The sequence below is a fragment of the Garra rufa genome, chromosome 8 (genome assembly GCF_049309525.1).
Source record: "Garra rufa chromosome 8, GarRuf1.0, whole genome shotgun sequence".
Lineage (NCBI taxonomy): Eukaryota > Metazoa > Chordata > Actinopteri > Cypriniformes > Cyprinidae > Garra > Garra rufa.
Genome location: NC_133368.1, coordinates 2,388,359 through 2,460,447, shown reverse-complemented (window position 1 = coordinate 2,460,447; position 72,089 = coordinate 2,388,359). Strand labels below are relative to the sequence as shown.

Here is a 72,089-nt window from a genome sequence, read left to right as displayed (position 1 = left end):
ATTCTATCATGAATAGAAAAACTGCTTTTTATGTCGGCACTGATAGCCTAGCGGTTAGTGCGTCAATATATAGCGTAACTCCGCTCAAAGCGCCCTGAGTTTGATTCTCGTTTCGAAATGTTTTGCTGCTCCCGCCCCCTTCTCTTCACCCAATTATTTTGTGTCAGTTCTTGGCTATTCTGTGTCATTAAAAGCATAAAAAGCTCTTTAAAAAAGTCTGTTTATGTAACGGAGGCCAGCTAGCAAGTGCTGTGCAGGTAAACCTCACTCCCGATCTCAAGAGACGCACTAGCGACAGACACTAGAGGTTGCAGCCTTTAGCCTCCTTGTTAGTGCGTCCGCCTCCTGTGCTGGAGACCTGGGTTCGACACCTGCTCAAGCTGATGTGGTAGGACCTGGGTGAGAAGGGTTACATTTACATGCATATCTAGGGTGACCATATTCTGAGAATCCAAAAAGAGGACACCCTCCCCAGGATGCGGTGGGCAGTGGCTGCAATTAAAGTGTTGAATTAATGACGATCAGTGAAATGAGGTAAAAAACTCGGACATTTTATGATATTTTACAAAATCCCCCCGGACATAATTTTATAGCCAAAAAGGAGGACGTGTCCGAGGAAAAGAGGACGTATGGTCACCCTACGCATATCAGCTAATTATTTATTGTAAAAGGCTGTCAATCATTTGAACACTTCTTTAGAAAGTGACACTTGCCCTGTATTTTAAATTCTTTATTTGAATGTGGCAACATTTTTACTTACTTTTTAAAACTTTATTTGAATATGGCAATATTTACAACAACATTTCTGTGAATAAATGTCTGACAGAGATCCCTCCTCTATCAGCCAATCGCTGTATGCATGGTTAGTGAGCATGCTGACATCATCCATAGTAACAAGGTCAACCCCGCCCTTACTCTTAGTTTAAGACTACTCTCTACTGCTTAGTAAAAATTTGTCTCAGCATCTTTGTTAATAGTTTTAAGAGATAACTCTTAGCTAAAAACTTTTACTGCTATTTAGGAGAACTCTTAGTGCTAAGATAAAATGTTTTGTGAAAACGGGCCCAGAGCTGTAAGCCTCACATCCGAAATGTGGACATCTCTTCATATGGATGCATATCTGGCAGTCACATGTCATTTTATAAATGAAAATGATCAGATGTCCACAGTTTTACTGGGGGTGGGAAAATTTTCAATAAGTCATAATATAGCTGAAGTGAAGTCAGATTTGATGGAGGAGTGGGGCATTTAAAACAAAGTTAGGTGTCTGGTAACTGATGCTGCTGCCAACATGATTGCATGTGCCAGCAAACTGAAAATGCGCCACACAAACTGCATAGCACATGCTCTAAACCTGGTTGTGAAGAAGGCCATAGAACAAACACCAGGATTGGAGGATATACGACTAAAGGCACAAAAGATTGTGGCTCATTTTAAGTCCAGCACAACAGCAAGAGAAAAATTATTGTTGTTACAAAATCAGATGGGCAAACCAAATCATCCCATACGGTAAAAAATATATTTTGAAATATATTTTGAAATATATTTCAAAATATACAAAAATTGGCCAAAAAATATATTTGCAAAAATATATTTCAAAATATATTTACATAAATATATTTTCTACAAATACATTTTTTGGCCATTTTTTAGTATAGGTGGGTAGTCCATGGGTCAGAAAGTAAAAGTCCAGGCCATATGTTTGTTCCCCCCATGAACTCAGTCAGCTGATCTCACCAGAGGTGGAACCAAGTCCTTCCTTTCATGTCACAAGGGGGTCTACAGTCAGATTCCAAGTCCTCAAAAAATTAAAGTTAATAAGATAATTAAGTGACTAATTAAATGATGATTGTGCATTAGTGATAAACACCTGCTGTTATCGAGAATTTCAGAGGATCAGATGTTGATGTTTTATTGGTTAAAAGGATGCTACCATCTTGGAGATCAGTGTTTGCTTTAGTTGGACTCTACACCCTTGACAAATTATGTTAGGTCACTCTATAATACTGAAATCAAAGTAATGTGATGTGATTATATGGAAAGAACCATTATTTGCGTTGAAATTAAGGTTTTGAAAATCAAACCCTGAATTGCAGTTTTATTGTGGTAATTCAAAATTAGAGTTGTTTTATGTATGGGGCATGTAAATAATTTAGCTATTGTGCTGCTTAGACCAACACAGACATCAAGAACCAGCATATGAATCTCAACAATGGTGACAATCACCTAAATTCTTCATGCTGGGTAACACCATAGTAAAAACTCCCATCATGCACTACAGCATGACGAACTAGAACTAAGCCGCAATAATTTTCCCCCCAATAAGCTTTATAGTAGCATTTCCTAACTGGACTCATTATCTAGTTTCATAATTTCTGTCAATCTACAAATCAAAGAATAACTATTACATGATGCTCACACGAATGCTTTAAAAGCTAAACATGTTATTTAACATGCTATTTCACTGACCTTAAGCTTCTGTTTCAATAATACGCAAACACTTACTGTGAAACAAGAATGTAATTGATTAGAAGCAATTTACTTTGAATTACAAAAAGGGTCTAGAGTCCAACTAAAGCCAACACTGATCTCCATGATGGTGTGATCATTTTAACCACTAAAACATCAACATCTGATCCTCTGTAATGATCAATAACAGCAGGTGTTCATCACTAATGCACAATCATCATTTAATTAGTCACTTAATTATCAATTACCTTTAACTCTTTGAGGACTTGGGATTTGACTTGAGACTGGCTTGTGACTTGAACAGAAGGACTTGGTTCCTCCTCTGGTGAAATCATTTCATCAGTTCATGGCTTGAACAAACATATGGCAGGACTTTTACTTTCTGACCCCTGGACTACCCACCTCTGCTCACCTACCTCTTAAAGGTCCATTTTAGTACTTTGAAAGTACATATTGGTACTTTTCCACTTTTGTACCTTTTTTTCTAACAGTGCATAAATCAAGCAAGGAACATACTTTATATTCATATATTTATATATTAACAGCTTTTTTTCCCTTTCTAGCAGTCTCAGTTCCCCCAGCTTAGAATTCACTGCAATCCCCAAAGTTTTTGATGTTGTACATAAGATGCATGTCTGTTACTGCCATTTTTGTTATTATTATTTTAATTACATTTAATACATTTTAATTAATGGATTTGATCTCCATCCACATTTCTGTAAGGTTGGAAATGTATTTCTGAAATCTAAAATATATTTTGGCTAGGAAAAATATATTTTTTTACCGTATGGGATAAACTGATTCAGGAGGTAGATACACTATGGAACAGCACATATTTCATGCTAGAGTGTCTCTTTGCTCAGTGCTGCTATGGTATCTTTAAAGACCAATCTTACACCTTTGACTTCAGAAGAGTACCAGACAGTAAATTAATGTCTTGGTGTGATGTGTCACTTCAGTGAGGCCTCCACTGAATTGTCAGAGGAGAAGAGAGTGTCAGGGTCAAAGGTGATTCCTTTAATATGAATGTGAAGGCATGCAATCACCTCAAAGACCTCACAGGTTCATGATGACACAGCTTTGCAATTGTGCAACAACCTACTGATATTTATTTCTGAGAGAATGTGTACATGTGAGACTATGAGCGTCATGACTCTGGCAACTCTGCTTGATCCACGCTTTAAAACTATAGGGGTCTGCAGCCAGTCAAATGCACAGACTCACAGCAGAATGTGCTGCAATGATACGAGCAGCCGAAAACACACCATCCACATCCTCTCAAATCCCCTCATTGCAGTCAGAGACATCAGGAGCCACAGGCAGTGATGCAATACACTCAGCTACTCTTTGGTATATTTAGTATATGTGTCTATTGCAGAGAAATACATTCAATTGCATTAACCTTTTATTTGTATTATTTTATGTATAGGTTTGTGGGATCTACTGGACAGTAATGTCGTGGAAACTAGAAAATTGAAAAATGCAACTGCAGATGCTACAGTTGAAGTTCAGCGCTACCTCGGTGACCCAAATATTTCACGCACAGAAGATCCCCTGCATTTCTGGGCTACCCAAATGGGCGTCTATCCGAATCTTCATTGTCTTGCCCTGGAATTTTTATGCACTCCTGCCTCCTCAGTACCATGTGAGAGATTTTTTTCAAAGGCAGGGGAAGTAGTAAATAAAAAAAGAAACAGACTTAGACCTTCCAGTGTTGAACAAATCCTGTTCCTTAATAAAAAAAATTAATTTCTTCTATTACTCACAAAATAAAATGTCAATTCCCCTGTTCACAAGCACTTTCACTACCCAGTTCACAAGCACTTCACAATTCCACAATAATGTTCTTTTCTTTTTATTATATATGCCTACATGAGCCTTACCTATGAAGTCATAGATATAGGACTAAGGTTTTTTTGTTTATGTGAATAAGGCTGCATGTGTTGATCCAATTTATTCATTCTTTCATAAATTCATTAATAGGCTATTGTGTACTACATCCACACAGAAAAACTGTTTTCAGAGCACAAAGTGTTTTATTACATGAAACAATACAAAATATAATAATAATGCCTAATAATAATAATAATAATAACGGGTCCTCTGGAACATGCAATACCTTCACCTTTTGACCACAAGATGTCGTTAGTGTGCACAGTGATGGAAAGCTTCGAGTAATGAACCTTTTTACGATACATTTGAAGGGAAAGCTTTGGTGCTTCGGAAAGCTTAATTTCACCATCACTACTGTATTTACCTTGGCATAGTTAAATAATAACAGTTCAGTACATGGACATGACATACCATCATTTCCTCCTACTTATTGTCACGTCGTGCAGGGAAGGAGGATCCAGGGAAGACAAGGGGAGGCAAGAGTACAAAAAGAACATGGTTTATTAAATAAACAAAAGAACATAAATCCGGGGGTATAAACAATAGAACAGAAAACCAGGAGCAAAGACACACATGACGAAACTTTAACCACGGACAATGGGAGTGAGGCACTGAGAACAATACATACACAGAAACAGGGGAGTGGCTACAAACGAGCAAACGAGGGGAAGTACAAATATGGGCATAGAGTGAACCAAATCAAACAAAACAGAAGGGGGAAATACGGACTAAACCAAAAGCACTGGAAACATAGGGGGAAAAACACTAGGAAAAACAGGACAGAACAGAACACAATCCTGACACTTATATAATTCTGGTGTTTGCAAAAGACCACTGAAAAACAGGTCAATTCCAACATAACACCGACTATTACGCAATAGTCCCGATCGTTAATAGTTACCCCCCAAAATTTGCATAGACCAATCATCAGTAACGTCAGTTCATCAGTAAAATAAGGCGCCACTGAAGGGACATGGTTAGCTTAATGTTAGCGGTAGCCTGTTACATTGCAGTACATGAGATTTCACTTACCACATAAACGGAGAGATGACTGCGCTGATGATGGCGAATGATTTACAGATCCTGAGTATCACTGACAGGCATCTAAACTTGTGTGGTAAGTACTTGTGTCGCTGCAGTATAACATTACACAGAGCACATGCGATCACAATAGTAAAATGTCCCGATTCAAAACGGCAGATTCAACAAACCGCATATTAAAAGCGTCTAGAGCTCCGTAATTAAATATATATTTCCTCCATGTGCAAACTATTGAGATGAGCAGCTCTGTGAAACAGCCAATCAGAGCAGAGCCCCTCATTAATATTCACGGAACTTCCAAATAAGGCAATAACAGAGCATTTCATTCTAGGGATAAATCCTAGGGTTGTAAATGGACCTGTAAAACCGTTTCTGGAGAATATTTGCCCTTTCCTATGCCATATACCTTCTATGTAGATATCAGAGAACAATTTAAAATATTGTTTCAATGCATTCTATGGCACCTTTAAGTTTCGGATTTTACTTTTCCCCAAAAATGTTGCTGTCACCTTTCCTTTCAGGTCCTGCTCCACCACAAAAGATCTGCAACAAAGGCACATAAATCAAGAATCAGAAAAGTGTAATAGCTCCTTATATAGTTACTATATGTACATGTATTTATTTACATTACTTACATTAATCTAAAGCAGTGTTGACAGTGAATTCTACATAATAATCTCACAAAACGTACATCACTCACTCAGATGTTTGGTGTTGTGATGTGCTCTAGAATATTTTCCTGTCATTTGTTAAATAGACATTTATTAAACGTATTTGTATGTATATGGTTTATGTAAATCTGCTTTTGAAGACGTGCGTGTGCTACCTGGAGCTTAATGTTCACTATACATCATAAAACGTGTTTTAACAGCGAAAATCACAAATATACTATAACATTACTGTCTAACATCTTGCCACCTAATGCAAATCAACAGTTTACTATACAGTAGCTCAACAAATACAATTTTAAGACAAAGAACCGTGTTTTGGTTTGTAATACTTACATTTGTAAACACTCTCGTCGCGGTTCTCAATCACGTTTGATGATGAAGTATTGATCCCCTGTGGCCTCCTGGGATTGAAAAGTATCCATCGATAAACACTTCAGAATCTGGGCTGAAGCAGTAGGGATTTCTCGCCTACTCTTTTATGAATACTGAGGTCTCGAACGTACTACTTTCTTCACGTACTCTTTTTTTTCCTACTATACGGTAGGTAAGTAGGCATATTCGGACGCACTTTAAGTAGACGTACGGCCCAATTTTGCGAGAATTAGTGCACTCGCCTACTAATTATTGCCTAGTCTTTTATGAATACTAAGGATTCAGACATACTTATTCGCTCGCCTACTGCTTTCCCCTACTATATAGTTGTCAGGAATCAGGCAGGAACAGACGAACAACGACATGGTAAGACAAAAGGTATTTAATAAATCCAACAGGAAACACAGGAACACAGGGTGGTGACATTAATAACGTCCGACAAGGCATGATGTGAGCACACACATTAAGGCCCAATCCCAATTCTATTTTCTACCCCTTCGCCTACCCCTCGCCCCTTCCCCTTGTCCCTTGAAACAAAGTGTAAAGGGGAAGGGCTAAAATATTTCCCCTAAGAAATGGGACACCACTACAACACTGTGATACGTCATCATACGTTGTCGCTAGTTCCTAATGTTACATCAGAGGACATGCGCAGATGTTTATCACTCATTCCAAGATGTCAAAATGTTGTCATGTTGCAATAGGTACAAATGTACGGTGTACGCACCGTTCATTCACATGTGGCCGTAAGCAAAACAAACAACGCATTATCACATGCGCGGCAAATTGCTAATCAGTGTAGTGGTGCCTGGAGAAGTATATATGCTTCATTTCATTTGTGAATTTCGTTTTGAACTTTCTATTTGAACGCATTCGTTTTCTGGATCCTTGGACTAAAATGTTTACAGGGGTTCACTGGTTTAAGAAATTTCTGATCGTAAAAATCAGCTTCTTTTTATTTGTAAGGTATCGTTTTTATTATTATGTACTGATTTAAATTACTGGTGCTCTGAGCAGGCGCAGGTGCATTAGGCGCAATCATTAAATACATTTCAAAGCAAGCCGGCTCCACGGTCCTGACTGCATCATCACTGCCTTTATTGGGTGTTTTGAGCGAATATTTACATTTATTCACATGACTGTATGTGGTGGACTGCCATGATTTTGGCGAATGCAGGACAATGAATAATGCGCATCAGAGGGGATTTAAAAAGTGAAAGTGTGTATACACCTTATACGTTACCTGCGTACTCCCTCCACGTTGCAAATTGCCGTGCCACTGGTCTTTCATGTTTCTAACATGCAGTCAAGTGTATATGACATAAAAATATATTTTGTAATATCGTGCAATCAGTGCTATCTGCTAGCAAACTTTAGCGATTTTTTTGCAAACGTTTATTTACAAAACAACACCATAAACACAAACACAAGATTGAAGGTAATATACATATAATGAAACATTGTCATGAAAATCCTTATTAAAGGCAAAAATTACTTATATTTACGAGTCTGCTTGCTCGAGTGAGCAGCCATGTTGGAAATTTCTCTTAGCCCTTCGTTTGAAGTGAGGTCCTGAAAAATCTTCGTTTGGAGGGCTATCTGGCCCTTCCCCTTACCCCTACCCCTACCCCTACCCCTACCCCTCCAACCAAAAGAGAAATGAGACACCCCTACCCCTTCACGTGAACGCGCCAAACGGAGGGGTAGGGCTAAGTGTAGGGGTAAGGGGTAGAATTGGGATTGAGCCTAAATAGACATGTTAATTGACACAGACAGGTGCAGGCAATGAGGGATAAACCAAGTTACAGAAAACAGCGGGGGGAAATGGATGGGAGAAACCAACTCAAAGTCCATGGGTGTGACAATAGTAGAGAAGTAGGTGGTTTCGGATGCAGCCGGACAGTTCTGAGCTCTGGAAGCAGAACAGATACCTACGAGATCAAAGGCAGATATCGCGTTATTCACACTCACCTGCTGTGTTGCTGATAAACATGATATAATTGCAGTTCTGTTGCTTTTATATAAAAATAAATACAATGCACAAGACACTTATGGCGCTTTTCCACTACACAGTACCAGCTCGCCACAGCTCGGCTCTGTTTGGTTTTCCACTCTGTAAAAGTTGTACCTGTACCGGCTTCCAGGTACTTTTTTTCGTACCACCTCCGGCGAGGTTCCAAGCGAGCTGAGGCGATACTAAAATGTGACGTGAAAACACAGCAGACTGCTGATTGGTCAGAGAGAATCGTCACTATTCACTGCGTCATCATTGCACGCGCCAGCAATAGTATCCAGAATAACCCCGCCATTTTTAAAAAGTTTGGCCAGAGATTGCGTGACATATCCAATCCATTACATATTATGGCAACTCGGAAGAATACGCCGTGGTCAAACGAGGAGGTGCAGACAGCGGGTGTGTGTCGCGTAGAAGATTACGTCACGGCAGTTTCCTGCAGCGTCGCTATGACAACCAGGTACTATTGTGGAGGTACAGGTACAACTTTTACACAGTGGAAAACCAAACAGAGCCGAGTCGAGTCGAGCCGAGGCGAGATGGTACTGTGTAGTGGAAAAGCGCCTTTAAAGTGCTTGCAATTTAATTTCATACAAAATTATTCTTGAAGCACTGACTCCAGCTGCAGTCCACTCTTTGTGAATCTCCCCCACATTTTTGAATGGATTTTGTTTCACAATTCTCTCCAGTGTGCGGTTATCCCTATTGCTTGTACACTTTTTTTCTACCACATCTTTTCCTCCTCTCTATTAATGTGCTTGGACACAGAGCTCTGTGAACAGCCAGCCTCTTTTGCAATGACCTTTTGTGTCTTGCCCTCCTTGTGCAAGGTGTTAATGGTCGTCTTTTGGACAACTGTCAAATCAGCAGTCTTGCCCATGATTATGTAGCCTACAGAACTAGACTGAGAGACCATTTAAAAGCCTTTGCAGGTGTTTTGAGTTAATTAGCTGATTAGAGTGTGGCACCAGGTGTCTTCAATACTGAACCTTTTCACAATATTCTAATTTTCTGAGATACTGAATTTGGGTTTTCATTAGTTGTCGGTTATAATAATCAAAATTAAAAGAAATAAACACCTGAAATATATCAGTCTGTGTGGAATGAATGTATACATTATACAAGTTTCACTTCTTGAATGGAATTAGTGAAATAAATCAACTTTTTGAAGATATTCTAAATATATGACCAGCACCTGTATGCATGTATGTGTGTCTATATATATATATATATATATATATATATATATATATGGGTCATTCTAGAATTGCGGGTACATTTCAAATAGAAAAAGAAGACAAAAAATAGGATTTTCTTTTTATGTTAAACTTTTTTATTTTCAAAGAACACACTTCAAATTTAACATTTTCAATATTTGCTGATCTTAAACTTGTAAGATTTTTTTAAAAAATTCTGAAAATCAAAGTACGAACAGAAAAATCTGTCAACTCTGTTATAGACAAACTGAGTCCTATGTATACAGTTAACAAATGTGACTAAATTTAAAACACTGTCTGCCCTAAGAGAACTTTTCATCAATTAATTCAACTTTAAGCCTGATAAATATTTGACTTTTTATTTTAGAGTAAAAAATATCAACACCATTAACTGAAGCGTTGCCAAGATATTGTGCATTTTCTCTAAACATAGCTTTAAAAATGACTGAAATTCTACAATATTTCATGTAGCAAGAAAACTATTTAGGCTAATCAGCTTCTAATCAATTTTTTAACAATAAAACACATACAATGATATTTTTAAAGCAAAATCTTAAACAGAGTTGACACTGATGGTAACAGAGTTGATATTACCACTATGACCACCCATAGTTATAAGTCCAAAAACAACAATGTTTTCTGTCACACTCTGAAACTTTTGAAACCATTTTAAATGTAAAAACAACTATTTAATCCTAAATACAAATTACAGATCTTTCATGAACTTGAAAATTAACACTGCATGTGTCTGGAAAATAAAATTCAACAGCTGCTCTCTCAGAATGCATATTTTGGCATTAATCACTTACCCCCATGTCGTTCCAAACCCGTAAAAGCTTTGTTGTCTTCTGAACACAATTTAAGATATTTTAGATGAAATCCAGTATAGAGTATTCTCACGATGTCTTTACTACTTTTCTGGACCTTGACAGTGTTATTTAACAGGTAGTCAATGATTTCATCTAAAATATCTTAAATTGTTGTCTGAAGACGAACAAAGCTCCAGCGGGTTTGGAATGACATAGTGGTAAGTGAATAATGACAACATTTTCATGTTGGGGTGGAGTTGTACCTTTAAGTAATGGTGGGGTGAGAATACCTATGCAGTTCCAAAGTTGCACAATGAACTATTAATTAAAATGTGTAAACAGACCAAGCGAAATTATGGAGTATACGTTAAGACACAACATCTTGGAGAAAACAGTTCAGTTATTATGTTGACAGTCCTAACACAGAACTTAACTTTCAATCTGCATGTGTCTACATAACCTAAATAAAATTCTACTCTTGGACCTAATGTTACCTGGATATCTGCACTGTAAAAAGTTTTCACCAGATTCAACTTAAAAATCTAAGTTCAGCAGCTGCCTTAAGTTTTTAAGTTAAATCAGCTTAAAACTACAAGTCATTTTAACTTATTACAATAAAAATTGTTGTAAAAATAAGTTGGTTTAACTTAAAGTTTTAAGGCAGCTGCTAAACTTAAGCTTTTAAGTTGACATCGGTGAAAACTTTTTACAGTGTGTGGTTCAGGGTCTAGTTCAGGACTTTGTGGTGGTGTCATCTCTACAAGTCTCTGCCTTTTTGTTCTGCACCTATTCTGTGCCTCTCTCCAATACCGGCGCTTGTACCTTTTCTCCCTTTCACACAGATCAGCCACTTCATTTGTCTGCCCTGCATTTTTCCTTTTCTGCCTGCCTTACAGGGTCGACATCTCGCCGTGCCCTGTTTTGCCGCTGCCTTTCTGCTGCTGACAGCTTCATTTACCTATCATTCATTTAACTTAACCTGTAATGATATACAACAACAAATGTATAATTTACAGTAAAATAAATCCATATTTGTAAAATAATACAAAATGCCTAAATGTGAATGGAACATTTGACTCTGTTAATCATTGTCAACTCTGTTATCATTACACTTTTTAAACCACTAACAGAGTTGACAATAACAGAGTTGATATTTTCCACCATTTTGTGCTTTAGCTCAAGATGCTAACCTCAAACCAGATACCACATGGCATGTCTAAAACAGAAATTTATTTGTTTTCATCATATTATTGTTTTTAAAAAAGTGAATGAGAGATTCACTGAAATATCACAATAACAGATTTGACAAATAATTAATCTACTATTGGTGTGTCCTAAACATTTTGTACAAATTAATGAGAGAGGAATAATGACAAACCTCAGTGCCTTCCAGATTTTCCCACCAGAGGAAGTGACATCACTTGGAGCAAGTCACATGCTTTCTCTATCAGTGCTTTAAAGATTGTTATGCCTTTTTATAACAGATTTAACAGAGTTGACAGAACGTAGGGACGGACACAAAATGTGTTTTTTAATTACTAAAACTACAAATATTACACAAAATAGATGTTTTATGCAACTGTTTACATAAATTAGTAGAGTAAACACACAAAAAATTAGACGCAATTATTATAATTATGTTAAAATTATATTAAAATTATGATAATTGAAGCTGAATGTATGATTCAGGAGGCATAGACAGTCAAAAATAGGTATACAGGAAGTCTTTAATTTAATATATATATATATATATATATATATACATTTAAATATAATATATATACCCTTACATAAAAAACACATGTGGTCACATATACATGTGATTCTGCACATGTGTTATTTCACATGTGAAAACGTGTGCTTGCACATGTGATTTGCACGTGTGATTCTGCAAATGTGAATTTTCACATGTGAAAATCACATGTGACATGTGCTTTCACATGTGAAAACATGCGCAAACGTGTGCTTTTGGAACACTTTCATGTGCATTCTGTGTGAATTCCCATGTGAAACCCATGTAAGCACATGTATTTTCCTATGTGAAACCCATGTGAAACCAGTGGAATAACATGTGATTCCCATGTGAAACCCATGTAAGCACATGTATTTTCCTATGTGAAACCCATGTGAAACCAGTGGAATAACATGTGATTCCCATGTGAAACCCATGTAAGCACATGTATTTTCCTATGTGAAACCCATGTGAAACCAGTGGAATAACATGTGATTCCCATGTGAAACCCATGTAAGCACATGTATTTTCCTATGTGAAACCCATGTGAAACCAGTGGAATAACATGTGATTCCCATGTGAAACCCATGTAAGCACATGTATTTTCCTATGTGAAACCCATGTAAAACCAGTGGAATAACATGTGAATCCCATGTGAAACCCTTGTGATCACATGTGAAAAACATGTGTATTCACATGTGTATTCCCATGTAAAACATGTATTGTGACGTGCGAATAAAGATGAGGAAGCAAATGCAGGATGAAGTGAAATGACAGTTTATTGAAGATAATACAAACAGAGTGATGATGGTGCGATCTCTCAGCTGGGTGACACAGGGGTTAGATGGCTGGTGATGGTGGTGAGAGAGTCCGATGAGTGCTGTGGTGAATCCAGTGAAACACGAAGACAGCGACAACATCCACGACAGAACAATCCAAACACTCGAACCAGACAGAGCAAGACGAACCAACACAACGAGGGATCCGGGAAAACTATCAGACGAGGGAGAGAGAATGCTGTGAGTATAAATAGGCAGTGGTGATGAGGGACACCTGTGGCTGGCTGATTGGCAACTCAGCTGAGCGAGCGTGACAATCACATGACAAACGAACAAATCACAAGACCTGAGAAGACAGCGGATACATGAACCGTGACAGTACCCCTTCCTCTAGGAACGTCTCCTGACGTTCCCAGATTCTGCAACCTGTCGATTGAAATCATCGATAAGAGAGTGATCCAGGATGTCTCTGGCAGGCACCCAACTTCTCTCCTCCGGACCGTAACCTTCCCAGTCCACCAAGTACTGAAATCCTCGTCCCCTCCGCCTAGAGTCCAGAATGCGATTAACCGAATAGGTTGGTTCCCCGTCTACGAGTCGCGGCGGTGGGGGAACCGGGGCTGGCGGATTAATACGTGCAAAAAACACTGGCTTAATTTTGGAGACATGAAAGACGGGATGAATTCTCCTGTATACTGGAGGAAGTTTGAGGCGGACTGCCACCGGACTAATGATCTTGGTGACAGGAAACGGGCCAATAAATTTGGGAGCAAGCTTATTAGAAACGGAGCGGAGCGGAATGTTCTTAGTAGAAAGCCACACTTTAGAACCGACGACGTATACGGGAGGCTTTGACCGGTGGCGATCGGCCTTGGCCTTGGTGCGCGCTCCCACCCGGAGTAGAGCCTCACGGGCTCTAGTCCAGGTGTGATGGCACCTCTGGACGAAGGCGTGAGCAGAGGGGACCGCGACTTCGGATTCCAGACTAGGAAAAATAGGTGGCTGGTAACCTAAGCTACACTGAAACGGAGATAGGCCCGTGGATGATACTGGTAATGAATTGTGGGCATACTCCACCATCGAGAGTTGTTGGCTCCAGGAGGAAGGATTTCTGGAGACCACGCAACGTAACGCCCTTTCCAGATCTTGGTTGGCTCTCTCGGTTTGACCATTGGTTTGTGGATGGAACCCTGAAGATAGACTAACAGTAGCCCCCAGTAATTTACAAAATTCTTGCCAAAATTTGGACACAAACTGGGGTCCCCTGTCGGAGACCACGTCTGTCGGGAGGCCATGTAACCGAAAGACGTGATCCACCACAGTCACCGCTGTTTCCTTGGCTGAGGGTAATTTGGGCAAGGGAATAAAGTGGGCAGCCTTCGAGAACCGGTCCACCACGGTCAAAACTACCGTGTTGCCCTGGGAGGGCGGGAGGGCGGTAACAAAATCTAGCGCAATATGGGACCAGGGTCTCGAAGGTACCGGCAGCGGTTGAAGGAGCCCATCTGGAGGTCTATTAGAAGTCTTACCAATAGCACAAACCGAGCAAGCCAAAACAAAACTGCGAACGTCACGAGCCATAAGGGGCCACCAAAATCGTTGCTTGACCAAATGTAAGGTTCGATTGACTCCTGGATGACATGCTACATTAGAACAATGTCCCCACTGAATAACCTCGGACCGTAATTCCTCTGGCACAAATAACCGATTCGGTGGGCAAGCGGGCGGAGGCGTTACCCCTTCTAAGGCTGTTTTTACCTTCGATTCGACCTCCCATGTGAGAGTTGAAACGATAAGCGTCTCAGGAAAAATACTCTCGGGAGTGGACGGGCGATCGGAATGGTCAAAAATACGCGACAAAGAATCGGGTTTAACGTTTTTGGAACCCGGGCGGTACGAGAGAGTAAAATCAAAACGTCCGAAAAACAGAGCCCACCGAGCCTGCCTAGAGTTCAATCTTTTAGCCGTTCTAATGTATTCGAGGTTTTTGTGATCGGTCCATACAATGAAAGGTACCCCCGACCCCTCAAGCCAATGACGCCATTCTTCTAATGCCAACTTGACTGCCAACAACTCTCGATTACCAATATCATAATTCGATTCTGCAGGGGATAAACGATGAGAGTAAAACGCGCAAGGATGCATTTTGTCGTCCGTGGTTGAACGCTGGGACAGGACCGCGCCAACCCCCACCTCTGATGCGTCAACCTCCACCACAAACTGACGTGATGGATCAGGGGTAATTAAGATGGGAGCCGAAACGAAGCGGCCTTTCAGTTTGGCAAACGCAGCATTAGCTGCGTCTGACCACCTGAACGTCGTCTTGGAAGAGGTTAAGGCAGTCAGAGGTGCGGCTAGCTGGCTGTAATTACGAACAAAGCGTCGGTAAAAATTGGCGAACCCAAGGAACCTCTGCAGGGCCTTGCGGGAATCCGGGGTTGGCCAATCTACCACAGCCTTTACCTTCTCTGGATCCACGCGCACCCCCTCAGGCGACAAGATGTACCCTAGAAAAGGAACAGACTGTGCATGAAAAACGCATTTCTCCGCCTTGACAAAAAGCCCATTCTCTAACAGCCTCTGAAGCACTCGTCGTACCTGCTGCACATGTTCCTGGAGAGACGAAGAAAAAATCAATATGTCATCCAGGTAGACATATATGAACTGATCGACCATGTCTCGCAGTACGTCATTGACGAGTGCTTGAAAGACCCCTGGGGAGTTGGACAAGCCGAAGGGCATGACCAAGTATTCAAAGTGCCCCCTGGGGGTATTAAAGGCGGTCTTCCATTCATCTCCCCTCCTGATGCGGACCAAATGATATGCGTTTCTTAAATCCAATTTAGTGAAGACCGACGCTCCCTGCAACCTCTCGAAGGCTGAAGATATCAATGGCAAAGGGTAGGTGTTCTTAACCGTGATATTATTCAGCCCTCGGTAATCAATGCAAGGTCGCAGAGATCCGTCTTTCTTCCCCACAAAAAAGAATCCCGCCCCCGCTGGTGAAGAGGAGGGTCGAATGAACCCGGCTGCTAGAGAATCAGAAATATATTTCTCCATAGCCTCCCTCTCTGGAACCGAGAGTGAATAAAGTTTGCCCTTGGGCGGAGACGTACCTGGCAATAACTCTATAGCACAGTCATAGGGACGATGAGGAGGGAGAGAAGCAGCCCGAGACTTACTGAACACTTCCTTCAGGTCGAGATACTCAGAGGGCACGTTACACAGATCCACCACCTTCTCCTGAAACATAGAAACAGAGACAGACGGACAAGCAGAGACAAGACAAGACTCATGACATTTAACGCTCCACTCAGACACAGACTGGAGCTGCCAATCAACCTTGGGGTTATGTTTTATGAGCCACGGGTGTCCAAGGACAACAGGTGCATGGGGGGAGTCCAGGATGAAAAAGGGGATACTCTCACTGTGATTGCCAGACACAGTGAGAGTGATGGGTTCTGTGGTGAGGGTGATCCGGGGAAGTAGCTGACCGTTGAGGGCGTGGACTGCGATGCTGTTGGTGAGGGGATGGAGGGGAACATGATTAGCACGAGCAAAAGAATAGTCCATGAAATTACCTTCGGCCCCGGAGTCCAACAGTGCAGTGCAGATGTGATCCTGTGTTTGCCATCTTAACCTTACCGGAAGGAGCGTGGAGGTCGAGGTGGATGAGGTCTTCTCAGCAGAGATCCCACCCGACAGTAGCCTCAGATTTACTGCCGGGCTGGGCCTTTTACCGGGCAGTTGAAAGCGAAATGTCCTGCCGCGCCACAGTACAGACAAAGGCCCTGGGACCTCCGCCTCTCCTTCTCCTCCCGGGAAAGCCGAGCTCTACCCACCTGCATGGGCTCGGGTTCGTCGGTGTGGCTGATCGGTTCTCTGCCGCTGGCTCGAGTTGACATTCCCTCCCCAGGGGGGAGCCGAGCGGAAAATCCCCGTCGCTCGGCTCGGGAGAGTCGAGAGTCTACCCGCAGTGCAAGGTCGATAAGTCCATTAAGGTTGGCGGGTAGATCCAGGGCGTAGATCTCCTTCTGAACTCGATCAGCCAACCCATGCAGGAACATATCCCACTGCGCTTCCTCGTTCCAATTACACTCCGCCGCCAGGGTGCGAAACTGGATGGAATAATCAGAGACGGAACTCCCCCCCTGTCGGAGCTCCGCCAACATCCGCGCGGCCTCCCTTCCTGAGACCGCGCGGTCAAACACCCTTTTCATTTCGGCGGCGAGTGTGGCGAACGAGGCACAACAAGGGTCTTGGTTCTCCCACACCGCCGAGCCCCAAAGTGCCGCCCTCCCCGTCAATAGGGTGAGCACGAACGCCACCTTGCCCTCCTCACTACAAAATGTACGCGGCTGTAAGGTGAAATGCATGGAGCATTTAGTGAGGAAGGCTCGGCATTGGTTCGGCTCACCACTATAGACCTCCGGCGGGGGAAGGCGGGGCTCTGGCTGGGTAGCGAGAGCAGATGTTCCGACTGCAGCGAGAGGGGCGGGCGGCGTGGGTGGTGTGGCGAGCGCAGCGGGAAGTTGCAATTGACGCATACGCTGGGTGAGCTCAGACACCTGTGTCACAAGAGCTCTGATGGCCTGACCGGAATCCTCAGAGCCCTTCTCCTGTTTCTCCAGCCGAGAGATACAATCCCGCATGTAATCCTCCAGAGTGGGCGGGGTGGTGCCTGCTGCTTCCATTGGTGGTCTGATAGTTCTGTGACGTGCGAATAAAGATGAGGAAGCAAATGCAGGATGAAGTGAAATGACAGTTTATTGAAGATAATACAAACAGAGTGATGATGGTGCGATCTCTCAGCTGGGTGACACAGGGGTTAGATGGCTGGTGATGGTGGTGAGAGAGTCCGATGAGTGCTGTGGTGAATCCAGTGAAACACGAAGACAGCGACAATATCCACGACAGAACAATCCAAACACTCGAACCAGACAGAGCAAGACGAACCAACACAACGAGGGATCCGGGAAAACTATCAGACGAGGGAGAGAGAATGCTGTGAGTATAAATAGGCAGTGGTGATGAGGGACACCTGTGGCTGGCTGATTGGCAACTCAGCTGAGCGAGCGTGACAATCACATGACAAACGAACAAATCACAAGACCTGAGAAGACAGCGGATACATGAACCGTGACATGTATATTATGAGCCTGCTTGTGTCACAATGTTGTGATAGTGAAATGACTCACAACTGTCAACTGTCAATATTTTATTCATGCACAATATACACTCAAAAATATTTAATAATGTTTGTTCAATTCAATTGTATAGAAAAATTCCATTAAGTTTTATTTAGCAATCCTTATACACTATTCAGATTATGAAGAATTCAAATTAATAACTACAATCTAAAGTATTTATATAAATCTTTAAGGGATGGTTCATCCAAAAATGAAAATTATGCCATTAATTACTTACCCTCATGTAGTTCCAAACAAGAAAGACCTTCATTCATCATCAAAACACAAACATATAAGATAAATTACGATATTTTTGGGATGCTTCGAGAGCTTTCTGACCCTGCATAGACAGCAATGCAACTGAAATGTTCCCAGGGCCAGAAATGTAGTAGTCATCTGTATTTTTGCTCAAAGAAAACTAAAATGACGACCATATTCAAAAATGTCTTCTCTTCCATGTCAGTCTTATGTCCTTACTAGCTTCCTGGGCCTGGGAACATTTGCATTGATGTCTATGCAGGGTCAGAAAGCTCTCGAGTTTCTCCAAAATTATTTTAATTTGTGTTCTGATGATGAACAAAGGTCTTGCAGGTTTGGAACGACATGAGGGTAAGTAATTAATGACAGAATTTTTAATTCTGAGTAAACCTTTTCCTTTAATAACTGGTAATGTGCTACTGCAAATTTGTTCTTAAATAAAAAAAGTGACTCAATCAAATTTCCCATGGCATGAAGTTGATAAAACCTGAAAGTACACCGAAAGGCACTGCTAAGTAGACCTAACAACTTGAGTCATATTTGATGACATGAGATTGGCAATGAACTGGATTGGTGTCATTGTCTGTAAGGAGGGCCACAGCAACATCTTCAAACTCATCAGACTTGTCCTAAATAAATAAAAAAAAAACAGAAAAAAAGAGAGATACAAATCACAAAAAAATCCACTGTCCAAAATGGTATTGATCAATTTAAGATGTTTTTTTAAACTATCAATGATTTTTTTTATACTTACAATAGTTTTTGACAATTAATTTTAAAACGACAGCTAAAGTAAGCTAAAGTTTACACAACAATTTAAATTCAATCATTATTTATGTTTATTCCATAGTCTTAGTCTAGGGGGGGGGGGGGGGATTGTGGAAAAAAAAAAGTAAAACATTTTCAAATTTTTGTTTAATTGACTTTTTTGGTATTTTGGGTAAATGGTCTGAACAAAAACACAGATATTGTAACAGATGCAATCAAACATTTATACACTTAATCAGGGGTCCCCAAACTTTTTTCGGAGAGGGCCACATAATTTTCATTTCTTTAATGGGGGGCCGGGTCGGTTTATAAAAGAAAATTCCATGGGCCGGACTGACTACTATTATTATTATTATTATTTTATTATGATTTTACCTGTATTTTTTATACCTTTTAATGCTAGAATAGTTTATTATTTTGTTATGCACCACACAGACAATTTTTTTTTTTAAGATATACAGGTGCATCTCAAAGTAGAATGTCATGGAAAAGTTAATTTATTTCAGTAATTCAACTCAAATTGTGAAACTTGTGTATTAAATAAATTTAATGCACACAGACTGAAGTACAGTAGTTTAAGTCTTTGGTTCTTTTAATTTTGATGATTTGGCTCACATTTAACAAAAACCCACCAATTCACTATCTCAACAAATTAGAATATGGTGACATTCCAATCAGCTAATCAACTCAAAACACCTGCAAAGGTTTCCGTCAAGCTGTCAAAATGGTTTCTCAGTTTGGTTCACTAGGCTACACAATCATGGGGAAGACTGCTGATCTGACAGTTGTCCAGAAGACAATCACTGACACCCTTCACAAGGAGGGTAAGCCACAAACATTCATTGCCAAAGAAGCTGGCTGTTCACAGAGTGCTGTATCCAAGCATGTTAACAGAAAGTTGAGTGGAAGGAAAAAGTGTAGAAGAAAAACACCAACCGAGAGAACTGCAGCCTTGAGAGGCTTGTCAAGCAAAATCGATTCAAGAATTCGGGTGAACTTCACAAGGAATGGACTGAGGCTGGGGTCAAGGTATTTTATTATTTGTATTTTATTTGGAAATCAAAAACACTGAAGTCCAGTATTACGTTTCCACAGTCTGTGATAATTTGGGGTGCAATGTCATCTGCTGGTGTTGGTCCACTGTGTTTTTTGAATCACACGTCAAATTCCTCAAATGCTATTGAGTCATTTTGTCATCACTATTTTCTAGCTGCCTCTTGCATCACCTCTTCGATTGTGATGACACATTACGTTGAATGTACAATTCTGTTGGTGAATTTAACAAATAATTAGGCTATGTTAATAACTAAGGGAAATTTTAGTTTGAAAGCCAACCTTTATTATCAAATACCGACATTATATAAGTAAAACATATTTAAAATTACATTTTCAAAATATGTCTCTGGCATTGTTCAGATAGCCGGTCCAAATGTGGGGGTGGGCCGCATCCGGCCCCCGGGCCTTAGTTTGGGGACCCCTGCACTAAATGAACAACAGTATGAGTAAAAACACTTTTGTATTTTGATTACATACATAGAGTGGTACTCACAAGGAGACTCACCTGAAGGTTCTCAAAAAGCACAGCTCATGTAAAATTTGAAGCCTTGCCGATAGAATGAATGCCTATTAGCAAATATTGCATCATTTTATAGTCAAATGGCCCTGGGTTAAAAAAATTGCAGTTTTAATGGGTTTCAATGTGGACATTTTTGTCCTTAAGGTCCTGAGTGTGAGTATTTTTTGTACGGAGGGTAAAATTAATTTTTTGAAGGAAATGAGGGTGAAATATTAAAATTTCAATAAAAATACACAGTTCATGTGTAGAGACCCAGGCGATACTTCGAGCAAAATTTCATGGCGTGTCGAGCCTTCTTAGTGTTGTAAAAATATCGATTTTGATGCAAAAAAGTGCCCCTAGTACTCCCATTCACCGGCCATTTGACCAAAAAACGAAATCACGGTCAATCTTAAAAGTGGCTCTTTCGTCATAATTATGCTTTTAGATATAAGTTTGACTCGTTTACATTACAAAAAACACCCCAGATTGCATTTTGGCTTAAGTTATCCTTTAAAACATGCAGAAATATCTGCCAGGCAAGAAAAATAATTTAGTTTAGCCTTTTAATTAAGATGATTTTTCTTACCCCATTAGCAGATATTTTTGCTTGATTTAGGCAAAATTTGGATATTTATATTTTCAGCAAACAAGACGTAATATCTTACGCCAATTTACTTGTCAAATAAATGTATCTTGATTCAATATATTTTTAGATATTTATACTAGAAAACAAGACAAAAACACTTGTTTTTCTTAGTAAGAAAATAATTTTTTGCAGTGTATGCTGGAGTCTCCGGCAAGGGATGCAAAATATATAAGGGCGTTTCTTTAACTAGGGGCACTTTTAGCCTTGTGAAGTTGAAGAAAAAAAATTTGTTCAAGAGTCACATAACTCAGTCTCATAAGTTTAAATAATTTGTCTAGTGTTAAGGTCTGTAAGAGGACAAATTTAGATTACAAGAGAAATGGTTAATATTTTACTTTTTTTTTTTCGACCTGCAATGAACAAATGTGCATCTCAATATACAGCTGTTATTTAAAAATAGAATAACTTTGGTTTTTATATTAAGTAGAGCATAATTCATAAATTGTGGATACATTTTTTAATGTGTGATGAGAACTTTTTAAATATTTTTTTTTAAAAATGTGTGCGTGGTGGAAATGATTGAAATATTTGCAGTCATGCAAATCTGTTCTCGCAGTCCATATAAATTGTACTTTGTAACCATGAATATCAGAGGGCAGTGTGGTGGAAATGACATTTCTGTATTTTTTTGTGATAAAATGGAAGATAGCTTCACTGATTGGCTTTGAATTATTACTTAGCATTTTGTGTATGTAAAATACTTTTATTTAACTTACAATTTTTAGCTTTTTAATAACTCCCTTGACAGTACAGCGTGTGGTGGAAATGACATTGAATAAATATATTAACTGATCAAGCAATATTTACTTTGATTTTTCTTCATTTGATGTTGATGAAAATTTAAATTCCCTCCATGTCCAACATGTGCTTTGATGTCACTCAACATTTCCATAGAAAACACCATAAAAAAAACTTTCACACAAACTTTTTAAAGATACATTACAGTGTTGTGGTGGAAATGACACCAATACTGTGTCACAGCTATATTTTGTATGAAAAGTAATATTGATAGAGGTCTCACATTAAATACTATAATGTATTTTAATTATTTTACTAGTGCTTAATTCAGGTACATTAATAGTTACCAGATAAGGCATATTTTTAAACTGTATTTTCATTGTTGAAGTTTAAAATTCTGGGTGTGTGACAAAGGGAAAACAGTGATTTTGACACCTATAAGAAGGTTGAAAAGTATGAAAAAAGTAGTAAAAAGTTTTTAGGGTGGCTTTATTGATAGTTTGACAAAGAAAAAGGAACTGTCCAAAATTATATGTATTTTTAAAAATATGACCAAAGTACATAAAAGTGCCCATAGTCTAAGAATCATAGAAAATATAAAAACAAGCACTGTCCTTCAGAGGGCGCTGCATGCCTCCTTTGGACAGCATTCAAATATTACAGTTTTTTACGATTGTTAAAACTCTAAAATAAAAATTTCCACACAATTTGCAAAATTCTACTCCAAGGAGCAAAACACCGCCACAGATTTGCACAAGATTACACACAATGTCTGCTTCACTCTTTTTGCAAAACATTACACACAGTGATTTGTAAAACTCTACACACATTTCGACACCTTAGACACAGATAAGGATTGTGAGGTTACTTCCTTGTCATTACAAAGCCCCGGATTGCCAATGACCACACTAATGAACAAATTGGATAAACACATCCACAAGGTGTGGAAGCACACATGTGCTAATTTGACGCAGCACTCAGGTGTGCTATAAAAGGCAGCAGGTGAGTTCACCTGTATTCATCAAAAATGATGTGGATGAAATCTTATGGCCTGATCCAGCCAGACGGAGAGATGAGGAATAGTTACAGTAGTTGTGTTGCTTTTTTTTCCAGAGTCAAACTGTATGTACTTCATGCAGTAATTTTTATTTGTCTACAGATTTTATTTGTTTAATTGATTTCATTGTTGGTTGATTACTGTAACTGATTATGGTAAGAAATACTGTATTTCTTGAAGTGAAATAAATACTTGAAATATTCAGTCTGCAGCATCAGTGTTGTGCAGTGCTTGGTAAGTTTATAGTAGGCCTATTTGTGTTCATTCTCCCTATATCTCAAACTAATCATGAAGAATGTTGTTTGTCAATATATTTTGTTTTATCATCGAAATGATCCCTTACATAACAATGTCTGCCCAAAAATCTAGCACATGCTATTTCCTAAAATTAGTTTTTTTTTTTTACAAATGTGTTTTTTATTTATCACAGCAGTGTGAAACTGTCTGCAATAGTGTCTGATCATTGAGGACTGTGTTGGTTAAATGAAAACTAATAGCATTTTCACAAATATGTGTATATGTTTTGACTGAAATGTGTATGTTTTGACTGAAGTGTGTCATTTTGCAAACAATCTAGGAATTCTGCAAATTGAGTGTGGTGTTTGGATAATTGTGATTATATTTTGAAAAAAAGAACCCAGTTTTCAAAATTGTGTGTAAACAATTGAAAAAAACTGTAAAACAAATTTGATCTTAAAGTTTGGCTGCTTGAGATTTAAATGGAAATCCGCCCAGTCGATCTTTACATAAATGAGAAAATAATCCTTATCCAGTAATCCGCTGTGATTGGTCCATCCTGAGCAGCGCTGAGGAAGGTCACAGACACCACGTGACAGCGGGTCTACGGTCCGCTTCAGCAGAGCTGGTTATTTATAATTTATTATATAATTAAATATAACACATTATTTATATCTTAATTATAACAGTGATATGCCTGATGCGAATGCATTTAAGTAAAAACTAAGCAGTGAAGAATGAAAAGAGTGAAATGTTCATGTAGAGCCGATGAGCCGCGGAGCACCGCCCATCAGCGCGAGCGGTCCAGCAGACACGCCCTGCCTCCGCATCCCTCATGACAACAGCAGCAGCATCCTCCACAATCACATCACCGCCAGCGACACGAGCCGCTGCCACAGGAACAGCCTCCGAAACATCACAAACAACAAACAAGACGACTGCAATATATAACACTAAATCCAAGGATTTCAGAAACGTTTAAATCCGGACATTTGAGGCTTCGACTGTATCGACGAGCAGACGCCATTTGCTCGAGTTCAGGCCGTTACGCTACCGTCTTCTGTTTTGATATCAATATAACATTGCGTTTTAATATAAATTCACATTATCGCACAGCATCATGACGGACGCAGCAGCTGAGTGTAATATTAAAGTGCTTTGTCGCTTCCGGCCTCTCAATCAGGCCGAGATCCTGCGCGGGGACAAATTTCTGCCAACCTTTCAAGGGGACGACACCGTCATCATCGGGGTAATAATTACGGTTTATAATAATTATCTGTCATTATCAGTAACAGAAATATGCAGCTTGTTAGGTTAAACGGTGAAATGAATGATGGCAGTGATGCTGAGTAAAGGGCTTGTGGCTGTGTCAGTATGACGTCAGCACATCTAGAGGATGTTAGGCCTCATCTTCTCGAGCGCAGACCTGCATCATTCTGTCATCTTCCTCTTGATAATCCTTCTTCATTCATGGAAATGAATGCAGGGAGTGGCTGATGATGGCTGAAGTGTAACAGCTTTTGTTCAGAGTGTTTTTTGATAAAGCTTAACAAGTAAATGTATAGATAAAGGTGATGTAAGCACACAGTATGTGATGTTAAAGCCTTATACTGGACAAAGCTGAATATACTGTATTATAGCCCTGTGGATGTCTCTGTGACGTGATTAGTGGCCTGATCAATACCTGAGACCAAACAATGACTTTTTGTTTTCCTTCATGACTCCTCCCTTCCTCTGTGTCTGTTTTATGGCTGTGCAGGGAAAACCGTATGTGTTTGACCACGTGTTTCCCACCAACACCACCCAAGAGCAGGTGTACAACACCTGCGCCAAGCAGATCGTCAAAGGTCAGTGTGCGAAGCCCTGTGACTCCTCATTCAGCAGCGTGTCATATTTCATCTTTTTGGACTACTGCAGGATTGATTATTATTTCAATGGACCTTATGCACGGAGCGTTCTTTAGAACTTCCGGATAAAGATAAGCAGCTCGTAAACTTCCGCTGAAGCTCATTTTATATGTGATATATATAGGAGGGACACTCTTGAGACTGATCTACTGCCTCGTTCTTATCAGAAATTGAGAAAAATTATAATTGCAACATTATAAATAATGATATCTGCATGAACATTCAGTTTCATATTATTTAACAACATATCATTTAAACGCGGAGCCTAATCCCAGGACAGTATCTGCATAGTTGTACATTTAAATGCTGACAGCTAAACACTATCATAACGTGTTTAGGCTAATGTTAGCTTGCTAGCTATACTTATCTTCAAGGACATCTTAATCGTATTCTTGACAATCAGTAACTTGCCTTCATAGTCATCAACACATTTTTAAAATCTTACAATATTTTAAAGCCTTTATTATTTTACAACTCTACAGCTGTGAAATGAAATTCACTTCAAGGACTCACTTTTCATTTATAAAGACGGGATGAGATGGCAGCAGAGGATTAATTATTATGCAGCTGCCATTTAAACTCCCTATATTTTTCAAGACGTCTTGCTTTTCGATTTATTATAAAATTACTAGTATAATAAATTGTAGTACTTTTACCGCCCTTAAAGGCTGTATCAGCGATTTCAAGCCTGAAACATAAAGTGTCACATTCAGCTGACCTTTCTTCACGATCCGCTCGCTGCCTGCCCCATAAATCGGCTGTAAAAAAATGCGTCTCTGGTCAGCCTAGGGTCCGAGATATGCCAAAAAAAAAACAATCGGTGCTACCAACCATTCCACAGAAAAAACAAACAGTGTTCCAACCAAAAAAAGTTGTGGACTTTCGTACTAGTGCAGGGGTGTGAGGGAGGCGGAGCGAAAGTCCACAACACCAAACCCCTGACGCTGATTGGTTGGAACACGGTTTGTTTTTCTGTGGAATGGTTGGTAGCACCGATTGCTTTTTTTTGGCATATCTCGGACCCTAGGCTGACCACAGAGACGCGTTTTTTTTTTACAGCCGATTTATGGAGCAGGCAGCGAGCGGATCGTGAAGAAAGGTCACCTAAATGTGACACTTTATGTTTCAGGCTTAAAATCGCTGATACAGCCTTTAAGTATATAGTATAGCAAGTGCAGAAAGCCATTAAAATAAATAAATAAATAAATACGCTCAGTCACAAACAGCCTAAGGGTGAATTATTTAAATACTTATATAGTTCACTACAAATAAGTTAAATATTGATGGTATAATAATTAAATAATGCACTCAAAATGAATCGATAGGAATTTGAAATATTTTATATAATCTAAAATCTACATCTTTTAAGTTTTATCTTGAACTGTAAACTCTATTAAATAGCCTATATTTAACCAACACATACTTGTTACTGCTGTAGTTTTGTTACTCTGAGTTTAGTCTGAATCATTTAAGCTCTATTTTTGACATCATTTGAGCAATGCTCAAAGCGCATATTTAGCCAATTTACTCGCTTATTTTTTTTTTTTTACTTGCGTTTGTCATTCTTGAAACGGTATACATGGACGTTTGGTCCTCTTAGACAAACAACACTGTTCTAAGATTGTGAATGGATTATGTAGAGAAAACGAACAAAGTACCCTCATATTACGGCACACTACAGTTGACCGGAAATGACTGAGCTGGCTCAACTAAACAAGGAAGTAATCCGTGCATATGGTCAATTGTCAGGATAATGTTTATCAGGTCCTCCTCAGAGGAATTCAATTCTCGGATGTTTAGCTGTGTGTGTGTGTTTGTTTGTTTGTGTGTAGATGTGCTGGGAGGTTACAATGGCACCATCTTTGCCTATGGACAAACCTCTTCTGGAAAGACTCATACCATGGAGGTACAGTTATAGTTTAGATGAAATAAAGATTAGACTTTTAACACATTTGCATTATTGTGCAATGTAATTAAATTTTCTGTAAATGACTAAGTCAAGCATCAGACGACTGATATCATCCTTACACTGTACCTGTACCAAAATGAACATTAAATAGATCAAATGATAATGCATGATACAGTTTCACACTAGATTTTTAAGTTCATTTTAGACTCAAGACTTTACAGTTACAGTTCTCAACTGGTTTCACATCACGGCCCAAATTTTACATCTGACCTCCAGTGGTGAGCCTGCACTGTACCAAAGTAATCCACCAATAATAATCAACCTTACTGTCAATGTGGCAAATATTTAGCATAACACAAAATGTGACCCTGGAACACAAAACCAAATCATACAATGCATAAAATGCTTTTTGTACTTAGATTTTTTTGTCTTGTTTCCTACCAAAATATCTAAAAAATATTAAATCAAGAAGGATTTTCTAGATGATTAAAACTTATTTTCTTGTCAAAATTAAGTGTGTTTTTGTTTGAAATGAGCAAAATAATCTGCCAATGGGGTAAGAAAAATAATCTTGTTTTCTGTTTGAAATAAGGTTTTTTTGCTTACCACACTGGCAGATTATTTTTCTTTTTCTAAGCAAAAGCTTAATTTTGACTTGCTTTTTCTGAAATCAAGAAAATAAGTTTTACTCATCTAGAAAATCCTTCTTGATTTAAGAATTGTTAGATATTTTGGTTGGAAACAAGACAAAAAATCTAAGTAAGAAAAGCATTTTAGTCTATTAGCAGTCTATTTGGCTGAGATACAACTATATGAAAATCTGCAATCTGAGGGTCCAAAAAAATCTAAATATTGAGAAAATCACTTTTAAAGTTCTTAACAATGCAAAAATTAAGTTTGATTTATTTACGGTAGGAAATGTACAACATTTCTTAACTTAATATCCAAATAATTTTTGGCATTAAAAAAATCAATACATTTTGACTCATTCAATGTATTTCTGGCTATTGCTACAACCTTTCTTACTTCGATTTTTTGTCTTGTTTCCAGCCAAAATATTTAAAAAAAATCTTAAATCAAGAAGGATTTTCTAGACGAGTAAAAATGGTCTTGTTTTCAGAAAAAAATAGTCAAAATTAAGTGTGTTTTTGCTTGAAACAAGCTAAATAATCTGCCAATGGGGTAAGAAAAATAATCTTGTTTTCTGTTTGAAATAAGATTTTTTTGCTTATTCCATTAGCAGATTATTTTTGCTTATTCTAAGCAAAAACTCACTCAATTTGGACTTTTTTTTTTTTCTGAAAACAAGACATTTTTTTACTCGTCTAGAAAATCCTTCTTGATTTAAGAATTTTAGATATTTTGGTTAAACACCAGACAAAAAAATCTAAGTAAGAAAAGCTTTTTTTTTTTGCAGTGTAAGGGTAAAATTTTTTGTCTATTTGGCTGAGATACACTATTTGAAAATCTGCAATCTGAGGGTCTAAAAAAATCTAAATATTGAGAAAATCACCTTTAACCCTTGTGCGACCTTATGGACATTTTTGTCCATTTCAGTTTTGTTTTTTGTTTTAAATGTGTCTGTGTTAATGGCAACTGCATAAATCTTGGCTCAGGTGTGTATTTTTAGTGACATTTTAATATTCCACCCTCATTTCCTTCAAAAAATCTATTTTACCCTCTGTACAAAAAATACTCACACTCAGGACCTTAAGGACAAAAATGTCCACATTGAAACCCGTTAAAACTGCACATTTTTAACCCAGGGCCATTTGACTATAAAATGATGCAATGTTTGCTAATGGGCATTCATTCTATTGGCAAGGCTTCAAATTTAAAAATTGTACCATTGTTTACTAGATTGTGCCATTTTTCAAATTTGGCATATAAAATAAATACTTTTTTGTGTTTTCTGCTTATGCATATTATAGTCTATTATAGAGTCAATTGGAAAAATAATGCAGCTATAATTGTGTGGGTATGTTGGTAAGGATGTCAGAGTGTGGTTTGCATGTGTTTACTGAAAATTTTATGGGTGTAATTAGTTTGAAAGAAATGATATTGTACTGGCAATCAAAAATCCCACTCCATGTATATGAGTTTCACCCTTGGCAGGGTCATAGGGCAATGAGAAAGCTATGAATAAGGTCAAAGAAGGTTAATGAGCTTTGAGGATTTTTCTTTTTCACCCAAACACACATTTTATTCCTTGATTGCACTTTTTCAATTGTTATGTTTTTGTACAGAGATAAAAGGTGAGCTTGAATTTGATGTAGAAGTTCAGAAGCCCCTGAACACATTGTTTTTGTTTTCACCACAAGAAAATGCTGATCGTGTAGTCTGGTAGATTTTATACAAAGTTTGAGTGTTCGCACAGCCCAGACAGTTGTTTGCAAAGCAAAACCTATACATATTTGGTGCTTGAGGGCTTGATCATTTCATTGCTTGCAAGATGAAGAGACTTTACTCAGCAGAGGAAGCTCTGGAGCTAGTGTTGCCCACTGACAGTCAGCATTATGTAAAGAAACAAGCTTTTAAAGCATTACAATTCTGAAAATGAATGAATGTTTGGTATCTATGGATAGAACAGATGTTGGTTAAAAAATTGACATCAGTGAAAGTGGAAAAAAATATTAATAAATGATATTTTTATGGCAGTTTTTGGACGTGGACATTTTTGTCCATTTTGTGTACCTTTTTTTTTTGAACGCACAAGGGTTAAAGTTCTTAGCAATGCATATTACTAATCAAAAAATTAAGTTTGATTTATTTACGGTACGAAATGTACAGCATTTCTTTACTTAATATCCTGGGCCCGTATTCACAAAACATTTTATCTTAGCACTACGAGTTCTCCTAAATAGCAGTAAAAGTTTTTAGCTAAGAGTTTTCTCTTAAAACCTATTAACAAAGCTGCTGAGACAAACTTTTACTAAGCAGAGAGTAGTCTTAAACTAAGAGTAAGGAGCGGGGTTGACCTCGTTACTATGGATGATGTCAGCATGCTCACTAACCAGGCTTACAGTGATTGGCTGATAGAGGAGGGATCTCTGTCAGACATTTATTCATAGAAATGTTGTAAATATTGCCATATTCAAATTAAGTTTTAAAAAGTTAGTAAAAATGTTGCCACATTCAAATAAAGAATTCAAAATACAGGGCAAGTGTCACTTACTAAACAAGTGTTCAAATGATTGACAGTCTTTTATAATAAACAATTAGCTGATATGCATGTAAACGTAACCCCTCATACCCAGGTCCTACCGCACCCACTCTGGGGTACGTTTCCCAAAAGCATCGTTAGCTAACTATGATCGTTAGTTCCATTGAACTCTATTGGTAACGACAGAACTTGCGACCATGGTTGCTTTTGGGAAACGCACCCCTGAGCAGGTCTCGAACCCAGGTCTCCAGCACGGGAGGCGGACGCACTAACAAGGAGGCTAAAGGCTGCAACCTCTAGTGTCTGTCGCTAGTGCGTCTCTTGAGATCGGGAGTGAGGTTTACCTGCACAGCACTTGCTAGCTGGCTTCCGTTACATAAACAGACTTTTTTAAAGAGCTTTTTATGCTTTTAATGACACAGATTAGCGGAGAACTGACACAAAATAATTGGGTGAAGAGAAGGGGGCGGGAGCAGCAAAATATTTCGAAACGGGAATCAAACTCAGAGCTCTTTGAGCGGAGTTACGCTATATATTGACGCATTAACCGCTAGGCTTTCAGTGCCGACGTAAAAAGCTTTTTTTCTATTCATGATAGAATAATCATGGCTGATAGCGAGATACGCAAACGTCAAACAAAACCAAACTGGATGCAAGAACAGCTGTTACGTCTTGCCCAACGTAGGATATAATCAAATGAAAATTTGGAGCTGGGATAACCTCCAAGACTAAAAAAAAAAGTTGTGTGGGAATATGCGTGCATATACATGTAGAGTGTTTCTAAAAAGTTTAAGTTCCGAGGCAGATCGCCAGAAACAGCAATATTAGGAAGGTTAGGATATGATCTTGTGATTTAAGCCTTATTTAGGCTGATTTATACTCGACGCGTTCTTCTGCACCGCAAGCCTGCGCGCACATCACCAAATTCTGTCCCCTGTTCCTAAAAGATCTTAAGGATAAAAGTAGCCTATCTCATTACTTAGCTATTTAGGAGAAAATCTTAAAAATAATGCTTAAAACAATCCTAAATTCAGGACTCCTAATTTTTGCTCTAAGAGTATTTCACAAAGCGTTTTAGCACTAAAACTAGCTCCTAAATCTGTGAAAAGTTAGGAGTAGTGGAGAGGACTCCTAAGTCACTAAGATCAAGTCCTAAAACTATCCTAAAATGGCTGTCTGCCTCGGAACAGAAACATTTTAGAAGCATTGGATGATAATGAGCTTTTCAGAAGGTGTGGTCTTAATCGCGAAGGTATTATGACTGCTGCAGAATTGCAACAAATAGAAACAACCCAATAACGCCACAGATCAAGGTTTTGACAATCCTCTAATGGCAGCTCCTTATGAATGCAATAAATATTTTAATGAGGCTAAGGATTTCAATCTGCAATAGCATAACAAGGTTACATGAAAACATTATCGGCAACTTGAAAGTAATGTCCGTTTAGCTGTAGCAGTTTGTCACTTAAATTCTGCAATCTCTGCCTTAATTTGCCTGACTTTGCAAAGAATACCAGCGCTTTTCACAGTCATCTTTGCTTCTGGACAAAAGTGGGAAAGCTGCATTTATTTGTACACATATATTTTCCCACACATCTTTTTTAGTTTTTGAGGTTATCCCAACTCCAAATTTTCCCTTGATTATATCCTTGTTTTCATGAACAAGTTGGGCAAGAAGTAAGAGTTGTTCTTGCGTCCAGTTTGGTTTTCTTTTATGTTTACATGCCTTACTATATCACCTATGATTATTCTACCCTGTTAATTAAAAGGCCGTTTATATGCATAGCCGCTAACTGTATACGAGGAGCGCACATGAGGCTGAAGATACACGTTTAATTAGTGACACTTAGCCTGCATTTTAAAATATTTATTTGAATATGATATAATAGTGCACGTTACAATATTTCTATGAATAAATGTCTGACAGAGGCCCCTCCCCTGTCAGCCAATCATTGTGTGCATAGTTAATGAGCATGTCGACATCATCCATAGTAACGAGGTCAACCCTGCCCTTACTTTTAGCTTAAGACTTCTCGCTATTCCTTAGTAAAAGTTTATCTCAGCAGTTTTGTGAATAGGTTTTAAGAGAAAACTCTTAGCTAAAAACTTTTACTGCCATTTAGGAGAACTTTTAGTGGTAAGATGAAATGTTTTGTGGTTACAGGCTCTGATCATGCGTACACAATGTATTGACATTAAACTCGTTTTTAGCATGATAATTTTATTCTCACATGTACTTTAATAATATGTTATTAGCCTTGAGATAAATGAATTGGCAAAATAAAATTATTTAATTTATGTAGATGATACACCTTAATACAAAATTAGATTAGATTAAGATGAGTTTTATTCATTTTGTTTTACTGTGATTGCACTTCCAGGGCAATCTCCACAACCCGCAGCAGATGGGCATCATTCCCCGCATCGCAGAGGACATCTTCAATCACATCTTCTCCATGGATGAGAACCTGGAGTTCCACATCAAGGTATGCAAATGCAACAAACGAATAGCATGTGCATCATTGAGTTATAAACCTGACCACAAATGCTCCCCAATGTATGGTGCTCTCAATATAATCAGTGTTTGATTTCCTCAGGTGTCATACTTTGAGATCTACATGGAGAAAATACGGGATCTTCTGGATGGTTTGTAGAAAACTATAATAGTGCAGCATCGCAAATTCACTACAGTGGTTTTTATGTTCCTTATTGTGTTTCTGTCCTCTTTAGTCACAAAGACCAACCTGTCTGTGCATGAGGATAAGAACCGCGTCCCTTACGTGAAGGTGATTTTTCACAACCACCAGCAGTGTATTTTATAAGAATGTGAATAAATCAGAATAAACCGTAATGAAGCAGCTGTTTTCTGTTTGTGCGTCAGGGTTGCACTGAGCGCTTCGTGTCCAGTCCTGAAGAGGTCATGGACGTCATCGATGAGGGAAAGTCCAACCGGCATGTCGCTGTCACCAGTAAGCAACTTTTGTCATTGTTCTCAAATTCTTTTTACATTTTTCAAAATATGTGTGATTACAAATATTTTATAAATGAGTCATGATACCTTCATCTCAATTTGACAGTTCAGTTTACATTAAAAAATTTGAGCACAGTGAAGATCTTATGCTTGAAATGTACATTTTGTGTACATACATGTTTTTAGTGTTTTATAGTCATCAAGGCTGCAGAAATGCAGTATAAATTGTAATATGGTGAAATAGTATTACACTTTAAAATAACCGATCTGTCTGAATATATTTTAAAATACTTTTGTTTTAGAGTTGTTCCGATTCCAATTCTAGTATAGGAAATGCCACCGATACCACAAAAATTTTTTTGCATCGTATTAGCGAGTACTTGAACCCACGTACCGATCCGATAGCATTTTCTTAAACAAGACCTAGTTATGCCCACTAGCTTTGCTAAACGCTGCAAATCAGAATTCTTCTTCGTTGCTCAGAATGCAAACAAGCGACCACTGTTTATGGCAGCAAAGAGGAAAAACAAACATGCTAGAAGTATGTTCGCCATTTGGCAGCATTTCAGACCGGAAAAAAACAGCCAGTAAAATGGCGACATGTCTCAAATGTAGGGCCCTATGATTTCCTCGATGCAGAAAATGAGAATTGCAAAATCCAGTCGTAAAAACGGAATTTACAGTTTAACGCGGAATGTCACGGAATTTGTCAAAGTTTGGATGAATTAATCAAAAGTAGGTCATTACCTTTGAATCAAATCACGACATGAACTAATATTTGTAAATATTAAGCCGCTAAACTAATATTTGCCCTGCTGAAAAAAACAGCATATGCTGGTCAGGTATGTTTTGGTGCTGGGATGCTGGTTTATGCTGGTTTACGCTGGTTCTTTGCTGGTTAATGCTGGTCATGTTGCTGGTCAAGGACCAGCATAAACCAGCTAAAACCAGCATCCCAGCACCAAAACATACCTAACCAGCATATGCTGTTCTTTTCAGCAGGGTGAATATGAATCCTTTGTGTCTCTGTTTTAAAGGTCACATATTTTACATCTTTTTGGGGATTTATTTTAGTTGTTGATGTTCTTAAGAATATATATTTGCAGCATAAGTGCCAAAAACCATCTCAATATATTTTTACAGCTCCCTTGTAGCTCTCTGTAGAAAAGGGCGATTTTAGCCTGTCTAATTAATGTTCATCAGCCTCTCTGGCGTGATCATAAGCACTGCCATTTCTGTTGCATATGAGAAACATCAAACGGCAAGCAAAACTAAACCGTGCCAAGTTTGAGCTGCGCAGTGCTGAACGTTTATCAGCTCAAACCGCTACATAAACAAAACTGCACGAGCCCAGAAGTGCAGAAAAGCAGAAGTAGTAATGCTAACTATAAAAATACTGTCAAATATAGGTCAGATATTAAAAAATTAATGTTTTATTAAGGGATAAGTCTGAAGCACATCGTTAAATAATTCTATCAGTTCATACAGGGCTAGTAGTATCTACAGCTGTATTAAATACACACCCAGGTATCGGTATCGGAACATCTCTATTTATTTTTGTGAAGACAGAGCTGAATTTGAATGAATTATAATGGCATACTTGTAGGATGAGTAATTGAGATGCTGTTCTGTTGTCAGATATGAATGAGCACAGCTCTCGCAGTCACAGCATCTTCCTGATCAACATCAAGCAGGAGCATGTGGAGACGGAGCAGAAACTCTGTGGAAAACTCTACCTGGTGGATCTGGCTGGCAGTGAGAAGGTCTTTTTTTGTCTTTTGTTGTATAGAGTATCCAATCGCCAAGTTTAAAGAGATAGCTCACCCTTAATGAAAAGACTGTTGTTTACCATCCCTTATGTTGTACCAAAACTGTATGGCTTTTTTTCCTTCTGGAAACACAAAATATTTTGGTTATAAACAACATTAGACTTTCATTGTATGAACAAAAAAGACATTTTTCTTTTGTGTTCCACTGAAGGCGTAAAATTATACAGGCAAATAAATATCAAGCCATATCATTAGACCTAGAGACTCTTGTTTGACTCTGGCCTTTATGCAAACTAGAAACCTATGTTATCTGGCATTCCAGTTATAACTGGTTATGTTTTTAAGAGAATTGGAAATGATTTATCTCTTTATAATATTGAAAACCCTTGATTTAGAGGGAACAAGGAATGTAAATAAGCTAAATGTTGCGATATATTGAATGTATATTGAGTTCCTCCAGTCAATCTCAGTAATTTCCACCTCTGGTCAAAGACGCCAATGTATCTAGACCTAATATGAGACCCTGGAGCACAAAATAAGCTAAATAAGGTGTATGCTTTGTTAGGATACAAAAATATTTGGTTGAGATACAACTATTTGAAAATCTGGAATCTGAGGGTGCAAAAAAATCTAAATATTGAGAAAATCACCTTTAAAGTTGTCCAAATTAATTTCTTAGCAATGCATATTACTAATCAAAAATTAAGTTTTAATATATTTATGGTAGGAAATGTACAAAATATCTTAATGGAACATGATCTTTATTAAAAATCCTAATGATTTTGGCATAAAAGAAAAATCGATCATTTTGACCCATGCAATGCATTTTTGGCTATTGCTACAAATATCTCTGTGCTACTTAGGACTGGTTTTATGGTCCAGGGTCACATATATATTCACCCGTCACTGATTCTTGATATAATGTTTCATTGTAGCAATCTTGATCTTTCAAAAACACTTTTTTTAATTGCCGCGCATAATTAAATGACAGATGTTTGAAAAAAATCAGTAAGACTAATGAGGCAACACATGTTAGGAAAATACCTCAATAAACTGATAATTTGTTGATTATTAATAGTAAAGAAGTTGTTAAGTTCAGGTATTGGGGAGGGTTAAGAAATCTAAAATATGATCATGCAGAATATGCACTTTATAGGTACTAATATATAGGCAATACACTACTAATATGCATGCTACTAAAGTAATAAACTAGCTAATAGTGAATTGTGTTCTCTAATCAAAAGTGTTACCTTTGAGGTTGTTTGTGATGTATTTTCTCACGCAGGTCAGTAAGACGGGTGCGGCTGGAGCCGTTCTGGATGAAGCTAAAAACATCAACAAGTCTCTGTCTGCTCTGGGCAACGTCATCTCTGCTCTCGCCGAAGGAACTGTAAGTGCGCGCAAACGCAGGCATATATGAACGTGCATATTTGTGTTGGCTTACTCTGAATGTCTCTGGTGTGTGCGAGCAGAAGACTCACGTGCCGTACCGCGACAGCAAGATGACCAGGATCCTGCAGGACTCTCTGGGAGGAAACTGCCGGACCACCATGTTCATCTGCTGCTCTCCCTCTAGCTACAACGACGCCGAGACCAAATCCACCCTCATGTTTGGACAACGGTACCTTCAGCACATACACAGACATTCACAACGTAACTTCTAGATCACACAGAGATCTTGTTTGTGAAAAAAACGGAAATTATTTTAGCATGTACTCAAAACCAATGTTAGTTTCTTTCTTCTGTTGAACACAAAAGATGACATTTTGAAGAATGTTGATAACCAAATAGTTGACGTAGCCATTAACTATTGTAAAAGTCAATGACTACTGTCAAATGTACACTATCAAGACAGAAACTGAAACAGGTTGTGAGTAAATGGTGACAGGATTTTCATTTTCAGGTGAACTATCCCTTTAACCAGTGTATTGTTGTTGGTTACCTTGGTAACATTCTATCAGTGTAAACCAATGGCAGACGTAAAGCTTTAGAAATAAATAACAGAAAATTGTGGAGGAGAAGAATGTTGATTTTTGAGACTGAGACCTGTGTGTGTGTTGTAGTGCTAAGACCATCAAGAACACGGCCTCCATTAACCTGGAGCTCACAGCTGAGCAGTGGAAGAGGAAGTACGAGAAAGAGAAGGAGAAGAACAAGGGCCTGAAGGACACCATCCAGAGGCTGGAGCAGGAGCTGCGGCGCTGGCGCAGCGGTGAGCCTTTGCACTGCTCTGATGAGTCAAGTCAGTTTTATTTATATAGTGCTTTATACAATACAAATTTTACAATACAATGTGATAGTTGATTTCAAGCACTAGTGGTTTGCTTGTCAGTATATTGAAATTGATGGTATTTAATTTGAATTGAAAAAATACAAAACATGAAATCGGCATGAAGCCTGACAATACACTTTTGAAAAAAAAAATTTGATGTGAAAATGGGTTGTCACTGTAGATTTAAACTGACATATACAGGGCTCCAGACTAACATTTGAGAACAGTGGCACCAGTGCCATTAAGTCCTACAGATGGTGGCGCCAGGAGCAGATTTGGTAGCACTTTAAAATATGAGTCATTTAATCATAAAACTACTATCGTTTTGCATTAAAGGGTTACTCCACCCCAAAATGAACATTTCGTCATTAATCACTTTCCCTCATGTCGTTCCAAAGCTTTGTTTGTCTTTGAAACACAATTTAAGATATTTTGGATGAAGACCAGGAGGCTTGTAACTGTCCCATTGACTGCCAAATAAACAATGTTCATGTTTATACGGATTTAACAGTAAAGCACTAAGCTTGAGTTGGGGAGCATACAAAATGTATTTTTATTAACAACAGTATAGTGCAAAATCTAATTTTAAAACTCTTATTACTGTCAGGCTCGGAGGAAGGAGAGAGAGGTGGGTAAACTTAAAGATCCTTTTAATAATAAATAAAAATAATAATAATCAAAAACAGAAAGGTATCATTCAGAACATAAATTGCATCAACATGAGAGAAATGGCAAAACAAACAGAAGGCAGGATATAACTTAACTTAGAGACAAATAGAACGGCAGGCAGGCAGGCAGGCAGGTTGGTTTGGCAGGCGAAAGGTTAGAGTCCAGTGTCTATCGAGTAGATCTGACAAAGTCTGTGTGAAAGTGCTGTGTATTTATGTGGGTGATGATGAGGAGCGGCAGGTGCAGGTAATCAGAAGGCGGGTGACTGGGAACGAGTGGGCGTGGTGATGGAACCTGACGGTCCGGATGTGTTGCTGACAGTACCCCCTCCTCCACGGGCAGCTCCCGATGCCCGGGAACGACGGCGAGGGCGGCCGTGAGGTCTGGGAGCGGGACGGTCCGGATGTTGTAGATGGTAGTCTGAGAGTAGAGATGGATCGAGAATGTCATTGCGGGGAACCCAGGACCGCTCCTCGGGACCATAACCCTCCCAGTCCACGAGGTACTCCAGCTGACCCCCTCGCCGCCGAGAGTCCAGGATCTCCCGGACAGAGTAGACAGATGGGTCCTCCTGGACCTCCGGAGGAGGAGGCACCTCGGCACCGCCAGGTTCTGTGGAGGAATGAAGAGGAGGGTTAGTGGCAGGTTTGAGAAGGGAGACATGGAATGTAGGGTGAATGCGGTAGTGTGCAGGGAGCTGGAGCTGGTAGGTGACGGGGTTGATTTGCCTCTGGATGGGAAACGGCCCGATGTAGCGGGGGCTGAGTTTCCTACAGGGCAGTCGGAGGCGGATGTCCTTGGTGGAGAGCCACACTAGCTCTCCAGGTTGGTAGGTGGGAGCTGGACGACGTCGGACATCCGGGAAGGTCTTGTGTCTCCGAACTGCTTGCTGTAGGTGAACGTGGGCCGAATCCCAGACCCTCTCACTTTCCCGGAACCAGTGGTCGACGGCAGGGATGTTGGAGGGCTCTTCCGACCAGGGAAACAGAGGGGGTTGATAGCCCAGCACACATTGAAAGGGAGTAAGGCCAGTAGTGGATTGTCTCAGAGAGTTTTGGGCATATTCGGCCCAGGGCAGGTAACGGCTCCAATCGTGCTGGTCGGAAGAGCAATAGGCCCGGAGGAAGCGTCCGAGTTCTTGAATCTTCCGCTCAGTCTGGCCGTTCGTTTGAGGGTGGTAGCCTGAAGATAGACTGATGGATACCTGGAGTTGTTTGAAGAACGCATGCCAAACCCGGGAGATGAACTGTGGGCCCCGGTCCGACACGATGTCCTCTGGGAGGCCGAAATAACGGAAGACAGACTGGAAGAGGGCTTCTGCGGTCTCCATAGCCGTGGGCAGTCCCTTGAGGGGAACAAACCGGCACGACTTGGAGAACCGGTCAACTATGACTAGAATGCAGGTGAAGTTGTTGGATGGTGGCAGGTCGGTGACAAAGTCAATCCCTATGTGGGACCAGGGCCGGGCAGGTATGGGTAGAGGCTGGAGTTTACCTTGTGGTAGCTGTCGTGGAGTGTTGGTCATGGCACAGACTGAGCAGGCACGGACATGGTGGGCTACCTCACGGGCCATTCCGGGCCACCAGTACCGGGAGCGGAGGAGTGAGAGGGTCCGCTTGCTGCCTGGGTGTCCAGAGCCCGGAGAGGAGTGAATGGAGTCCAGAAGGGAGGAGCTCATAGAGGAAGGGACGTACTGTTTCCCTTCTGGACCTCCCAGCGGAACTGGCTCTCGGGACGAGGCCTCCTGGAGTTGTTGGTCCAAGCTCCACAGGATGGGGTTGAGGAAGAGCTCTGGAGGAAGGATGGGATTGGAGGTTGGCTGAGGGTCTGGTTGGTGAATACGGGATAAGGCGTCCGCCTTTAGGTTCTTATGGCGTGGACGGTAGGTGATGGTGAAGAAGAACCTGGAGAAGAATAAGGCCCACCGAGCCTGGCGAGGATTCAGCCGTTTGGCCTCTCGGATGTACTCCAGGTTACGGTGGTCGGTGATAACGCTGAATGGGTGATTGGCACCCTCCAGCCAGTGCCTCCATTCCTCCAGAGCTAGCTTGATGGCCAGGAGTTCCCGATTGCCGATGTCGTAGTTCTGTTCCGCTGGGGAAAACTTCCGGGAAAAGAAGGCACATGGATGGAGTTTGGGAGGCTCTCCGGAGTACTGTGAGAGTACGGCTCCAGCCCCGACGGTGGATGCATCGACTTCCACGATGAAAGGCTTGGTGGGATCTGGAAGGACGAGGGCCGGAGCCGTACAGAAGGCAGATTTGAGTGAGGTGAAGGCGTGGGTGGCGTCAGGAGTCCAGGTGAGGGTTTTTGGTTTGCCTTTAAGCAGGTTGGTGAGGCTGGCAGAATGAAGGCTGAACTGGTGGATGAAACGGCGGTAAAAGTTGGCGAATCCGAGGAAACGTTGGAGTTCCTTTACTGTTGATGGTTGGGGCCAGTTCCTGATGGCTGCGACCTTGTCCGTGTCCATGCTGATCCCAGCTGGACCGATGACGTAGCCGAGGAACTGGATGGTGGCTTGGTGGAACTCGCACTTCTCCGCCTTGAGGTACAGGTGGTGGTATCTTCGGTAGCTTCGTGAGGACCTGCGTAACGTGGTGGCGATGGTCAGCCAGGTTCCGAGAGTAGATGAGGATGTCGTCTATGTAGACGATGACGAACCGGTGGAGGAACTCTCGGAACACCTCGTTCATGAAGCCCTGGAAGACTGAGGGCGCGTTGACCAGGCCATAGGGCATAACCCGGTAATGGTAGTGGCTGGTGGGGGTGATGAAGGCGGTCTTTTGGAGGAGCGCTTCGAGACCGATGGAATCGTCAAATATCACCAGTTGCTGTCTGATGTTGCTGTTCAGCCCTTGACGGAAGATTGAGCAGAGCGCTGGTTCATTCCAGCCACTGAGGGTCGCTAGAGTGCGGAACCGGAGAGTGTACTCACCAGCCGAAGAAGAGCCTTGACACAGGCGTAACAGTTCATCCGAGACTGATAAGGATCCGGTAGATCTTCCAAAAACTTCCTTGAAGTGTTTAGTAAATGCAGATAGATTACCGATTATGGGATTTTCCGCTTGCCACAGTGCATCAGCCCAGTCCAGCGCTCTGCCCGACAGCAAACTGGTGATGTCTTCGAACGCTCCGTGGGAAATCGCTGGGGCTGCATCTCAAAATATAGAGTACACTGAAGTAGGAAGCTGTTGCATTTGTCCGCCTCGCCCGAGTAGCAAGCAGGTAAGGCCATGGGACTTCCAGAGGCAAACGGGGAAGTGCTCGGTGCAGGTTGGAAGATGGAGAGGAGAGGGTCGGAAGTGGGGCGAGTTGACATGGTGAAGAATCTGAAATCTTGTCTAGGTCAGATCTTCTGTCAGGCTCGGAGGAAGGAGAGAGAGGTGGGTAAACTTAAAGATCCTTTTAATAATAAATTCAAAAACAGAAAGGTATCATTCAGAACATAAATTGCATCAACATGAGAGAAATGGCAAAACAAACAGAAGGCAGGATATAACTTAACTTAGAGACAAATAGAACCGCAGGCAGGCAGGCAGGCAGGCAGGCAGGTTGGTTTGGCAGGCGAAAGGTTAGAGTCCAGTGTCTATCGAGTAGATCTGACAAAGTCTGTGTGAAAGTGCTGAGTATTTATGTGGGTGATGATGAGGAGCGGCAGGTGCAGGTAATCAGAAGGCGGGTGACTGGGAACGAGTGGGCGTGGTGATGGAACCTGACGGTCCGGATGTGTTGCTGACAATTACATGGAACTGACCGACTTCAGTGATTATATGTGATTTAAGTTGCAAATTGAAGAAAAGTGACTTTTCTTACTTCATGCTAGAGCTGTGCAATTAATCGAAATTCCCGATTCCACCCCCTTTGTGGGCTTTTGCTCCTCTATAAAAGCCCAAATTCAAATGCAAATCAGTAAAATCATGTAACGTGACTTGCATAAAATGGGATGTGCTTGATTTATTAATGTTTATTTGATGGTGTGTTTTTAAAAGCACGAAAGAGAATTTGCACTGTTCTGTTTGTGTTCAGAGACGGAACAGAACACGGACAAGTAAAGTCAACGTTTATCTTAAGATGCGTACCTAAATGGTCAAATACATGCAAATATATAACAAAATGTGGCGTTTGATAATTATTCACGTAAACCTTCGTCAGTTGTGTCTCAAGTTGACATAAACAGTTGAGAATGAAAACACGTGTGTAACAGTATAGAAATAATTGTGATTATGATTTTTGGCAAAATCGAGCAGCCCTACTTCATACACAAATGAACCCTGAGATGAATACTGTAATAACATTCAACTATATCTGCCACAACACCATGGTTACAGTTAGCTAGTTCTGGTTTTCTGACATATGTCAGCACTGTTTATAACACAGAATTCTGGGCAGAATTTTTAAAATATCTTGCAGCAACCTTATTCATTCTGCAGTGAATTCAAATGCTTCTCACTGAATCTTACAGCACTGTGCAGTAACAGTGTCACGAAATCAACTTTGGTTCCTGAGTAAAGCTGTTCTGAGCTCGGACAAGTTTGTTTGCGTTTTGGTCCAAGGTGATAAACAGTCCGCACTCTGCACAGCTCAAACATAACACTGATTTGTCCTTTGCCATTTCACGTTTCTTAATTGCTCACAAAATGTAGTCGCACCGACAGAAAGAAATGGTCGCAGTTTGGAGCTTTGAATGTGAAAAGGATCCCCTATGATGACATCTACAGATGATTTTGATATTCTTGGAATTGCTAGTTTAATAGAATTTTGTGTGCACAGGGAATTATGCAGTATAATTTACTAGTAGCTATATTAAGTACAGATAAGCTAAACAATTCAATGATTTATATATGAACAAAAGAAAACTATAAAATACTTCATAGGCAGCTAATGCAAAACTAGTTGCTGCATTTTGTGTCAGATGGAGTTTTTTTCTGAGGTCATTAGCTTTTAGATGGTTTTCTTTTTTAAGGTTTTTGTTTAAATAATTAGGAAATGACAAGTTATCAAATCATCTACGCAGTCCAGCTATTTATCTAGGCCTTGAGAAAATATTAATTTGAGTACTACAGTGTAAATTAGCATAACAGTTAAAGATTGTTTCATGTTTACATGTTTTTTTTTGTTTCCAACCAAAATATTAAAAAATTCTTAAATCGAGAAGAATTTTCTACATGAGTAAAATTATTGTCTTTGCATTAAAAACAAAACAAAATTAAGTGTGTTTTAGCTTGAAACAAGCAAAATTATCTGCCAATGGGATATGAAAAATAATCTTGTTTTCTGTTTAAAATAAGATATTTTTGCTCACCCCATTGGCAGATTGTGATTGAGAGTGAGCAAAAACTCACTTAATTTTGACTTGTTTTTTTCTGAAAACAAGAAAATAAGTTTTACTTGTGTAGAAAATCCTTTTTGATTTAAGAATTTTTAGATATTTTGGCTGGAAACGAGGCAAAAATCCAAGTAAGAAAAGCATTTTTGCAGTTTGTCTCTTAAAGAAAGCAGAGTGAAAAGCAAAGGACCTAGTACTGAGCCTTGTGGCACTCTGTAACGACCTTGTGATTGATATACCATTTCTTTTCAAGCTCATGCAAGGGAATCATGGTCAATGGTGTCAAACTAAGGTCCATTGGATAATCTGCAGAAATGAACAGTTGACAGAATACAACGTTGTCTAATATTTTTGATATGAAAGGAAGATTAGAGATAGAGATTCTGCAGTCTATAATTAAATAATCCTTGTTGGTAAAGTTGTGTTTTTAATGAGAACCTTAAAGATTTTGGGGCATATCCTAATAATAAATTGACAAGTAGCCCCACACAGTTTTAGTCCACATGATGTGTGTCTTCTTTATATCTAAATATTTAAAATATCTTCTTCGATAAAATATCTGTGAAGTTAATTAAGTTTTGAGGTGACATACTAATGATATTATGTGCCTTCCTGACATCCTCACTCAAATATCAATTGAAAATCCCTGCAAAAAAACAACAACTTAAAAACCAGCTTAAAGGAGAACTCCGGTGTGATATTGACCTAAAGTGTATTGAATCATGATACCGAGTGTGAACGTACCTTGCATATCTCATCTCGTCTTGTCCACTGCTGTCCGAAATCTGGGGTCAGTTAGCCGATGCTCACAACAGCTTGTCAATGAGAGTCAATGGGGCATCGAGGCAGTCATGTAAATAAATCACTGTTTTACGCCATTTATGAGGCACAAAGTAGCTCCACACTTCATCGGTAGACTTCCAAGGGCCCCGACATTTAAAACGAGACATTGAGAACTCAGAAAAAGCACCGGTAGTTTATTTACGAGAAGATTTATACAGACAGTAACTGCAAGATGTTTAGCGGCCGCCGCCATCTTGAATGTAGTCACGTTAAGTCGAGTGACGAGCAAGAAGGAACGTATCAGGTTTTCAACTTATCAGGTTGTAGTTTCCTTCCTGCTCGTCACTCGACTTAACGTGACTACATTCAAGATGGCGGCGGCCGCGAAACATCTTGCAGTTACTGTCTGCATAAATCTTCTCGTAAATAAACTACCGGTGCTTTTTCTGAGTTCTCAATGTCTCGTTTTAAATGTCGGGGCCCTTGGAAGTCTACCGATGAAGTGTGGAGCTACTTTGTGCCTCATAAATGGCGTAAAACAGTGATTTATTTACATGACTGCCTCGATGCCCCATTGACTCTCATTGACAAGCTGTTGTGAGCATCAGCTAACTGACCCCAGATTTCGGACAGCAGTGGACAAGACGAGATGAGATATGCAAGGTACGTTCACACTCGGTATCATGATTCAATACACTTTAGGTCAATATCACACCGGAGTTCTCCTTTAAAGTTCTTTGCTGGTATCAAAGGATTACTCCGTTTCCAAAATTAAAATTTCCTGAAAATGTACTCACCCCCATGTCATCCAAGATATTCATGTCTTTCTTTCTTCAGTCACAAAGAAATTACGTTTTTTTTTTTGTTTGTTTGTTTTTTTTTTGAGAAAAACATTGCAGGATTTTTCTTCATATAGTGGACTTCAGTGGTCCTCAGTGGATTGAAGGTTAAAAATGCCGTTTCAATGCAAAGTACTCTAAACAATCCCATCTGAGGAATAAGGGTAAATTTCTGAATAAACTCAAAAAATTATATACTTTATAACCTTAAATGCTCATCTTGTCAAGCTCTGCCATGTGCATGCATACTCCGTTCACTCCGGTTCAACACCGTTAGAGTAGGTCGAAAAACTCACATCTTATTTTCTCCAGCTTCAAAATGGTCCTACATCGCTGCAGAGCTACCGACCCAGTGTTTACAAAGTGAACATGCAAAGAAGGTCAAACGCCTTTTACAAAAAAGGTAAAACAATGTATTTTAAAGTTGAAGGAGAAAAAGAGTTGGAGGTTTTTCAATTGTCTTGAACAGGAGTGCACAGAGTACACATGTGCATCACAGAGCTAGACAAGACGAGCATTTTGAGGTTAAAAAGTATAGAAATTTGTGTGTATTTTTTTTTTTTTTAGAAAATAACCAATTGTTTTGCTAGATAAGACCCTCTATTCCTCGGCTGGGATTGTGTAGAGCCCTTTGAAGCTGCATTGAAACTGACCTTCAATCTGTTAAGCACCATCTAAGTCCACTATATGGAGAAAAATCCTGGAATGTTTTCCTTAAAATACTTAATTTCTTTGCGACTGAAGAAAGAAAGACATTAAAATCTTGATTGACGTGGGGGTGAGTAAATTATCAGGAAATTTTTATTCTAAAAGTGGAGTAATCCTTTAAGATGAGAAATAAAGTAAACATTCTTGAGGATTCACTGACAAGAGTAAACTGATGCGATTGTGATGGGGTTTTTTTCTATAGGGGAGAATGTTCCAGAGACGGAGCAGACAGATGCTGATGTGGTGAAGCTGGACAGCAATGATGAGCCGACTCTGGACAATGAGAGACCATCCGAGCGCCAGCGGGAGAGAGAGAGAGACTCTGACTCCTCCTCTATTGTGGTGCGCATCTCAGAGGAAGAGCGGCAGAAATATGAGGAAGAGATCCGCAAACTCTACCGACAGCTGGACGATAAGGTGAACATGCACTTGAAGCGTCATTTCTGAAATGCAGACACATTCACACTAAATCAGCAAATGAACACTCGCTGTGCATCATGTGTCATCCATCAGATCATGGATTATAGCATGTATATACAAAACGAGATAAACATGATTTTATTGCTCTCACTGTGTGTTTTTTAGGATGATGAGATCAATCTTCAGTGTCAGCTGGCGGAGAAGCTGAAGGAGCAGATACTGGATCAGGATGAGGTCAGAAGTCACATTCAGATTGTCCTGTGGTGGTAGTTAATATGATAATTATTAATACAAAGTTCTTGCACATCCCAAAAACAGTGTTAATACAGGTGCTCAAACTACAAAAAATAGAAAATAAGTCAGCACACTGTAATGGTTATATTAACCTCTCTTGATCCAGAAATAGTGTCAGAAAATTCTTTAAAAGGGAATTTCTAATGCTTTTTTATTCATTGTGTCTTATTTACACTGTCGGTTTCTCATGCTAAACAAGTTCAGTGTTCCCCTAGGTTTACAGCTTTGGGGAGGTGGTGCTGGTAGCCAAAGTTACTTTTTTTACTTGTACTTTAGCCTACTTGTGTAATAACGAAAACATTTATTTTAGGGAAAAAATAAGAGCAATACTCTCTATTTCAGCATCAGATGGAAGCATAAACATTTATTTATTTTTAATCAAATGAAAAATAAACCCTTTTATTTTTTTTGGCAAACAAACAGAGGTTTAACTGTTAAAATGAATACATGGAAGAAAAATGATATTCAAATAAAATAGTTTAAATAATAATTGTAGTATTTTTTGTACAATTAAGTGGTTAATCTGGTTGTAATATTTATTTCTGTCAAATATATTGTTATATGTAAACAATTTAAATAGGAATATAGAAACACCTACATTATACTGTACAAAAGTAATACAAGACTAATATTGTTCTGTTTCATGTTAAACCGTACTTTTATTTTGACAGATTGCAGTGAAGTGTCTGTGTATACAGTATGATAAGATGCTAGTTTTCTCAAAAAAAAAAAAAAAATGGTAAAATTGACAAGAAGTGACACTCACAGCAGGTTTGGAGATTGAGTTTATTTGTTCATGTGAGATGCATAGGCCAAAAATTGCCGGGAGCGTCACACATGCTTCAGTATGCGTCTCCGCCATTCATACATACAGAGAGGCAAACGGAGCATGCATGGATTCATATTAAAACTGTCTTTTTGCATTTCAGTTTTCTAGAACATATCTCAGTTTTCACTAGAACATATCATGATTCGAATTAAGTGACAGACCAACTTTTGATTTATTCATACAAATGTTGTCGAATTCCACGCTATAGTAAATTCTGTTTTTATGAATGGAGTCTGCGATCGTGTCCGTGTTTTCGCGGAGGAGACATTGTAAACATTGGTGGGGGGCGGGCTTGCCCCCTTAAAATAATGGCAGGGGAAACACTCAAATTTCAAAAAATGAGTTGGACGTATAACTGAGTATTTCTGATACATTTTTTATTAAGAATTACATTAAGGTATTACACACACACACACACACACACACACATATATATAATGGTGGATATATATATGGTGCATATTTGAACTTATTAATTACTGTCATCACGTTTCAGTTGTTGGCATCCACACGTGGAGACAGTGATAAGGTGCAGACGGAGCTGGGCCGCCTGCAGACGGAGAGCGAGAGCGCCAAAGCCGAAGTGCGGGAGGTTCTGCAGGCGCTGGAGGAGCTGGCGGTCAACTATGACCAGAAGAGTCAGGAGGTGGAGGAGAAGAACATCCACAACAAACAGCTGGCCGAGCAGCTCAGCCTTAAGATGGTGACGTCCCCTGGCGTATTCTCACATTACACAGAGATCGATGCAGTGAAACTTTAACTGGAGAGTCTTTAACTGCTTCTTTCGCTTTCTAGGCGAATCTGATGGAGCTGGAGGCAGAGCTTGCTCAAATGCAGGAAGTGAGCTCGCAGCAGAGGAAGCGCATCGCTGACGTGTTGAACGGCCTAATGAAGGACCTCAGCGAGTTCAGCAGCATTGTCGGCAATGGAGAAATCAAGCTCGTAAGCCCTGAAAGTCCTATGAGATTATCTTTAGAGATTATGTATTCACAGCAGCTTGACACACAGAAAGGTTGCTGTTTTAGGACACTATTAAGAGTATGTTTGTTTGTTTGATTTGTCCAGACCAAACAGGAAAATGATACATTTAGTCCTGATCCGCTTAGTGTTCACACTGGCATTTTTGACAGCGAACCTAAAGATAGAGAACCTGAAGGCATAGTGATACGTTCACAACCTGATTGGTCGAGTTGAGTGACATATATTTCGTGACCGAACTTACTGAATGCTCCAAACAAAAGGAAAAGGTGCGTTTGATTTAAGATACAAAAAGCTGTTTTTTTTTTTTTCAGCAGTTTTGGATACACCACTTCCCTTCGCGGAATCATGTTGCATAGTTAGGGTTACCACTTTTAATACCCAAAAATAAGGGACGCATTCGGGGGGGGGGGGTAAAAAGGTTTCATATGAGTTTTGCATATAATATGGGACGTCCTGAATAAGAACTGATCATTGTTTTTTTCTACTTTTTAGAAATGGGGTCTATATACCCCGTTAAATTGTAATAATGTCCCATATCTCAAAAATGCTGCAGTAAAAAGGTTTCATATGAGTTTTGCATATAATATGGGCCGTCCTGAATAAGAACTGATCATTGTTTTGTTTTTTCTACTTATTAGACTCTAAAGTCTAATAATGTCCCATTTCTCAGAAAAGAACCGTCAAGTACACCAATAAATAAAACGGATATTAAAGCAGAAATGCAGATAAATAAGTAAGTAAAAATTCACGAGCATTTTGTAGTATTATCTCTCAGTCTGGGCGTCTAAATGAAAAGCGCTCTGCAAGCGCGTTCTCTCTGTGTTGTTTCTGAAACTATCGTAATCACTGTAATATGTGCGCACACTTAAAATCAATCGCGGCTGGCTTGACCGTGTTTTTCTGAACCTGGCACTGGCTTTACCGCAGTATTTCCATGAGACGCTGCTTTAAAAAAAATTATAAAAAATACGAGACAAAACCCGTCCCGTATTGATTCAAAACGGGACGCGCAATTTCATTCTCAAATACGGGACGATTCCGTATTTTAAGGGACGGGTGGCAACCCTATGCACAGTGTCGCATCTTGTCATTACTTCCTGTTTTTGGTCCTTTTAGAAGTATTTGGTCCATCTTGCGTTCATATTTCATTTGAACCGCACCAGAGTTAGACCCATCTCGCTCCGCTTGTTTGGTGTGCACCAGGGTTCGGATGGCGATGTTCACACTTTCTTAAACGAACCGCACTAACAGAGCAGTTCCTGCTGAAAAAAAAAACAGCTAAAACCAGCCAACCAGGGGTCGCACCAGAGTTTGTTTTAATCGAACAAAACATGACAAGTGTGAACACACCGTAAATCTCTTATTTTTCCAAAATCCTTTTTCAGGGCTGTGCGATATCTGACTTTTTGATTGTGGACGAAATGTTTTTGCTTTTGAAGGAATGTCATCTTTTTGTGAGCCTCAATATACTGTGTTCTGTTTTAATGGTTTATTAACTTAATAATCAAAAACACATCATCAGTGAAATTCATAAATTTATAAAATAATTTAGAATTTTAGGACCCTATGAATGAATGAATTTATGTATTTATTAATGGATTTAATTATGTATTTATTTATTTATTTAAGAAATTCTGTGTTGCATGTTTTTAATTTTTCTGGATTTATGATTTACTACAAATATTTTCTCAAAAAGTCTTGAACGTTATGGTAAATGCAGTTTCCTGTAGTTGCAGTTGTGTTTAAGTGTCACTGCAGTAATCTGTGTGTTGTGTTTGTGTGTATGTAGCCGGTGGAGATCAGTGGTGCGATCGAGGAGGAGTTCACTGTGGCGCGTCTGTACATCAGTAAGATCAAGTCGGAGGTGAAGTCGATGGTGAAGCGCTGCAGACAGCTGGAGAACATGCAGCTGGAGTGCCATCGCAAGATGGAGGAAACCAGCCGAGAGCTGTCCTCCTGCCAGCTGCTCATCTCGCAGGTGTGTGTGTGTGTGTGTGTGTGTGTGTGTGTGTGTGTGTGTGTGTGATGAATTGCTGAGATCATACTACTACAAAAACCCTCTTTTCAGCATATAGAAGTATAAATATATGTGTTGCAAGTATTTAAATAAGGACTAGAAATAGAATAACATAATTAATCATGATTAATCTCAGTATTTGAATTATTATTTGATTATAATCATATTTTCATACATTCCGAAAATGTCTTCAGACTTAAAACAGAAAAAAAAAAAAAAAAAACATTTTCTTTATATATTTAAAACCAAATAATTAAGTTGATGCTTTGTGATCAATGTTACAATTGACCTGCTTCTATTAGTGTGAACATGAAGTCTGGTGACATTCAGTTAACGTCACATGCAAAAATGTCTCTGTCCACAACATTTTAAATCATTCTTGGTAGTGGAGGGTTGACTGAGCTTGACTCCATTTTCACCATACCATCAATATGCACAGCGTATGATAATGAATCTTTCTACTGCTAGTGAGCTAGTACATGATCCACATCTGCTGCTGTGTAATCTCTATGATGCTGAGTTTGTGTCTTTGTATCTGTGTGTGTCTGCGAGCAGCATGAGGCAAAGATTCGGTCTCTCACAGAATACATGCAGAACGTGGAGCAAAAAAAGAGGCAGCTGGAGGATAATTATGACGCTCTCAGTGAAGAGCTCTACATGCTGCAGAACTCAGGTAAGACAAACATACAGTTACACAGCTTACATTGGTAGAGGACAGTAGTAAATAACATAAAGCCCAATCATAACACTTAATAAATTATTCTTTTGAAATTATGCTGATGATGATGCTTATTATGAGATTTTTTTCAACTCTGATTTGTTTTATGCAAGTCCTTCAGGCTGTTGGGACATATTCTTCATATTCCTGTAGTGGATTTCAATACAGACCATAGACTTCCAAACTTTGGATTTAGTGAACTCTAAGACTCTGCGAAGAGCCACTGTTTAGATCCATCTGGTACTTATGAGTTTAAAGGCATTGTTAAGTGCCTTACATTATGAATTTGATTCGCCCCATTAGGTATTTCAATTTACAGTAAAAAAAAAAGGAACATCTCTGGTAGTCTAGTCACATACTTTTTTCTCTGAAAATCAATACTCCATTTGTTCTACTTTGAAATGTGTGTTCCGTGACGGAATGTCTGTTTTTGGTTTGGTCTGCATGACTCGGCCCACTGCCAATTTACCCAACAGGTAAATGTCCTCAATCTGACAACCTGTGTGAGTGTCGAGTCTGATGAAGGATGGGAGGGAGAAATAATATTTTGAATTTGGACTGCAGAACCCATTTCAGCCACTAGCGTAGTGCATCTTAAAGACACTCACTTATGTACTGCTGCTGTACACTGTACTGCTATATTAATGATTATGTGTATATGTTTGTGTCAGAGAGTCACGCGGCAGAACTGGATGGAGGAGAGAAGGCAGACAGAGAGGCTGATGGGAAAGTAAGTAGGACATGAATCTAGTATTTAATATAAAAACAGTCCTGTGACTTGTGTAAAGAACACATGCATGTTATGACAAGAGGGATGCGGTACATGATGGAGTCATGGGTTTACAGATCTGGCCATTAAAAATGCGCCTATTTTCACGCGGCAGCCTGCAATTCGGCACGCGTGATCACGGGTCTGCCTGCAGACGCTTTTTCAGATTTTTTTACAACGTTGTTGCGCTTCATATAATATCCACCAGGTGGCGCAAGGAACAACATTCTGTAGCCAAACCCCGCACAAACATGGCTATTTGGACAGTATTTGTTATGTCTGTTGTTTCAATATCTGGCGCCATAATCGGTAATTCATTCTGTATGAGACGGCAAAGTATTTATAATTCAGTTTCTTTTTTATTAAGTTAATTTAGAAAAAAAAAAGTTTGGAGCATTTTTGTTCGCTAAACGTAAGCTTTTTGTTTCTTAAAGACCAAGCGGCAGACAGTGAGTTGACCTACTCTGTGTTTCAATTTGCCTTCTCAAATCACGAATTGGCTAAAATAAAATCCATAGATGTAAAATAAAATATATAAATACTAATAGATATAAATGTGCGCTATTAGGTGCATATCCAATCGTTTGTGCGGAGAGAGCAAAACACATTTTTAGGACATGAAGGCTCAAGCGCGATCAGTTACATTTTTTTCAGTGGAAAATATTTAACCGTTATTTTTTGTCAGACATGATAAATAAATATGTAGAAAGACTTAAATTACTACTTAACGAAATAAAACAAATAGAAAACAAAAACTGTTTTATTATGTAGCTAGTCCGTAGAGATGCATTTCTGTCTAAAGGCACGTCCAACGAGGATATGAGGAGGATTGTTAACTGCATCATCACTGACTCAGAAAACAGTAGTTTCTAAATAAATAATTAAAATATATCCTTACTATTTTTATTTTTTAATATAATCATTTCTTAACTCAAAATAAAATATTAATAAACCTATCTCTGATAATCCTGGGTTATGGTCACGCAGGTTTATTTATGCATTAAACATAAGGATGTCGTTACCTCGACAAAATGATCTCGGGGCCACGACATAATATGACGTTCCCACGAGTTTATTTGTCGTTGCCACGACAAACATAAGTGAACCGAAGGTGTCCCCTCCAGGTCACCGTACAAATGAGTCTTTTAGCTTGCAGCGATGTTTGCTCCCGCTTCAGTTCAGTGCGTTACACGACTGCCCCCTACTGATCATGTCTTTCCTGTGTCAGAGCATTTTCTGAGATCCCTCAGAATACACCGGCGTCACGCGAGACCACTTTACTTCCCGTGCGCATTTTAAATGGCCAGATCTGTATCTCGAGAACTTCAGAGGCCTGTTGCACAAAGCTGGTTTAGTTTTTTGCACAGGTAAGTTTGCGTTTAGAAAACTGGCTTTTTACTGGATGTGTCATACTTTCAGGTAACACGGTTAACTCTTGGGGTTATAAAATCTGGATCAACCCTGAGTTGAGAGAGAACATTTATATCAAGCTTTTTGAACCAGCTAAACCTGATCTTAACCAGTTCAGATTTGTTTGGTTTTGTCAAACAAATTTTAAACCTACTCTGAAGGCCACGGGTTAAAGATAAGTCTCTAATAGCAATCAATCATATGGACATTAGTGGGAGGTGTCAAATATGATTAGATTGTCATCACATGAATCAGTGCATGTGTATATTTGTGTGTTTATGCAGAAGGCCATTGTCCGTCCAGCTCTCCACGCGGAGTCTCGTCAGACACAGCTCAGCCACCTGCGGGATGAAATTAATGAGAAGCAGCGACACATCGACGACCTTACCGAGTGAGTCAGACTAAAACTACTTCCTGTATAGATGAACATGAAAGCCTTTTAGCGTAAGAGGTGCTAATGCTGTCACCACGTGTCTCGCAGTAAGAATCAGGCTCTGGAGCTGGAGCTGGCTCACGTGCGGTCCAGTCTCAGTAACCTGAAACTGCAGGATGACACCAAGAGCGCCTGCCTGGAGCAGCTGTCGTACGTTTTCTTCCACTCCTGCACAAATACACTGAGACTGTAAATCAGCTGCGTTTGCATGATAGTGTCGAGTGTAAAGGGAGGCTGTAGTTTGTAATGAATCTGTTTAGTGTGTGTTAACAATGGTTTCTCATCAGGTTTCAGCAGGAGAGAAATGAGCAGTCTAAACAGGATCTTAAGCGCCTTGAGGAGACTGTTGTAAGTTTCACATACACTTCCACTTATTCAACAGTTTTTTTGTACAGAGAGAACTTATCTACACTTTACCACATTGGGGTTCCCTTACCAAACCCTGCTGAAAAAACAGCATATGCTGGTTAGGTAGGTTTTGGTGCTGGGATGCTGGTATTTGTTGGTTTATGCTGGTCCTTGACCAGCAAGATGACCAGCATAAACCAGCTAAAACCAGCATCCCAGCACCAAAACCTACCTAACCAGCATATGCTGTTTTCTTCAGCAGGGAAAAGAAGTATACTTCAAGTTTATTTTATTAATTATACTTAAGTGAAGTTCAAATATATTTTTAAGTATACTTTATGTAGCAAGTATACAAATATCAGTGTAGTAGTATACTTACGTGTACTATTTCAATACTCCTTGGGACTAAATTGGCCCACTTTCTAGTATATAAAAGTATACTTTTAAGTATACTTTAAGTATAACAGTACACAGATTAACACAGATGTACACACTAGTTTACATCTATGCACTGCAAGTATACCAAAAGTGAACTTATAGGTATACTGATATTTTACAAATTAAAAACTGTTTTATGCATTTTATTATAGTCTCAGTAAACTGCTAGTTTAGTAGTTTTATACTGCAAGTATACTCGTACGTTTTCTTTAAGTGAACTTTACATCATACTTTAAGTACTACTATGTCCCTATTTAGGTATTAATTTGTATATATTTTGTCATGAATATCTGAACATACAAAACATCAAAAGAAAGAACAGGGTATAAACAAAAAACATTTTATTGTAGCTTCATGCATTCTTTTTTTATAAACACTTGAATGTGGGTAAGTTTCATAAATAAATGAACAGATAAACATTTTAAACAAAAACTAAAAAAAAGACTATTATTGATAATCGAAACGTAGATGGATTTTATCAACACCCTAAAGCTTTACAGTCATTATTACCTCTTCATGGGTGGACATTTTATTCCATAACGTTACACAGTTTTCCATATCTAAGGTTTTGATGCAGTTTTATGTCTGACGATTGTGTTAGATTACATGTGGAAGCATCTGTTGTTTCAGTTTCTTCTTCACTTGTGTTTTGGAAATTCTGTTCAGAAGATGTGTAACAGCGCCCCTATATATAACAATGAAAACACAGATTCTCAGAGCACAAGAATACAATGTCATTTTATATTTATGAGAAGTATATAAAGCACATTTCTGAGAAGTACATAAAAAGTAGACTAAAAGTATACTTTCCTATTTTAATTTAAAAGAAGTATACTAATAGCACACTTGAATAAACTTCTTTTTCGAAAGGGTTGTCAGTGTTTAGCTGACTGACCTCAAATCCTCTCCAGTATATACTCTATGTGTTCTACCATCCCCCATTACTTGTTCATTTGGGAGACCAGCTGGGGCCCTTTCTCTTGAGTAGGAGCCATGATTGCTCTGATCTGCCACACCCAATGATGGCCTGGTGCAGGGATGTCCAAGGATGTCCACTGATCCCACTTCCCTCAACAGTCTCTACAGTGGATGATGCCACAAATCTCCACAGGGCAGATCTTTGCTCTCTGTCCCCTAATCTTTAGTCTGTCCCCAAAAGAACAAAAAGACAAGATTAAAATTTGTGATTGGACTCTTGTTGCTGATGATAAGCTTAGATGTTTTAAGTCAACTTTAGTCAAAACATTCAGATTGAGACATGAAAATGTACACAGCATGAGTGAGACAGTTCTAGACAGAGTAGGTTACGCCACATAATATTTAATTTGACAAAATACTGCAGAATCTCTGATATGTTTGTTCATGGCCTTATATTCAATGAATGTTAAAAACAGTCTCTTACAGCATAGAGTGACTTTATAAACATCAAGATTGAGAAACTCCTAAGGTGACAGTGACAGGTGCTGGTATTGTGAAAAGGATTTAACAAACATTCATTTTTATTTCTGTTTAATGGAAAACTGTTAACTCCCTGGGGACGGCTGAATCGCCGGCGATACCAGCTTATTTTTTTTTTAGATCAGCGTAAAAGACACTAAAAATGCTCTGTCGGTTTCAGTCATACAAATTAGAGATATACATCATTGGAAACTGTAAAGTGTGTACTTTTATTTGTGCACACTCGCAAGAAAAACAGAAAGTTGTGCTTTTTTTTTTTTAGAATAAAGAAAACGAACAGGGTGATTTCTGTTTTCTCTGTCTCCGCGAACTGCTTTTAGAAATGCGTCACTTAAATCAGTAAAACTCGGTGAATACTCAGCACACAAACAGAAAAGTGGTATCTGCAGAAAGCTTTTAAACGAAGTAAGGTTTATCGAAAACAAATATTCTGTGATAAAGTAACCTATATGAAACCAAGGAGATGTCTAGTCTTTCCAGTTGTAACTAATTATATTTAATGTGATCACGCCCACTAGCGAAATTTCTTTGGTATTCAAATTAGCCATGTGCTACAAGCGCGGCAAGGACCGGAGTATCTGTACACGAGGAAACTCCCACATCACCGCAACAAAGCAACATGACTTCAAGTTCATCTTGGTTACAGTTTGTTTCTGAATGAAGACTTATATTTACCTCGATCAGAAGAAGGACGCGATGCAAGATGTTTTAAACAGATCCAACTCTTGTAGTTACGTTGTTGCTCCACATACACGTGCTTTAACATTCAGCATCTATTCATCAATAGGGCCATGTCCTGAAAAAGTTAATACTGTTTGTTAGTAACTAAAACAGATATTTGACTCTCATAGACATGTTTGTGGTCTTATAAAGCTGTTTCTGTCTCTGTCTTAGGCCCGTGAACTCCAGACCCTCCACAACCTGCGCAAGCTGTTCGTTCAAGACCTCACGACTCGGGTTAAAAAAGTCAGTTCCACATGAGAAAATGGATATTTTGTTTCGCAGATGTTCCGCTGTTGCATGTCTTTCTGACATGTTCTCCTCACACAGAGTACAGAAATTGGACCTGATGATAGTGGGGGGTCTAACACTCAGAAACAGAAGATTTCCTTTCTTGAGAACAACCTGGATCAGCTTACAAAGGTTCATAAACAGGTGAGGATGTGTATATCGTACAGATCACATGTCTGTGTAAATTCATTCTTAAACTGTTAATTGTGACAGTTTATACAAATAAATTAACTTTTTTTCCATTGAGCAAAGTGTTTCTATGATCACAGTGCATGAATAATAACAGTACCTTAGCTTAACCTTTCCAGATGTGATTCATGCATTGTTTTGATATTTCCAGACTTTTGTCATGATTAATTCACCTTCATGTCATTCCGAATCAATAAGACTTTTGTTCAACTTTAAAACGCAAATGAAGGTGTTTTTAATATTTTATCACTTTTGTGCAGCCATTGAAAGTCCATGCAACTAAATTGTTGTATCAGAAGGCTCCTAAAGATGCTGTAAAAGTCATCTATATGAATCAGGTGGTTTAATCTAAGTCTTTCGAAGAGACGTAACAGATGAACAGACTTAATTTAGGCTTTCTCAATGTGTACTTTTCTATCATGTAAGAGTGAGCAATAGGCACAGCATGTTTATGGAGACTAACAATTGAAAAAAATTCAGTATCATTTGCACCAGTGATATTTTCAGTGACGATGCTTATCAAACAATTAGAAAAAGTATAACGTATGAATTTTTAGTATAAATTTACCTTGATGTTTTTCACATGGTACTATCTGTATGAAAAAACACATCCAACACATATGTGAACAGTATACACATGCAGCTTTTGTGTTTTCAATTGTAATTACAAATACACCCACTTCCTAAAAAAAAAAAAAAAAAGAGTTTTAACCCCTGGTAAAAACGGTTTTATTTATAATTTCTGCTAATACTGTTTGCTCATGGCCTGCTCTGCTGTGTGTGTGCAGCTGGTACGTGATAATGCAGATCTGCGCTGTGAGCTTCCGAAGCTGGAGAAGCGTCTTCGTTCTACGGCTGAGCGGGTTCGGGCGCTGGAGACAGCACTGAAGGACGCTAAACAGGGCGCCATGAATGACCGCCGTCGCTACCAGCAGGAGGTGGAGCGCATCCGCGACGCCATGCGCCTTCGTTATCCCATGCGGCGTTCCAATGCAGCTCAGATCGGTATTGTGCCTTTGCTTAGTTTCACAAAAGAGTGCGTTTTCTTTTGCAGTGTGTGTGAAACACAAAACACAGTTTCTACTAAGAAGCAGTTCTACAAAAGGAAATATGAATTTTCCCTGCTCAGTTTAATTCAATATTGTTTTGTTTTGTGCGTAACCTCTGACAGCTAAGCCAGTGAGACCTGGACACCATGTCGCAGCCACGTCTCCCACCAGCTTCTCCTCCACACGCGCAAGCAAACCTGCCACATCCTACAGCAATGCTCTCTTCCAGCAAGAGGAAAAATCTGCGGTTCAGAAAACCAACACGTGAGTGTCTGTCCTCCCTCTCCAGTTCCAGTCTGTCTGTCTGCTGTCTTCTCCTCTTCTCATCTGGCGTTTGTTTATTTCAGTGTTGGATACAGCACTGTGAGATCCATAGACATACTGAGCTCCTGTCCGCTCGACGTGGAGAACGGTGAGTGTGTGTGTGCTCTGACTGCACTAAAACCATTTGTCCACTCGAAATGCTGCTGATACTTGGCCAGGAGATCTATGAGCCTCACAAACAACCCTGAGAGTCATGTAACCGATCATATAACTACATAAGCAGCCCACAAACAACCAAAATGATGCATTCAGGTATTTATGACTGTAACTTAGTTTAACATTTAATGCAGTCCTTACCAACTGTCCACAAGTCTTTAATGTAACAAAGTTCAAAATCTCAAACATTAATAAAAGTAATTTCTTGTTTTCAAAGATTCAACCAGCCCAGTGTTTTTAAGCACAACTGGACCAGAAATGAGGAGCTTATAATAGAAGTGATCAGTTTACCCAGGGATCTTGTTATTGTGAAATCTCTACCTGGTACAGACGTACCTTGTCTTTGGGCCTCTAATGTTCAGGACCAGTAGGTTTAAAAAGCAGATGCATAGCCATTATGTAAGCGTAAGCCCAGAACCGCTTTTTCCTCACCACCTTATTTTTCAATGCCAAAGTAAGCTATTTTTTACGAATGTGCAAGACTTCATGTTCAGGTAAATAACTATGAGAAAAAAGTGCAGTAAAAGGGCAAACTATTTGCGTTACAAGTAAATAATATAACAAATACGTTTGCAAACAGGGCCTAAAACTTTTTGCCACACCTGCCAATGGCTGGTGATGTGATAAAATTTACCGGCCAATTTTTTTTTTTTTTTTACCAGCCATGAATGTTTCTTTTACTACTACAATGACAAAACATATTTTCAATATTTTTAGTTTGTCCTGCTACTGGTGTCTCTATTTAATGCATTTTCCCGCAATCTTACCTATTAGTGGCCATTCAACATTACAGTATAATTGAAAGCTATTATTTCTTATTTTTAGGCTCTGAAATATCAAATTCTTCTTTGATTTACATCAATGACAGACATCAGCAGACAGGTTTCACTTTAAAAGCAACGCGGTCTCTTTAAAACCAGATGCACATAACACGAATCTGAAACATATCCGATTTTCTCTAAACTCTTTACGGTCATAAAAGACTTTATAACTCATTTAAGTCTACGTTTACGAGGTAACTTACCAAAACCATTTTGCATGTTTTACTTCACTGCACCGTTTAGGCCACATTCTCGAGTTATAAAGAATAAAGAAAGAAAAAGTTCATCTTCCGAAATGCAGCTGCAATATCTTCTCAGGTGAAAGTTATTAGAAGCGTGTCTAGGGACAAGTTGGCCATCACACTGCTCTGACCGCATCAGTCCGTTTGTATTCTGTTATTTGATTCGCTCTTGTCTTAAACAGCTAATCACGATGATCTTGTGTTCAGAAAATGTTATTTTATTTGCTAACGTCAGAAACAGCGAATCTCTTTAAAAACTGGCTGTTGTTTTCACTACATTGCATTGTTATATTTCATAAAAGTTTTACCCACCAACTAGCGATTGACGCTGTTACATATACTCACCAATGTCGACTTTTACTAGTGTTCAATTTAGGCCCTGTTTTCAAATATAAAGCGGCATATAGCAGACTGTTTTTGTGTATAGCTGAAATAACTGAAAGTGAATGACACCTGAAGCCATGCACATTTACATTACAAAGGGCTGCACCCAGTCTCACGTTAAAAAATGTAGTGGATACAGCATATTTGTTTGCTTGTAACAGTAGTAACCTTTTATTCTTCTTTATGCTTTTCAGGAAATAGTACAGATATTAATGATAACAGGTAAGTGAAACTCGTATCTATCATGACGACGTGTATTGACTTACGTTAGACAAGACTCAATTGCATTTTGTCGCCTAAAGTCTAAACTGAGAATTTTAATTTCAATATTTAAGTTTTTATTAGCTTGTTTACATGCATTTTTAAAAGAATAAAACAAAGCCTGCTTTTGTTTGATCCACAATACAGCAAAAACAGTAATATTGTGACATTTTTACTACCTAAAATAACTGCTTTCTATTTGGATATATTTTAAAAGGAAATATATTTCTGTGATTTCAAAGCTAATTTTTTTGCAACATTACTCCAGTCATACTATCCTACAGAAATCATTCTAATATTCTGATTTGCTTCTCAAAGCACATTTATTATTATTACGTCGAGAACAGCTGAGTAGAATTTTTTCATTTTCTTTGATGAATAGAAAGTTCAGAAGAACAGCATTTATCTGAAATAGCTATCTTTTATAATATTATAAACATCTTTATCAACACTTTTGATCCATTTAAAGCATCCTTGCTAAATAAAAGTATTGATTTCTATAATTAAAAATATATAGATTATTCTGACTCCAAGCTTTTCAAAGGTAATGTTACTGAAGCTTTTTATTTCAGGTAAATGCTGATCTGTGGATCTTTCTATTCATCAACAAATTCTAAAAATAGGATATATACAGTGCCTTGCGAAATTATTCATACCCCTTGATTTTTTTTTCACATTTTGTTATGTTGCTGCCTTATGTTAAACTACTTTAAATTACCCACATCAGTCTACATTCCCTACTCCATAATGACAAAGCAAAAAATAGGTTTTTAACATTTGTGCAAATTTATTAAAAATAAAAAACTGAAAAGATCCCATTGTATAAGTATTCATACCCTTTTCTGGGACACTCGAAATTCAGCTCAGGAGCATTCATATTGCTTCTAGATGTTCCTACACTTGGAGTGGAGTTAAACTGTGGCAAATTCATTTGAATGAGTCTGATTTAGAAAGACACACCTCTCAGAAAAGGTCTAACAGCTGAAAATGCATCTCAGAGCAAAAACCAAGATAACTGCCTGTAGAGCTCAGTGACAGACTTGTGTTAAAGGAGAACTCCGGTGTGATTTTGACCTAAAGTGTATTGAATCATGATACCGAGTGTAAACGTACCTTGCATATCTCATCTCGTCTTGTCCACTGCTGTCCGAAATCTGGAGTCAGTTAGCCGATGCTCACAACAGCTTGTCAATGATATTCAATCGGGCATCGAAGGAGCCATGTAAATAAATCACTGTTTTACGCCATTTACGAGGCACAAAGTAGCTCCAGACTTCATTGGTAGACTTCCAAGGGCCCTGACATTTAAAACGAGACATTGAGAACTCAGAAAAAGCACCGGTAGTTTATTTACAAGTAGATTTATACAGACAGTAACCGCAAGAAGTTTAGCGGCCGCCGCCATCTTAAATGTAGTCACGATAAGTCGAGTGTCGATCACCAAGGAATTTATCAGCTTATCAACGTACCAGGTTGTAGTTTCCTTGGTGCTCGACACTCGACTTATCGTGACTACATTTAAGATGGCGGCGGCCGCTAAACTTCTTGCGGTTACTGTCTGTATAAATCTACTTGTAAATAAACTACCGGTGCTTTTTCTAAGTTCTCAATGTCTCGTTTTAAATGTCAGGGCCCTTGGAAGTCTACCAATGAAGTCTGGAGCTACTTTGTGCCTCGTAAATGGCGTAAAACAGTGATTTATTTACATGGCTCCTTCGATGCCCGATTGAATATCATTGACAAGCTGTTGTGAGCATCGGCTAACTGACCCCAGATTTCGGACAGCAGTGGACAAGACGAGATGAGATATGCAAGGTACGTTTACACTCGGTATCATGATTCAATACACTTTAGGTCAAAATCACACCGGAGTTCTCCTTTAAGGCAATGATCTGCGGAAGAGTTCGGAAACAAATCTGCTGCATTGAAGGTTGACAGAAGCATTCTCCATAATGGAAGACGACTGGAACAACTAGGACTCTAGAAAATGTCTGCCAGCCCCCATCCAAGCTGACAGAGATGGAGAGGTGAAAAGGTGAGGCAAAGAATGTCAGATAATTGCCAAATGCAGATGTGCAAAGATGGTCACATCAGACCCGAAAAGACTTGAGGCTGTAAAGGTGCTTCAACTATGGACTGAGTTAAGGGTATGAATACTTATGCAATGTACTTATTTCAGTGTTTTATTTTTAATAAATTTGTAAAATTTGCAAATCTGTTTTTTTGCTTTGTCATTATTATGGTGTATGGAGTGTAAATTGATGTGGGGACAAACTAATTTAAAGCAGTTTAACATAATGCTGCAACAAAACAAAAAGTAAAAAAATGAAGGGGTATGAATACTTTTGCAAGGCACTGTATATAATATTTAAAAAATATTTCTTGAACAGCAAATCAGCATATTCAGACCTTTCCACACTGAGCGCCATGCAAAAACGCGAGGCGAATCGCAGACGAATGGTGCGTTCACACCGAGCGCGAACCGATTGTTCGCCTTCTGCTAATTCATGAAAACAGACAGCGTTCTCCTCCAGATCACATAATTCAGTGGAGAATTAATAGAAATTATATTAAGAACATGCAAGAATAACCATCTGTTCTCAGATGCAATAATAACAAGAGCGCATCCTCTTCTCTCTAGAAATACTCTTCTTCTGTGTTTGTTTACACTGGTTTTCGAAACAGCACCACCACCAGCAGCTGCTCTGGGCACGTGATGTAATGCTCAAATCGTATTGGATGGCTGTGTTTTTGCTTTGCGAAACTGAAAAGATTAGTCAGACTGGTTGTTAAAAAAACATTCGCTTTTTTATGTGATGTTTTGTTTGCAGTCTATGTGGAAGCATCCATATGAATTTGTTGTTTTATTCCAGCACGTCATCGCGTGCAATATTCATTCCGCTTTTTCACGCTGAGTTGAAAGGCCTTTAGAGTGATTTCTGAAGAATTATGTAACACTGACTGGAGACTGAAGTAATGATGCTGAAAATGTAGCTTTGATTTTTTTTTTTTTTTTTTTTCACAATATTACTGCTTTTGCTGTGTTTTGGATCAAATAAATGCTGGCTTGGTGAGCAGAAGAGAAAAAAATTAAATCAATTCAAAAATGTTAGACTGGTAGCGCAGCTGCATTGAGTATGTTTACGCTCACTTCTTCTGTTTCAGGAGCGATGTTCACTGTGGCAGCATGGTTGACGATGCTTCACGAATCTACATCATGCAACAGGAGACTGCAGCCAGTTAATCGTTTAATGTAAGCCAGCGCATTTACATATAATGAGCTAAAAAACTGATGTTTTCATTGGTGTGCTCTGCAGATTCTCATTTTTTCCCGCTTTCTGCAGATATTCCAGTTGTCTGCATGCAGCCGTCCTGCCCTCGCCATCTTCGTAGAGCTCCAGAACTTTCATTCCTAGACTTCTTGGCTCTGTAGCGTCTTATATCGTTTGGAATATATCGTTCATGCGGAGTCATATCACGTATCCCGTCTCATGTATCTCACTGTTGCATGTTTGTCTGTTTAGTAAGAAAACAGCTCATAGGTTGTAAATGAACCCTCACGTACAGTAGATATTTGAATACACAAATCTGCATTGCTTGCATTATAATACAGGAGAGTACTAGAAATAACTTCCCTTTAGTCTTGCTGAGCCTTAAAGACAGACAGTTCAATATTGTGAATGTGTATGCGCAAATACACACTCCTAGATTCGCATATAACAGTGTGTGTCATCATGTAGATTTTGATACATATTATATTCAAGTACTGACTACCTCCAATTGTGAAAAAAACAACATTTTTAAGTAATGTTTGATTTGCGTTGTATTTATTTTCGCATCAAAAATGATTGGGAAGACAATTTGCTGTGATATGTCGAGGAAACATATCATAGTGATTCACAGATGCTGCGCTTCGAAAAATGCTTTCGTTATTCTGCCAAAGGCTCTGACCAATCACGGCTCTGATTTCTCTCACAAAATCCTGATCAGCCAGTCAGGATGACGGAATGAAAAGTCGTGTGATCTTTCCCTGCAGGATCCCGTAAGCTGGCCTGTCAGACGAATGTGTGACTGCATTCTTTCTGTTTGTTCAGTTCTCTTTCAGGATATGCTTCACTTGTATATTAAGCAAGACAATGAATGACTAAGGCCGTATAAACTGTATTATGATGAAGGTTTAATTATAGATTTAGTTCGCTTCTCACACTTCTTCCCTATTTCAAACCTCTGTCGTCACCACTAGAAGAGAAAATTTCACATCGGACACTTCAGAAACAGTTGAAGAGCATTTGTGCAATAGGTCAGCTGATTTACTCAAGATATCTTTATTGAAGGTTGTTTTATGTGATATATGTACAGTGTGCTAGTTTGCTGGAAGCCAATCCGAAAAAAATAAATGTAATTCCAAGAAAACTGATTATTTGTGTCTGTTTGTGTGTTAAAGAGTTGAAAAAAGAATGTCTTCGATTCTATCACTTGACTTATTGACTTTTTACTTTAATATATGATGCTCACACATTTTGACACAATTGTGGTTAGCATACGAAATGCTCTGGGAATAATGTAATGAATTTAGTAGACTGCTAGTACAGGTCTTCAGGAGGCCTGTTGGATGAAATTAGTCAAGTATTTCAACAGGATTTTATGATTCTGTGATTGCAGAATTCAATAAATACACAATTAAGAAAACACTGCATTATGAGACAGCATGCATTTTTTCATTTACACATTTTTTAACAAAACACGGTAACTAGAGAAAGGGAGCAAAGCAAAATTGCTAAAATCCATAATTCAGAGTCCAAACACATGTGTCTGCATTGTGGTAGATCAACTAGGGTGAACCTAGGCCTGGAGCTAGCTTTAGCTTTTTGACATTTTAAAGAACAAGGGCCAGATTTACTAGCCACTTGCATCTGTGCAAACCGTCTTTTGGTGTTAAAATAGTACTGTCAGAATTGAATAAAGACATGCAGTAAAGAATTAGTGCTAAAAAGGCATGGACAGTTATTTTTGCCCCTGACCTTATTGAATATGCATTTGTAGGAGTTTCTCTTACAGACACTAAATTTATGGGAGGAGAGTATTAAAACGAATCACGCTACACGATTTACTAATTTACTAATTTTTAAATCGTAAATCGATTGTTTCTGTCAGTAATCAAAAATTTTGATTTGAATAAAATCGAATAAACCATGTAACAATGCTCAATTACGCCATTTTTTTTGCTCGTGATGCGGAGCATGTGAGGACCTGAAACAGCGAGATACATCTTTTAATCTTACTCACAAAATGTGTTTTGCAATATCATATTGTTTAATAACGACGTGTGTGCTGTATGCGGCTAAACTTTTCTCAAAGACATATTTTTTCACTCGCGATACGGAACAGACCAGAGTGCTGTGTACATCCCTACTAACTTTTTCTCAGAGATTTTTTTTTCACTCACGATGCGGAGGAGACAGGTTTTATCAAGGAAACACCGAAAGTAAGTGTTTTATCTCAGTTGTGATATGTATTTTATAAGATAATACTTCATGATATTCATAACGTTATGCTGTTCGCGCCTAAATGAGCCTTAACGTTCTCACAGATTTGAATTGCGATGCGGTGCTGACGCAGAGGTCGCGTTTAACGGGGAAACGTAAGAAGTAAGTTTTTTACTTAATTTAAAATATGTGTTTTATAACGTCATATTTATTTACATTGATATTTATGTGTTGTGCATAGGGATGTTAACCGATGACCGTTTGACCGGTGGTTGACCGTATCAACGTTAACCGGTCAAAGTTGTCGGTAGTCGGTTAAAAAAAAAAAGTGCCGGTGCGTCTTTTACGCATTCTGAAGGTGCCTGTTTTATCCATTGGTTTTATCATGTTGCAGTCTATTAGGCAACATTCCGCATAAGATGGGCTTAGATTTGGAAATACATTACATCTACATTTCAGTGGTAACCGATAAGGTGATGATGATCATCATCTTTCTTTATTATGGTTAGCACTAACGTTACCTCAACTAAAGCGGCGTCTCTTCGGAGCTGTCATTTTCTTAAATGAGCCGTGGCAATGTTTCAAATGAGCTTCTAACCTAGACAAACGCCTTTATTTTCAAAGCGATCACCTTGTACCCAAAGTTACCATTTGAAACTAAGGAGCCATTTGTCCTACGATTACATACAACAAGCTCTTCGGCGCTGCGTTTGCGGGACTCATGTTTCGCGCCGTAGGGGATTTTAAAAAAGTGACGTGAGTGGCGGTGTGTGTGTGTGTGTGTGTGTGTGTGTGTGTGTGTGTGTGTGTGTGTGTGTGTGTGTGTGTGTGTGTGTGTGTGTGTGTGTGTGTGTGTGTGTGTGCGGGAGGCAGAGCGGCAGATAGAGGCCGCGATCACACCGAACGCGTTTTTGCAGTTGGAGGCGCCTCTTTTGAATGGTTTTCTGTTGGCAGTGAGCGTTCTACGCGCTGCTTATGCGCCCAGGCGCCTCGCGTTTTCACCGCCTGCTGCGCCTCGCGTTTATGCAGGAGCGCTCTGAGCGCGTGAAGTTGAAAAAAAAAAATCAACTCTGAGCGGAAAAACGCCCAACGTCATTCGCGTTCTTTTCCATTGTCCAATCGAATGAATGGAGAGGCGGGCCTTCTGTTGTGGTGACGGAATTTTACGGTTGCTTTGGTGTCTATCGTGGGTAACCCGGAGCTGTATTATTTAGGGTTTCTGCTAATATGACAGTTTACTTAACAGCATAAAACTAAGATTTTAGAGTGCTCGCGCTATAATCCTTTGATTTGACTGACAGGACAGCTGTTGTGGTCGTTGCTTATCAACATTAAAAAAACGCAGCACGCTCTTTTATTAAAAGTCACCAAAAAAAAAAGGCAGTGCTGTGCGCCTCGCGTTTTTAGAACTAAAAGACGCGTTCGGTGTGATCGCGGCCAGATGCGACAGAGTTGCGAAATTGCAGGCGCGGCTCGAAATGGCTGTTATTTCAAATAGCGTACCATATTTTAAACTAATCGGTTAACCGGTTTCAACCGGCTAATGAGGCTCGGTGGTCGGTCAAGAAATTTTTTAGTTTTCGCCATCCCTAGTTGTGCACTTATTAGGGGTGGGCGGTACACCGGTGTCATAGTCATCACCGGTGTGAGATAGCGCCACGACATGGATTTTCTAATACCGTCAATACCGGTATATTTAAAACATTACATTTTCTTCAAACGTTCAGTTGTGGTCTGAATACCTGTCCTTATACTATATATCTTGTTGTAAATAAAAAAGTAAAACATATTCGTATCAGCTTTGCAGGTGGTAGGTAAAAGGGGAGTGGCCATTAAACGGCTGGTGAAACATCGTGAAGAAAGGTCGGCCCTGTAGCCTATACCAGGAGCGGAGTGGCAATCGGGACGTCCGGGACTTTTCCCGGTCAGCCGGCCAAAGGATTTACACAGCGGATCACAAATTGAGCAGGCGCGAGGCGAACGCGACCGGCCTGTTTACGTTTACTTTCGATTTTGTAAAGGGAGCAGCACATCTTATAATAGATATTTGTCAGTGAGTACAAGATTGCAACAAATCCTCCAGTCTATTTTTGTCATCTCTCTTTACTTTCGACCCGTGATCGTTCAAATCTAAAGGTCATTGTACACTGAGTCCGATTTTCGTATGTGTGTTTTTTTTTTTTAGTTTTCTCATATTCGCCATCCTTATCAAAATGCTTATTATGGATGTGAAAATGCAGAACATCAAACATGATCCAAATTTTTTTATGACGGATGAAAGTTTCAGAGGCAGTGTGTAAACTCGATTAACATAACCTGTATTTTTTTTAACGTGCAAAAATGTCGGACGAAAATTTCGTACTCACGTGTGCAAAGACATTAGGTGCGTTCGAGATGCACTACACTAGCCTGCCACCGGCTGGCGAGAGCAGCCCCTTGCAGTCGGGGGAGGAGTAAAGAGACGGCCGTCAGGTCGGACACTTATAGGTTTCCGTAGTGTGCTGAAACATTTTTCTTAGCAGTATACTTTAATTTTAACTCTTAAACAATAAGAATATATGTTTACCATATCGCCTAATCTTCATTTTCATCATTAATGTTTTGTTTGAATATCAGATATTCGATATAAAGATTGATTACATACAGGAACTTTTTTAAGAAAAGCACGCAGCACACGTCCTGCTTGTCATCACATAATCTGACCAATGAGAATAAAGTGTGTCGTCATCAAGGCTTTCGCAGCCGGTTTTAAGCAGCTGCAGCGCCTGACCTCTGCGGCTGCTCTCGTTTTGCTCTCACGGTACTTTGATGGAACACGTGATCGAAAGGCGGCTGCAGCGCCGATCAAAGTCGGACAAATGATCTTACCAGAATGCATTGTTTTGTAAGGCGGCAGCCGATTTCTGGCGGCGCCGCATGAAGTCGAACGCACCTATTAACTCCAGCAGCTGGTGTTGGATGCAGGGTTGCCAAGTCCGCGTTTTTCCCCACAGAATTGGTCTACTTTTAAACTGTTGCCATGGGTTGATTTCCCCCAGTTATTTAAAGGTTTTAAATATTGCAGAAATTAAATTTAAAAAAATAATTTTTGTTTTGTTGTACACTGTTAAGTAAGATCTTTAGGTTTTTTGCAAAATAAATATGTTGAGAATGCATAATACTCTCCCATGTCTCTTTTTGATAAGGATACCTACCATATACTTATTATATTATGAAAAGATTAACTTTATTCACATACTAAATGGACAGGACAGGCTACTTCTCCGAAAATGTACCAAAAAAAGTAATACCGTGATATTATACCGGCACCGTTCAAAAGATGAAAAATACCGTGATATTAATTTTAGGTCATATCGCCCACCCCTAGCACTTATACATTTTGTCTCAGAGCTATATTTTCCTACACTCCCAGGAGCAGACGGGGAAGCTGATTTTATCAAGGAAAACACAGGAAGTATCGTTAAGTGTTTACCTCACATTAAGTAAAGTATAATATTACTGTATGACAATATTAATATGCTCTGTGTGCATCTAAACATTTCTCACAGATTTTAATTGCTATGAGGTGCTGATGCAGAGGTCGCTTTTAAAAGGGAAATGTAAGTATTAAGTGTTTTAGCTCATTTAAAATATGCATTTTATAACATCACATTGATCAATAGTGATATTTAGTGATCTTTGTGCACTCTTAAACGTTTTTTCAGAGATATTTTCTTTCACTCATGATGTGGAGCAGACGGGGAAGTTGGTTTTTATCAAGAAAAACACAGAAAGTAAGTGTTTTATCTCATTTACATTATGTATTATATAGGATATTACTACTTTATGATGATAGTTGTATGCTGTTTGTGTCTAAACCAGCCCAAATGTTTCTCACAGATTTGAATTGCGACGCGGTGCTGACGTTAAGGTCGCTTTTAACAGGGAAACGTAAGTAGTAAGTGTTTTACCTTATTTAAAATATATTTGTGAACGTCATATTGATTTATAGTGATATGTATGTGTTGTGCACTCCTAAACTTTTTCTCAGAGAGATATTCTTTCTATTCTTTCTTTCACAATGATGTGCTTGAAGAGTATACTCTAAGTGGGTTGAGAAGAGCTTTGTTAGGACACATGCCAGATACATGGATAAGCCACATATTTTAAGATTATTGATCATCATGTCTAATGTTTTGATTATTGAACAATAATACTAAAGAGTCTGATCTCCTTCCAAAAATGTATCAAATGTAAGTTTTTGGTATGATATGGTCATTTGTTTATGAATTATGACTATGCATCCTAAGAAAGCATGGCATCTACACTAATACTAGTCTGTTTTGTTCTTATTCCGAGGCCACTGTAGCCACCCAGATCCAGACTGTATCCAGATCAGATGGTCACTGCAGTCCACTGGATCCAGTCCGAATCCAGTCCAGATGGTGGATCAGCACCTAGAGACGACCTCTACAGCCCTGAATGTCAGCGGAGACCAGGACAACTAGATGAGCCCTAGAGACAGGTTTCACCCTAGTGAACTCCTCATCAACTACACACCCATTGGCGCAAGACCACAGGAACCAGACTAGTCCTCTACTCAATCTGACTTTATTGCAGCCTAGATTTAAACTGCTGGTTTCGTCAGGCCAGAGGAGAATGGAGAACACTATTTCAACACATTATTTCCCTGTTTTACACTGTAAACCTACTTTGACACAATCTGCATTGTAAAATGCTCTATATAAATAACGGTGACTTGACTACTGTACTTGATACTTGTCTCTGATAGGTTAAACATAAGTATGTTTACCTCTACCTTAACCCAAATCTGGTTTAATCTGTGCCAATAGCATTCATTCACTTACTAAATCCTGTAATTCTCTTCATTTACAAAAATAGTACACAGCAAAATCTCCAGTGTTGAAATGTTTGTGATCTGTTAATAAACTGAATATACAATCATTTTGGTTATGGTTATGCTGACTATTTTCAGAATGTTGAAAACAAAACCTTTATTAATATATGCTTGTAGTGTGGTAGGGAGTTTATAATTATGTACCTAATCATTGTGAAAATTAACTTTTAATTGGTGTTTAATACAATCTTGCAGAGAGCAATACATTATGTACTACGGAGTAAATTGTACACTCTTGGTGTAAAATAATGTACACTGTTGAGGAGTATGTATTCAACCCTTTTTAAAGTGTTATTTAAGCACCAGACCGGTGGGACCTATATATACACCAGAAAAGTGTTAAATTTACCACCTGTGGAGTTAGATAAACACTGGGCAATTTGCTGTGTTGGGTCTGGCATATCACATTTTCCTCTTCACAAAGGTTAAGGTCAGGCGAGTTTGCTGGCCAATTAAGAACAGGGATACCATGGTCCTTAAACCAGGTACTGGTAGCTTTGACACTGTGTGCAGGTGCCAAGTCCTGTTGGAAAATTAAATCTGCATCTCCATAAAGTTGGTCAGCAGCAGGACGCATGAAAACGTCCTGGTATACAGCTGCGTTGACCTTGGACCTCAGAAAACACAGTGGACCAACGCCAGCAGATGATGGCACCCCAAACCATCACTGACTGTGGAAACTTTACACTGGACCTCAAGCAACGTGGATTCTGTGCCTCTCCTCTCTTACTCCAGACTCTTTCTGTGCCTCTCCTCTCTTCCTCCAGACTCTGGGACCCTGATTTCCAAAGGAAATGCAAAATTTACTTTCATCAGAGAACATAACTTTGGACCACTCAGCAGCAGTCCAGTCCTTTTTGTCTTTAGCCCAGGCGAGACGCTTCTGACGCTGTCTGTTGTTTAAGAGTGGCTTGACACAAGGAATGCGACAGCTGAAACCCATGTCTTGCATACGTCTGTGCGTAGTGGTTCTTGAAGCACTGACTCCAGCTGCAGTCCACTCTTTGTCAATCTCCCCCACATTTTTGAATGGGTTTTGTTTCACAATTCTCTCCAGGGTGCGGAGGACAGAGTGGCCACTCCTGCTCCTCCTCCCTCTAGAAGTTACGCACAGAGGAAGCGTGATGCTTAAGTTAGGAGTTAAGTAGAGAGGATCTTAAATGATTGATCAGTAGAAGGCGCTCTAATAATCAACACTCTTGACACTAACACCCCTTAGTGCAAGCTGTTGTGACATGTACATGTGTATCTCAAGATGTTTTTTTGACTATTCAGACATTTTTCTGGACATTGTAGTTAGCAGAGCTTGGGCTATGTTCAAGCACTCTAAGACACGGAAGCGTGAGAAGCGAGCCTAGGCATGATAGTCAAGGTCCAACAGTGTGGAATT

At 39.2% G+C, this 72,089-nt stretch overlaps 1 protein-coding gene across 1 annotated transcript; it reads left to right on the top strand.

Moving 5' to 3' along the window:
* Positions 1–24,261: 24,261 nt before the first annotated feature.
* Positions 24,262–64,733, top strand: kif5aa (kinesin family member 5A, a). Its single transcript, XM_073845218.1, has 29 exons — positions 24,262–24,697; positions 25,208–25,295; positions 27,188–27,261; positions 32,809–32,913; positions 33,025–33,073; positions 33,158–33,213; positions 33,309–33,396; positions 35,037–35,161; positions 36,453–36,557; positions 36,640–36,788; positions 37,231–37,379; positions 45,967–46,181; positions 46,350–46,418; positions 47,804–48,010; positions 48,103–48,249; positions 50,078–50,266; positions 50,861–50,978; positions 51,695–51,753; positions 53,487–53,593; positions 53,684–53,785; positions 53,923–53,983; positions 56,774–56,845; positions 56,930–57,034; positions 57,868–58,084; positions 58,251–58,392; positions 58,476–58,540; positions 60,250–60,277; positions 63,482–63,569; positions 63,661–64,733. Exons 1-28 carry the CDS (start codon positions 24,569–24,571, stop codon positions 63,558–63,560), a joined length of 3,099 nt encoding a protein of 1,032 aa, XP_073701319.1. The 5' UTR covers positions 24,262–24,568; the 3' UTR covers positions 63,561–63,569; positions 63,661–64,733.
* The last annotated feature ends 7,356 nt before the right edge of the window (positions 64,734–72,089 follow it).

Coding starts and splice junctions, on each gene's coding strand:
- kif5aa (XM_073845218.1), top strand. CDS start 24,569: ATGACGGACGCAGCAGCTGAGTGTAATATTAAAGTGCTTTGTCGCTTC. Junction 37,380..45,966: donor GCTGCGGCGCTGGCGCAGCG/GTGAGCCTTTGC, acceptor TTTTTTCTATAG/GGGAGAATGTTCCAGAGACG. Junction 50,267..50,860: donor GCCAGCTGCTCATCTCGCAG/GTGTGTGTGTGT, acceptor GTCTGCGAGCAG/CATGAGGCAAAGATTCGGTC.